Raw genomic sequence first — 72,089 nt, 5'->3', positions numbered from 1 at the left:
CAGATAGGTGAAATAAAATCTCAACTTATTTTATTGACAGCATACAGGACTAAATTTTCTTACATAATCTCCCTGAGCTTCAGTTTCTTCATCTGTTATATGAGAATAATAAGGCTATTATCTCATAGGGCTCTTAGGGTTGTGATGAGGATTAAATGATACAATACATGTGAAGTGTTGAATACACAGCCAGGTGCAAACATGGTAAGCAGTCATCACCTCCGCGTGGGAGGCAGCACAGCCCAGAGGTGCCAAGTGCTGGCTCTTTGTCTCATGTGTTCGGAAGTGGGACCTTAGACAGTGTGCTTCATGTCTCTGAGCCTTCGTTTCTCTTTTTTAAAATTGGAGTAATATTAATCTCCATCTCAACAGGATGTTATGAGGATTTGAGGTAATAACACATGTAAGCGCCTTCCTTGCTGGCAAGTAGGAAGGATCTTGAGGCTTCCCAGATAGTGCTAGTGGTAAAGAACCAGCCTGCCAATGCAGGGGACATAAGAGACAAGGGTTCGATCCCTGGGTCAAGAAGATCCTCTGGAGGAGGTCATGGCAGCCCACTCCAGTATTCTTGTCTGGAGAATCCCATGGACAGAGGAGCCTGGCGGGCTACGGTCCATGGGGTCGCAGAGTCAGACACGACTAAATGACTTAGCAGGCATGCAGGAAGGATCTCAGTAAATGTCTGTTACCAGTATTCTATGACGATATCCTGCCCTTTCATTCATGAGGTAGAATTTACTTTTCTTCTTTGGCATTTTCATAAAGCCATTTGTGCCTTTATGAAAATACTCATGTTACTTAACAATTATCCCCAAGTTTCTCCTTTAGGTCTTATTATATTTTATATGTACACATGTAAAACAACTGTCACATCATAGGTGCTCAATAAATGTTAATAAATCCCTGAATGAACCCAAAATAATTTGGTAAGTTTTATTATTATTATTATTATTAGATCAATAAGAGGTTATTTGAATTGGCCCTTAAAATGGCCAGAAAAGCTGGTCTATATGTGATATGATTCATTTTTGGGTAACTAACAGCACCCCAGACTCATCATGTGTTTAATAAGAAGCAGGAAGTGCATTGCTCTCCTGGAACAGCTTAATAAAGTCCTCAGTGTATGATGTTAACAGGGAAGATGAGAAAATGAATAAATTAATGTTTGCCAACAGCAGTAAGCTCTGGAGAAAAACGGAAGTTGTATAATAATATAATGGCTCTGGGTAACTGCCTGCATGGACAGAATTTTTCTCCTTTAGCCATTGAGGGACCTCAATCTTTTATAATAATCATGTACACTGTCTTCAACTTTTGTGAGAATGAATTAGGCAGGGGACTCAGATTATTCCCATTCTACAGATGTGGATACTGAGGCATGGCATAGGCATAGACTTTCCCTATACCACATACTGATGAAGTGGTGGAAATAATAAAAAACAGTTAGTGTCTATCAAGAATCTACTATATCCCCTCACTGTTAGGACTATTATAAACATGACTGCTAATTTTCTCACCTATCCTGCCAGGTACACATCAGCAAACTGAGGTTCAGAGGAGTTAAGTAACTTGCCTCAGGTCACACAGTGATTGACAGAATCTGGAACCAGTCTGTCTGATTCCAGAGTCCCTGCACAACATCAAGCTCAAGTATTCTGATCTCTGGCCTAGAAGACTGCACTGTGGGGTAGGGAAACGAAGCTGGCTTTTGAAAGACTGGTGATTAAGTTTCAAGATTTTAGAGAGCAGTGCACAGGACATGGTTAAAGGTGAATTTAGCTTTAGGTGAATGCTGCTGCAAAATCAGGTGTTCCTCGTTTAACGAACATGATTAAATTGCAGTGGAGAGTGGGCTGGACAGGAAGAGTTTTGGGGACCTGCTCCAGCTCGGGGGAATAAATAGTGCAGGGATCCAACCCTCAGCTAGAAAGAGTGGCCTCCAGCCCGGAGGGAACTCTTATCTCTCCCCTGAGCGCCCTGCAGACAGGAGCAGGAGAGGGAGGCTGTAAGTTAGTGTGGTCTCAGTCTTGAGCAAAGTGTGGACTTCACAGCCACACGGTCTAGGTTTAAATCTCGGTTCTGACATTCTCTAGGGCAGGGGCCCCCCAGTGTCTGGGATCTAATGCCTGATGACCTGAGGCGGAGGTGATGTGAAAATAATAGAAATTAAGTGCACAATAATTGTAGTGTGCTTTAATCACCCCAAACCATCCCTACCCCCACTCCACCCCAGTCAGTGGAAAAAATTGTCTTCTGTGAGACCAGGCTCTGGTGACAAAGAGACTGGGACCACTGCTCCAGGGTATGCCTTGGGTCTGTTCCTTCACTTAGCTGAGCCTCTGCTTCCCAATTAGGAGATCAGAGACATTCTGATCATTTCATAGCAATGTGAGCAAGATTATGAGAACTTATGATTAAGATGCCGATTGCAGAGGGGGTAGTCTGACCTTCCAGCCCTGGGATGGCTAGGACTCAGAAAGCCAAGCTGCTTCACTGGGGCATGAAGTGACCCAGGGCAGCCCAGGCTGGCTTGTGGTTACTGGCATTAGCCAGACCTTGCCTTTATTGCTGTGCCGGAAGAAATAGGGCCGTAGTTCTGGTTCACTAGCTGGTACGAGGCAGTTTCCACCAGGCTAGCGTAGAATAATGAGGCAGTGAGTATAGGAACCGCTCAAGGTGAGATTACCTCCCCAGGGAACCAGCACCAGGCAGCCTTGCTCTGCCCAGAAAGCGGCAGCCTGCAGGTTTGGGCTTACTGAGTCTAGCAGGTATGGTAAGGGGTGAGAGAGAAGTTGCTTCCTTCTCAAAGTCTCTTGCAGGCCTCTGACTTTTCTCTCCATCACACACACCTTTGAGCAGAGTGTGAAAACAACACCCAGCCCTGCCAAATCCCATCCTTGTCTTTTGCCTGATGAGCACCAGGCTCTTAGGGGCACACCTTTAGAAGAGTGAGGGCATTCCAAGTCCAGACTCCATGGAGCCAACAAGGCACCGGGGCCTTGGCATTTATTATTCCTCGGGAGCCTTGAGCTCTCGGGTAATTTGCAATCAATATGGTGAACTCTTTCTCACTTGTCGGCAACCTTGACTGAGTGCCTGCTTGCTCCAGAGCACAGCTCCCAGGCCAGGGCTTTAAGTCCTGACTTGAAAACACATAGCAATCAATGGGGGCCTGCACCACGGCTTACTCACAAGAGGGCTTGAAGTTCAATTGGTCCATCTGTAAAACGGGGATAGTGTTAAGGTAAGCTGTTGCAGAAGGATGTATGCTTTGTCGGTCACTATCCCTAATACCTGGCACTTGTCAGATGCTCCATAAATGCCACTGAGACAGTGAACAGTAGAATAGTATTCTCAGTGTGATCACACCATAAAACAAAAGAGATAATAATGGAATGAAATGTACAGATTCCATGACTAGAAAGAAACATGGGTTGTAGAATACTGGAGAATGACCTTAAAGGCATGTATTTTAGACAGACAGTCACACTGTCAATGATGAAAGACAGTCAGAGCTAAGGGGGCCTCAGCTTTAGAACTGCATTTTAATGAGAAAGATTTTTAATTTAGTTATCATATGGCTCAGGGGTGTTGGTGATAATTTCATTCATTCCACAAATATTTTTACTGCCTACCATGTGCAAAGTTTTTAAAATAAAACAGCTGCCATATCCAGCCTAGAGTGGCACACATAATTTCTTGTGAACTGATTGGAATTATTGGGGTTGAAACTAAAAAAAAGGCAGTTTGCCCTGGGCATTTTCCACTTATTGTTTCAGCTTTCCCCTTGCTCTGGGTGTCCTCTCCTTGAACACATCTCAGTACAGGAGTCCTGAGTCATCTCTTGGGGTCCCTCTCTTCCTGACGTCAATCAGAATTTACCTGTCCTTGCTCATTGTCTTTGGTTTTTCTATGTCCAGCCTCAACTAACTAATTGAACTGGGAGACCAGGTTTCACATCACATTAAAGATTACAATCCCATTAAAGCCTTTACCATTTCAGAAATTTTTATAGCATAAACAGTGATGCACTGGATACTCAACACATTGGCTCAAGGAATCAAATCTAATAGAATTTCAGACACTTCAATAGGAAGATGAGGTGCATACAGATATTTTTGCTTTCTATTTTGACACTCTTTTTGCCAAATGATGTAAAGAAGAAAGAAAAGAATTTGCAAAAAGAACAATGGACAGGATCCTGACTTGGACTTTGGAAATATGTAAGTGAATAAGACAGTCTGAACAAATTTTAAGTAAGAGAAAGGATGTGATTTGGAAAGTGCAAACATACCTAATACATTTTCCTCCACCTGGAGATCTTAACCATGTTATGACATTTTCTCTCCATTTTTCACTCTTTTGAAATCTCCTATGCTCGTCACCTCTCACCATCACCTGATTCATCTCCCATTTGACTTGCTGGATCACCCCTTAAAATGCTGCAGTTCACAAAGCAGATATTTAAAAATGAATCTGTGATTGTATTGACACAGTGCTTTTGCAGTCAACCCTTAAGCTTGTTTTCCTAGCATTTTAAAACAAAGGTCACATCAGGGTGGTGCCTTCACTTAGGCCAATAAGGCCTCACAAGTCAATATTCAGTTCAGTTCAGTTCAGTCACTGTCATGTCCGACTCCTTGAAACTGCATGGACTGCAGCACGCCGGGCTTCCCTGTCCATCACCAACTCCCGGAGCTTACTCAAACTCATGTCTGTTGAGTCTGTAATGCCATCCAACCATCTCATCGTCTGTCATCCCGTTCTCCTTCTGCCTTCAATCTTTCCCAGCATCAGGGTCTTTTCAAATGAGTTGGTTCTTCGCATCAGGCGGCCAAAGTATTGGAGTTTCAGCTTCAGGATCAGTCCTTCCAATGAATATTCAGGACTGATTTCCTTTAGGAGTGACTGGTTGGATCTCCTTACAGTCATATTATTGAAATGTGATTATTTGTTTATCTTTACAGTCTGGGGTCAATTTTTTTTTTTCTTGTGGAAATACCTTTGAAATCATAATTCAAGTAGAAAGTTTGGTTCATTAGGAAAGTTTGATTTTATTTACAAATATACAGAAAGGAAACTAAGGCTTACAATTTGAAGTTGTTTGATTAAAGTTTGATAATAGTTTATGGGTAGGAAATATCATATTTTTACAATTATAATCTGATACTCTCTGGAATGTTGAATTTAAAATTAGTGTCATTGAAGGCAGAAGCATTGCCCCTGTGGTTTATCTTCTCTTGGTAGGAATTCATGTTGTTGTTTAGTTGCTAAGTCATGTCTGACTCTTTGTAACCCCATGGACTGTAGCCTGCCAGGTTCCTCTGTCCATGGGATTTCCCAGGCAAGAATTCTGGAGTGAGTTACAATTTCATTCTCCAGGAGATCTTCCTGACCTGGGATTGAACCCGAGTCTCCTGCATTGGAGACTTTACCACTGAGCCACCTGGGAAGCCCGGTACGAATTCATAAAATATTAGGAAAGAATCCTTTAGAGCAGGGACTCATGGTCTGTGGTTGAATTCAAGGTGTCCATAATACCCCTGAAAATGTATGCTAAAATCTAATGTATGCACTTTCTTCTAGAAAGAAGGGTTAGTGTTCTCATCAGATTCTCAGTCTCTGATCTTCAGAATGCTAAGAATCACTGTTTTGAAGATAAACTACCCCAACCCTCTCATTTTACTAGTTGAGAAACTGCTCACTCCCTCCCAAACTTATTCAGTTAAGCAACTTCCCTGACATTCTTCGTTAAGAGCAAGATAAATCCCAGGCATGGATAAAAGTCTGTGGGCTTCCAGGACCATAAGAATTAGAATCATCCCCAGTAACATCCCTGGAGAAGGAAATGGTAACCCACTCCAGTATTCATGCCTGGAGAACTCCATGGACAGAGGGGCCTGGTGGGCTACAGTCCAGGAGGTCGCAAAAGAGTCAGATTAGCGACCTAACACACACTAACACCAGGATCCTCTGGACCTTTCAGGCAAACGATAAATACTAAATTTAGTTTTTAAAAATATAATTTTCCACCATAATTGTAAATGGCTCATTAACACTAATGAGGAGCTGGAACGTATCAGTGAAACTCTGCATCATGTACTACATTTACTGGCACCCAGTTTGGCTCTCATTTAGGACAGGGGCTGCATATGTGCTGGAATAAACACCTTCTCCCTCCCTTTCACCTGCACTACATCCTTCTCACTTTTGGTAGCAAGTGTTCAGTCTCCTCTGAAGGAGCCCTGGAGGTGGGGGATGCTATCTGCTTTTGCTTCATGGAAAATTACTGCCGTATCTGGCCCTGATATCTGAAACCTCATACCACCATTCTCATCCAACAGGTCTGTCAGGCGTGTGGTGTTTGCACAACAGTCTTTAGATAATAACAGAGAAGATAAAATTTCCCAGATAAGGAGGAAGTGGTGTGAGTTGAAACCTGCAGAGGTTTAATTTCCAGCTCTCCTCTCCTCACCTCATCCCAGCCCCTCTCAGAGTTAGTGAGTGCAATGACAAGCACTTTGCATAGGCGCTGCAAGCTGTACAGAGCCCATAAATAGTAGTTGTCAGTGATCCCCCAATTAATATTTATTCTACTTACCGGTGTGGAAAATACTTTGTCTTTAGCTGAGTAAGCGTAAATAAAGTTGAATTGGAAAGGTTGAACTGTCAGGAGTTGAGTGACCTTGACTCCTTTTCCTGACAAACCTGGGAAAAGCCCCATTCATAGATCTTGACACTCTCCGCATAACTTGCTTAATAACATTAACTCTAGGAGTTAAGTCCTTTGATTCCAACATATAATTTTTTTTTCTCAATGATTTTTCTTGTAAAACAGAATTTTCCCTTGTGTGTTTGAATCACTTCTCACTCTTAGGCAATTTCCTGAGCACCCATGTCAGGGTGACAGTTAAATCTGACTTGTTTCTTGCTGTTTTGATTGTTGTCAGGGAGACACAGCACCTCTTTTCCCAGTGATCATGTTTGGCAGAAGGAGTTTTCTAGTTCATCATTTCAGTTCCATTCAACAATGACTTTTGAGCCTTTACTGTGTACCTCCACTGGTTGTGAGGAAATCACAGCTGAATCAAGCCACGTGCTTTGTCCTCAAGAAGCACACAACTTTGTGCAGAGTCTCATGTAAGCTGTTGGTTTTAACGCATGGCAGCTTGACAATTTCATGCTGAAAAGAAATACAGGCAATGTGTTATGGCAAGTCAGAGCAATAGCAATCTTAGCTGTGTGATCAGAAAACTCTTCAGGGAAGAGGATGCATGTGAGTTGATTTAGGTTTTTTTTTTTTTTTTTCCCTAATATAGTAATGGGTATCTTTTATTGAGTGCACACTATGAAGCATTTTCTCATTTCATACTCACAACAATTCTATGAAGTGGATACTGTTGATATTATCCCTCCACTGCAACTGGACAAACACAAGCGTAGAGTTCAAGTAACCAACTGCCAAAGGCAGTTCATCTTGCTAACTCCAGAATCCCTTCTCTCACCACCCCACCACACACCTGCTTATTTGAGAAACTTCTCTAACCAGCAGAAGATGAAAGCATTCCAGGCTGTACCTCCATGTTTACTGGGGGACCAGTGGAAATGCAGTCTTGGAGGGCAGAACTGTAGAGCCTAGAAAAGAGTATGGGAATCATCCTCAGCTCCTTAATGGTTCCTCTAAGCTGGGCTCTGCCTGAGCACCTCATGGACACAATTAGCCTCTCATCCTTATAACACTCTTGAGAACTAGAGATTATTATCACAATTTTTAAAATTGAGGAGACTCAAAGAGTTAAGTTTGCTTACTTGAGGCATCAAGGATTATTGAAAGGCAGGGATTTGATCTCAAGTCCTGACAACTCCTCTCCAACCTCCTTAATCTATTATGGGAAGAGGAGGCTTCACAAACCTGATCAAAGACTCCCATGCTTTTAACCATAAACATACTTTCACCTCCTTCCTCTGTTCCAGAACCCAAATGCAAGTGAAAAAACAAATATCCTAGTTCCTTTCACCAAATTGCCTTCCTATTATCATTTGGATTATAAATTGGCAATGAGGAAGAAAGGGAGTAGATTAATTCTCACCATAGTCTCCCAAGATGAATACTGTTTACTTTATTTTGCAAATGAAAGAACTTGCACTCAGAGAATGAAGAAACTTAGTCATGTGGATGGAAATTCAATTAACTACCAAGAAGAAAGAGGAAGAATTTTATCTGAGCCAGGCTGAGGATTATAACCCAGAGAACAAATTCTCAGAAAGTTCTGAGAACTGTTCTGCTTGCTAAGAATCAAAGGCACAGTCATATGCATTTTTGAGACAAAGGACCATATGTCACAATGACATAGTTATCGTTTACATAAAGTTGATCATGGATATATAGTCCAGATAAATGGGTACTAGGTGAGCAGCAAGTCACCATGACTCCGTTCAGAGTCAGGAAAGACCTCTACTTTTTAAGAAGTTACACTGCTAGGGGTCACAAGAAAGAAAAAAAAAAAAATTGGTCTTTCTGGTTGAGCAGTCACTCCCCTCTTTGAGGAGCTCTGGTTAATGTGTAGATGCACACTAGAGAGGGAGGAGGAAGCCCAAGCAAACACAGAGACTTTTATGTTTAATTTTTTCTTGCCCTGCCTTAAAATATAAATTTATTTCATCAGTCAAAATCAGATAGCAATTATGAAAGGCAGAAGGGATGAATGTATCATTGGTTGATATTTATGGAGATGATCAAGATGTAAAATGCTTTGTATTCAGATATTTGGGCTTCCCTGGTGGCTCAGCAGTAAAGAATCTGCCTGTCAGTGCAGGAGATGTGGGTTCAATCCCTGGTTCAGGAAGATCCTCTGGAGAAGGAAATGGCAACCTACTCCAATATTCTTGCCTGGGAAATCCCATGGACAGAGGAGTCTGGCAGGGCTAAAGGCCACGGGGTTGCAAAGAGTCAGACTGAGCATGCATGTAACAGACTATGAGAGGACAGCTTCTAAACTTTCTCAATAATTTATTCTTTTCCAGAACGAATAATGTAATAGTGGCTTTGAGGTTTCAGAAACAGAAGCTTTGACAACAAAGAGTATCTTTTTTCCAGAATAAATTTCAGGTATAGAATTACTACATGTTAGAGATGAAAAGGGCTCCTCATTTATTGTAATCCCTTTGATTAACAAATGAGGAAACTGAGGCTCAGAGAGGTGTGATGACTTATCCAAGGTCCCAGTGAGCTTCAATACATGCTTTTGTTTTAATAAATGCACAAGTAAATTATATTCCTGGATGGGATGAAAATATTGTCAAAACGAACACTGTTTTTTTTTTCCCAAATCAGGTATAGCTTTCATACAACTCCACTTCAAGGGGCAAAAGGATTATTTATAAACAATCCAACAAAATCATTCTAGAAATCAGTGAACTTAAGTGCTCAAGTCATTCAGGGGAATTGTCTATTCCACAGTACAGTCTGCACAGAAAGGTAGAATGGAAGATAGGAACACTTTCCTCCGGACACAAGGTAGTTTCATGTGTTATATCCCACTTTTAGGGCTTCCCTGGTGGCCCAGGCAGTAAAGAATCTGCCTGTGATGTAAAAGACCCAGCTTGATCCCTGGGTAGGGAAGATCCCCTGGAGGAGGAAATGGCACACACATCCCACTTTTAATGAGTTTGAGTACATTTTAAGAACACACTTTCCAAGGGAAGTGTTCTGGTCCTTACTACTATCCTGCAACCTGACAGCCAGCCAACAAGCTTATGCTCAGGTAAGCCTCAAGAGGACGCCTTCACTGAAAGCAGCAGTAAAGCCAACCTAATCGTCCCTGACACAAAGCCTTCCATTTCAACCCTTAAAAACAATTACTGTGTTAGCTGTTCTTCCAACTGCAATAATAATTAACACTTATATAATGTCTCTTATCCCAGGAGCTCTAAGGGATTGGCTAACATTACAGTGCTTACATTACAGTCCTTTCTGATTAGGCATGGGAAAATGTCAGTTCTTGTTGCTCAGGAAAATGACTATTCTTCCCTGCACCCCCCACACAGCCTAATTCATCATTCGCAGGTCAGGAGAGCAGAGCGCCTGCACCGGAAGGGCAGGCTGAGACCGGAAGAAAGGAGGGACTTGTGTTAGGAGTGGGATGCTGTTCGGGAGGGTGTTGCTGCTTACTCACTCATGTGAGCAGTGCTCTGGGAGTTTCTATTGTTTGGGGAGCCTCACCCTCCACGCTGCTGTCCTTGGCTCACTGCAGGGTGCTTCAGTACTGTGGTTTCAAACCATGCCCTTCCTGTAAGCCACCGTGAGTCTGTTTCAGACGTGTATATGTGTGTGGTTCCTAATTAACAGGGCAAGAGTTGCAGAGCATGGTGCCCAGTTCTCAATCGCTCAGTCTTGTCTGACTCTTTGTGACCCCATGGACTGTAGCCCGCCAGGCTCCTCTGTCCATGGGATTTTCCAGGCAAAACCACTGGAGTGGGTTGCCATTTCCTTCTCCAAGGGATCTTCCTGACCCAGGGACTGTCCGAGCCTCCTGCTTCTCCTGCATTGGCGGGCAGACTCTTTATCACAGCATGGGAATGGACCACATCCTTTTTATGCAATCTCACTTGTAGGGTATCCAAGTAGTTTGAGAACACAGATTACTCCTGTGGGGAAACTAGTACTATACTCCTTCAGTACTTTTCCATCCTTGTAGTAACTATCTGGTTTTAGAGCTAAACACAGGCTGCCTAACACAATAGGGAAAGATGAGATGATGAAATTTGAAGTCAGAATTCTGAATTCGAATCCCAGGTACTTTGCTTTCTGGTTTTGTGACCTTGGGCAATTACATGTCTTCTTTCTATGAAACTGTTTTCTCATCTCTGAAATGTGTATAATCCCGTGGCAAAGGCTGTTGTGAGGATTAAAGATGATGATAAGAATAAAGAGCTTAGCTTGATGCCCAGCACATGAGAATGGCAGCTTTTGTTACATCTGTGAAGTGGTTGCTATTGATAAAATTGCTCATAGACTTAAGCCAAGTACCCTTTGCCTTTGTAGAAAAGAATAGAGAATTTTTTCCCTCTGTTATGGTAATCAGGTGTTTTTTTTTTTTTTTTAAGAAAGATTTATGAACTGACATCTGGCAAAAACAGTGTTTGCTTTCGGGCCCTTTTTTCCTAGTGACTCTTCCCCCACATTCTGTTTCTTTTTCTCTTTTTCTTTTCTTCTTTCTGATCACTCTAAAGTAAGATATTTACATAGTTTTTTTTTCCATTTATATTTATTAGTTGGAGGCTAATTAAAGTAAGATATTTACATAGTTATCAGCTTGTTCCTGAAGGATAAGGGCTTGCTAGAGAATTCTTATTAGCATTTGGTGTTAAAACCAAAATCTTCTTATCCTCTGTAACAGTTAACATTATTTACTGCTTATTGTATACCTGTACACCTTTCAAGTGCTCTATATATGTTGCCTTATTTAATTCTCACCATACTTGTATGAGGTAGAAACTGTCAATTTTCCCATTTTACAGAGGAAGAAACTGAAATGTTAATTAATTTACTCAAGTTAACCATCCTGTCTTCCAGGATCTGAAATCAGAGCCTGAAACCAGGACTAAACTGTCAAGTCTCAATTTGGGAGATGCAGATCTGGGTGAAAGTGTGATGAGGAAAGAGGTGAAGCCTGGGCAGGCATGTTCCCTGATGAGTCTGGATTTATCTGGAATCAAGGAGACAGTATCCCTTGGAGCAGTCAAATGGAAGGGACATTTATCCACCCCTTTTCCGCCCCTCATCCCCTTAGATGGAGGCGCCCTTCCCCTCCTCCCTGACAGCTCACTGCCTCTCACCTCTAGGGTTTGTTGTATGGCCCCTCAGCTCAGCAGCAGCTCAGGAAACCAATGCTGTGACATGGAGTGGCCACACAGAGCAGGTGGGGTGCAGTCAGAGTCAGAGAAAGAGGAGAGTGTTTGAAGGAAACTGAGAAGGCTGGCAAGGATTATGTTTCCTTCATGTGTAACTAGATGGATGACTGTATCACTCCAGTGGTAGGTAGAATCCCCAGCACCCAGATGTATTAATTTCCTAAAATATAACCTCAAATCTGGTGGCTTAGAACAGAAACTTACCCTCTCACATTTCTGGAGGCTGCTGCTAAGTCACTTCAGTCGTGTCCGACTCTGTGTGACACCATGGACGGCAGCCCACCAGCCTCCCCCGTCCCTGGGATTCTCCAGGCAGGAACACTGGAGTGGGTTGCCATTTCCTTCTCCAATGCATGAAAGTGAAAAATGAAAGTGAACTCGCTCAGTCGTGTCCGACCCTTCGCGATCCCATGGACTGTAGCCTACCAGGCTCCCCTGTCCATGGGATTTTCCAGGCATGATTACTGGAGTGGGTTGCCAGTTTCTTCTCCAGTTCTGGAGGCTAGATGTCTGAAATCAAGTCATCAGGAGGACCATACTCCCTCTGAAGCCTCCAGGTGAGAATCCTTCCTTGCCTCTTCCGGGCTTCTGCAGCTTCTTACATCACTTGGGGTTTCTTTGCTGGTAGACGTATCACTCCAATCTCCCCATTCTTCACATCACCCCCTCATCTGTGTCTCTCTGCATTCCCTCTTCTTATAAGGACACCAGTCGTTGACCCATTGCTGTTTAGTCATTCAGTCTTGTTCAACTCTTTGTGACCCCATGGATTGTAGCCCACCAGGCTCCTCTGGTCCATCAGATTTCCCAGGCAAGAATGCTGGAGTAGGTTGCCATTGCCTTCTCCAGGGGATCTTCCTGAAACAGGGATTGAACTCAGGTCTCCTGCGTTGGCAGGTGGATTTGTTTTGCCACTGAGCCCTGAGGGAAGCCCATAGGCCCACACAAAATCCAACGTGATTTCATTTTGAGATTCTTAATGAATTACATCTATGAAGAGGTTTGTTCCAAATAAAGTCACATTTTGAGGTTCTGGGTAGACATAGATTTGGGGAAATAATTTAACCCACTACAACAGACCTTAGGAAACCATCAATATTGGTTGTAGTGAAATAAACAGAATAATTATGCCCCTGCCTGAGAGAGTACAAGGACCCCCAAGTGCTCTGTAAGGCTTGGAGTTGAATAATTAAAATCAAAATACCTCAGAATGTACTGATAATTTGGTACACTGGACTTACAGAGTAAAGTTACTTGGCAGCTATTAAGGATTTTGAACTAAAGTTCATTTTCTTTGGGTTGCCCAACTAAAATGAGCTGATATAGCCATGCTGTTACAGAAATGGATACTTTGATGTAGAAACCATTTAGCAAGTGATAGACACATCTGTACACACATGCACACATATACAAACAGAGAGAGAATGAGAGAGAGAGCATAGATTTTACCTGCCACTAATTATGGTATTTTGTGGTTCAGAAGGTAAAGAGCCTGCCTGCAATGCAGGAGACCTGGGTTTGATCCCTGGGGAGATCTCCTGGAGGAGGACGTGGCAACCCACTCCAGTATGCTTGCATGGAGAATCCCCATGGACAGAGGAGCCTGGCGGGCTACAGTCCACAGGGTTGCGAAGAGTCAGGCACAACTGAGCGACTAAGCCCAGCACCTGAAAAGGAAGGCCAGGACTTCCTTGCGTTTTTGTACAATTGTCTTTTAGTCAATGTCACTGGCGACTTTGGTTTACAAAGGATGGCACTTTTTGCAAATTCACGTCTTCTCCCTACAAATTTACCTCGTCTCTCCATGAATTACATTTTTTTCCTGAAGTCATCTCATTTTGGATATTGCCACATGGTATGCTCTGTATTGTTGATCGTTTTCTCTGTCATGTCACTAGCCAGAAGGGCACATTAGTTTAAATCCTGCTTCAAGGACCCCTGGAAGCATTTCTGAGGGAGAGAAAAATGAACTGAGAAAGGAGGAGCAGAGAGTGCCTTTACTTCATTGATGTTGGCCTATTTGAACTCATTTGTGCAAGAAAACATTGATTGAGCATCTCGGATCAGTGCGCCAGTCCCCGGGATGGGTTCTAAGGATGCAGTGGTGAGCACCCAGGCATCTCCCCTACTTTCAGATGGCTCATTTCAGTTGGCAGTCACTGGACAGCAGCTGCTTGGATATACTGTGATCCTGTCAAGTGATGATAAGTCAGAAAAACCATACTTTCTCAGCTACTTCTTGTTCTAAATTTGATGTCTTAAGAGGAAGCAAACAAGTGTTTATTAAGTCAGAAGGTTGAAAGGTACCCCATGGACCATTTGGTCCAGTATCCTGTTTTCACTCAACAAGCATCTGACAAATACTTATTGAATGTCAAGGATGTACCAGGCACAGAAAAAGCAACAGTGGCTAAAATCAGGAGCAGAACTTGCCCTGACAGAATGTATAGTTTAGTGGTGGAAGTCAGATGTTATCAAATAATTACACAAATAAATATAAAATTGTGATTGTGATAACAGCTATGAAAAAAGTTTAGGCAGCATTGTCAGGTTGTGAGATTGGGAATTTGAGTCAAGGAGGTCCAGAAGGCTTCCCCAGGAATTAGATTTAAGCTGAGATCTAAAAGAGAAATTTTGCAGGGGGCAGGGAGGAGGCACCCAGCAAGTTCACTGTAGACTCTCTTTCCAGATCCTTCTCTAGACCTGTAGCAGGCTCTGAAGATGGGCCAGGAATCTCTCAGGAATCTCCAATTCTTTTGCAAGCTCACCAGGTAATTTGGATGTGATCCTGAGAGATCCTTCATTTTGGGAGCTTTGTGTTCCACCAAATTTGAAAGCGGATTAGCTGTACCAGCTGAGTGACCTTGGGCAAGTTTCTCTCTCAGCATCTCCTTTGAAAAACTAGGAAGAGTTGCCCTTCAAAGTGTACAAAGATGACATTCAATATCATGAGTATAAAAGTGCATGCCACGATTAGACATACTGATATAAGTGTACAGGTCTGTGAGATGTCATTTTTCTTTGCTCAGGAAGATCTCCACAAACAAAGGCTGCATGGTCTGGTAGAGAAGGCTGACTCACACACATCATCAGGACAACTCAAACGGACTCCCAGTCTGTTTTCTGGATAAGATTTAACATTGACTTCCCAAAGGGCACAGGTTGCAAAGGTGGGCCTTTGGATAGAGTGGCATGAACACCGAGGGTAGAAGACTGGGAGTAGAATTGGGGCTGGCTTCCCACTGAAGAAGGAACCACACTGACACTTCTCAACATCACATAACTGAAGAGAACATTTTTCTTGCACTGAGTAGCTAAGAGCCACAAACTGCTGGAGACATTTCCAGTGCTGGGGGCAGTTACTGTGTTTCAGAGTTGCTCTTGTATTGAATTCAGCCAGTTATCACTTATATCAGTCAGGTCCTGGCAAGAAAAAGGTACATATTCAAAAGGGATGACTGGAGAGAATAAATGAAAGAATCATGTGCAAAGGTGTGAGCAGGATTAAGAGTGAACATCCAGGCAGGCTCCACTAAAAACAGCGGAAAAACCACTCCCCCACCCTTACCCGCAGGGCTGAAGGAGCAGAGAAAGAGTGATGCCTAGAACTCTGTTTTGGAAGAGGCAACAGCTGACAGAGGCTGAGGCCTCATGGAAAGAAATCCAGCCACTGCTTACCAGGACTTAGCAGGGAAATTAACATTTTGACCCTTTTTCTCTCCTTTTCATATTCCCCTGGTGCCTCCCACTGGCCAAGCCTGATCAGGACCCAAGGGCAGGATGGCAAACTCATTCAGTGAATTAACCTTCCTGGGGTGCAGTACTGGAAAAAGAAGTGACCCAAAAGTGAAATGAGAATATCCAGTACTTTACTTACAAAACCATGACTTGTTTTTTTTTTTTTCTTTTTTAATATCAGCCTCTCCTCAAGCACTTTCCACATACCATCTTATTTAATTTCGTGTAGATTAAAAGGAAAGTATGGGGCTGTATGTATGAGTGCATGAATGTGCACACACTTGTGAGTGCACACAGACACACGCATACAACCCTGCAGAGAGGGCTGAGTGATTCGGGTAGATGTTAATACTGCAGCATTTTATAAAGCTGGGCTAGGAAACAGGAGTCATTAATGTGCAGTGTGCTTGGCTCCAGGCTGCCTACGGGGAGGGGAGGAAGGCTGGGCTGCCGATCTCTCTTCTGCTCGGTCACTGTCTGCATGGGCGGAGTGGGAGCGGGAGGGCAGAGTGGGCTCCGTGAACACAGGATTACAGGACTAAGCCCTGACCGCAGCCCACGGGCCCAGGAGCCAGGGCCATACCAGGTACAGGGCAGAGGAACCTTGTCTGATTCTGCCTCAATGTGAATCAGACGTGTTCTCAGGGAATGGATACGCCCCTTGGCCTGTGGTTCTAGATTTGGTTATGTATGAACATCATGGTGGTGGGAATGGGGGTGTGGGAGCTCATTAAAAAGACGCATTCCAGAGCCCCCTCTCCAGAGACTGCACTCCAGTAGGGGAGATAGGACCCCAGGAAGCTGCTTTTGGCACATTTGGATCCAGGTGGTCTGGGGGGACCTGAAGTTGAGAAATGCCGGTATCGAGTGGGCTTGTGTTTTTAGACTTGGGAGAGACAATAGGCTTCCTAGGTGACTAAGTCCAGCATCAGAAGCCCGGAGCGGTGAAGTGATTGTACAAAGCGAAAGAAGTCCAAATGCATCACTGCAGGAAAGAGAGTAAGAGCGTGAATCCTAGTGAAGGGAGCCAGGTGTGATCAGAAGCAGCAGGCAGATAGTGCTGGGGAACCGACTGGCCGAGATGATGGGAATACTGTCTCCCTGGAGATGAAAGTCACTTTCAGAGAGGCTCCTTCTCTTGCTAAAAACCCTGCCCCTGTCTCCTTCAGAATGGTCAGAGGAAAGGGCTCGCTAACTGTGCATGAGCTGGATCTTTCGAGATTCCCCAGGATCGGTCATCTTGCTTCCCTACAGGACACAGTCTTCGAGTCTTACCTGAGAAACCCAGCCAAGACCTGGGGACTGTTGTTGTATGCATCAGGATCCTCAGATTGAAACTGGGAAACATGGATTGATATTCAGACTCTGTCACCCAATATGTCTGCAACTTTGGACATTACCTCTCAAAGCCTCCATTTCCAAATTTGTAAAATGGAAATAATAAGGCCAGTTCAACAATGCATGGATGAACTGAATCATGTTAAAGCCCCACAAATGGAAAAGACTAAATGTTTACTGAGTGCCCACTTCCTGCTAGATCATGGGAATTATACAGAGTTTTAAGCACTGAGGAGGCTGATTTTGAATTAGGAAATTTGACTTGGGATGACAGCCCGTAAGTGTTTTTCTGTTTGAATTATTATCTTTTTTCCTCATCTGTATCCGTGTTTTCCCAATGGGACATTTCTTTACCATGTTCTCTAGCAAATCATAAACTCCTGATGATATGTATTCTGATTTCTGTTGTTTCACTTACAAGCACATAATATATCTACTAAAGCCATATTTCCCTTAGCCTACATGTCTCTGAGCTTCCTTCATCCTCACAGATCCCTGAGCACTGATGAGACACTTAGACCTGCCACCTTCCTTCCATGAGCATTTCAGAACTAACCTGGCTTGGCTCCCCCTTCAGAATCTTGGTCCCAGTGCACACGAAGTCTTCCTTCTCCACCATAAAGGCTCCTCCTTCTGCCTGCTGCTTCCGAATCTCCTGAATTCTCATCCCTCACTCAGTCTTTATTGCCCAACCCTGTCCTTCTGACATCTCTTCCCACAAACTCACTCTCAGTGACCTCTGCCATCCACACTCATCATGTGGACTAATGCAGCCCCTGAGGGTGGGGAAACAACAGGCTCCCAGCTTTGCTCATTCCCAAACGAATTGCACCAGTCACGTGTCTATGCAAGGACACTCGGCTGCCTGCGGAGCCCTCGGCTGCTCATCACACTAATTTGCTTAATGATGCCACCGATCCAGTGTCTGGAGTTTCTCTGGGGTGATAATGACAACCTCCATTTGTGTTAAGCGTTAGAATTTGCAACGGCTTTGGCAGACCACAATTTGATGAGATTCTCACAACAATCTCATGGTGGTTATTATTGCTCATTTAACAGACAATGAAACAGGTTTGTCTAACTCAGTGGTTCTCAGCCAGAGATGAGTTTATCTCCCAGGGAACAGGTGGCAATGTGGAGGCATTTTTTGGTTCTCACATACTGTGGAGACAAGATCTACTGACATCTACTCAATAAAGGCCAGAGATGCTGCACAACATCCCACAATATAGAGGACAGTATCCCCAACAAGGAATCATTTGGTTCCAAGTATCAATAGTTCTGAGGTCGTGAAACTCTGGTCTAGTTTCATTTACTTGCAAAACCAGGATTCTAACCCACTTGTTTAGAGTCCTTGAGCCTCTGCTCTTTTGGGGATCTTGTGCCACTGCCTTCAGGTTTTATCACTACCTTGGTTAATATCATCTCCTGATTGTGAGAAAAGGATTGATGATTTCATTGAAGTCCCCTTTGTGCCTTGAGCTAGCTATGAAAAATTAGGGCAAATGACTAATGCTTTCTGAACCTCATTTTCCTCAACCATAAAATGGTTATCCTAGATTAACCACTGGAAGATTAACTGGTCTGTCCAATGTGAAGCACATGTAGAGAATCCAACACACAGTAGATGCACTTTATTCTTACCTCGCAATCTTCTCTCCTTAACTTCGGCTCTCACTCTTTCTCTGCTGCCTCCAATATGAGCATTTTTTTTTAACACTTTAGTTCTCAGAGTTAACTTCAAATGGCAAAAAGGTGGGTTCCATCACAAGAAAGCAAAGGATCACACAAAGAGAGACAAGCTTGAGGAAGAGGAGGACAGCCTGGGTGTGCCGGGGCTTTTCAGACCTTCCTCAGATAAACTGGGAAGCTGGTAACACTCTTTTTAGAGGGAAAATATGAATGGTTCAGCAGACACTCACCAGCTTTCCTGAGAGTATGTATATAAGGACCCTGTGTATAGCCAGGTGCTGCTAGTGGTAAAGAACCTGTCTGCCAGTGCAGGAGACATAAGAGATACAGGTTCAACCTCTGGGTCGGGAAGATCCCCTGGATGAGGGCAAGGCAGCCCACTCCAGTATTCTTGCCTGGAGAATCTCATGGACTGAGAAACCTGGCGAGCTACACTCCATAGGATGGCAAACAGTCAGACATGACTGAAGTGACTTAGCATGCATTTAGCCACAAAGAACTGCATATGTACGAAGTCACTCCAGTCGGTAGAACTGTAGCCAAATCCTCATAATACACAGAAGTTAAAAGGGAAAAAAGTAAGTATGCAAAATTGGAATTCTCCAATTATCTCCAGTCCATATTTTAGGTTAAATATCTGTTCATCTGGGACTATCACCTTCCTCTAGGCACTAGGAAGAGCTGTGTCCTCTGCCCTTAATACCTTGTCCATGGAGCCAACAGGTTTTATCTATTAATAGTAGATTTAGATCAACTCTAGAGTGACACTGTAAATATTTACTGTTCTAACTGACAATATTCCCTCATAGCTCAGAATCCACCTGCAATTCAGGAGACCCTGGTTTGATTTCTGGGTTGGGAAGATCCACTGGAGAAGGGATAGGCTACCCACTCCAGTATTCTTGGCTTCCTTCATGGCTCAGCTGGTAAAAAATTCTGCCTGCAATGCGGGAGGCCTGGGTTTAATCCCTGGGTTGGGAAGATCCCCTGGAGAAGGAAAAGGCTATCCACTCCTGTATCTGGCCTGGAGAATTCCATGGACTGTATAGTTCATAGGGTCACAAAGAGTCAGACACGACTGAATGACTTTCACTTCACAGGGCCAGAGAATTTGAGCTACCAACAATTTTCCAAACGATGCTGATGTTGCGGGTCCTAGAACCACACTTTGAAAACTATTAATCTAATACTTAGTTCTCAAAGTTCCCCAGGGCCTACTGAGCATACTTCGCCAACAATAGCAGAAATTAATAGTGTGAATTAGTGTGTGTGTATTTAATATTCATTTATTTGGGTGCACCAGGCCTTAGTTGCAGCAGGTGGTATCTTCTATCTTCCTTGTAGCATACAGAATCTTTAGTTGTGGTATGTGGGATCTTGTTCTCTGACCAGGAATAGAACTCAGGTCCCCTGCATTGAGAGCATGGGGTCTTAGCCACTGGGCCACCAGGGAAGGCTCAGTGTGTGTTTTAATATTAATAACCTTATAAATATTTTATTTGGAAATTATTGCTAAACGTTGATGTACTAGTGTAACTGGTAGACTGCAGTTTTGATAAAATGATGAAAGGAATCACAGACTAGGACTCAGAAGATCTGGGGGTCATGACCTTCCAGCTCTAGGAATTTGAACCAAAAAACTTCCTGACCACAGTTTTCTTATGTGTGGAAAAAAAAAGTCACAATAATGCCTCACTATTATATAAGGCTGTGAGAAAGATAATATAATAACCTAGTTGAAAATACATGGTGAGCTGTACATGCATGAAACTTATATTCCTTTTTTGTTTTTTAAAAAATTAATTTTATTGGGGTGTAGTTGCTTGACAATGTTGTTAGCTTCTGCTGTACAGCCAAATGAATCAGTTATAAATTTCCTTCCCAGTTACGTCACCACCGAGTAGAATTTCCTGTGCTCTGCAGTAGGTTCTCATTAGTTATCTATTTTATACATAGTAATGTATCTATGTCAATCCCAATCTCCAAACTTACATTCTTTCTAAAAAAAATTTATTGGAATATAGCTTCTTTACAATGTTATATTAATTTCTCCTGTACAGCACGACCTTATTTACAAAGCAGAAATAAAGATACAGATGTAGAGAACAAATGTATGGATACCATGGAGGGGATAGAGGGGGATGGGATGAACTGGGAGATTGGGATTGATGAATATACACTACTGATACTCTGTATAAACTTACATTCTTTCAACTGGTATTATATAAGCAGTCTGCAGTACAGACATACCAACAGTATATAGAAATGAACTACTGATATTTAATGACATGGATGGATATTGAAAACATTTCTAGTGAAAGGAATCAGACAAAAGATAGCACGTTGTGTGATTTCATCTATGGAATATCCTAGAAAAGGCAAAACTCCAGTAACAGAAAGTAGTCCAGTGGTTACCAGTGGCTAGATATTGAGAAGGATTTGACTACCAAGGGGTATAAGGGAACTTGAGGGTTGATGGAACTATTCTGTTTTGATTATGGTGCTGGATGAATGACTGTATGCTGAACACAGAAGAGATGACTTTTATTATATGTAAATTTTACCTCATTAAAAAGAAAACATGAAAGGGAAAACCACCAAAGGATAAAATGTGACTTTATTCAGATTAAACTCATTATGTATTGAACAGCCAAGCACAGTTTCTAGGTGTAGCTGGGTCCAGTTTCCGCAGCTCAGAAGGGTGCTCAAGTGTAGAGATAATGCCCAATTTATCTTTCCAGAGGCCCATAGTAAATCCATATGTGACTTTAAAATTCTCAGAGTAGCTTGCAAATTGGTATTCCATACTTAATGGGCGTGCTCAGTCATTCAGTCCCATCCAACTCTTTGCAGTTCTATGGGCTGTAGCCCTACAGGCTCCTCTGTCCATGGACTTCTCTAGGCAAGAATACTGAAGTGGATTACCATGCCCTCCTCCAGGGAATCTTCCTGACCCAGGGATCACACCTGCATCTCTCATGTCTCCTGTGTTAGGTGGGTTCTTTACCACTAACAGTACCTGGGAAGTGTATTCCATACTTATACTCAGAGTTAAAGGAGAACTTGGGCTGGGAACTCGAAAGCAGGGTTAGGATGGGAGGCTGGGATTGACGTATATAAAACAGGTAACTAACAAGAACCTACTGTGTAGCACAGGGGTAAAAAGAAGGTATAATCTGTTTGTAAGACATTTATTAAATTAACCCTAAAATGCATTCCCATATACAGTAGGAACAGACAAAAACTGTTTGACTCCACTTATACATAGAGCATTCAAATTCATAGAATGAGAAAGTACCTTGTTAGCTGCCAGAGACCAGGGGCTGCGGACTGATAGTGGGAGGGGGAATGAGGAGTTAGTGTTTAATGAGAACAGAGTTTCCGTTTAGGAAAGTGAAAAATTTGGGAGGTGGTTGTTGGTGAGATTTACACAGCAATGTGAATGTACTTGGTGCTACTGAACTGTATAGTTAAATATGGTTAAAATAGTATGTTTTATATTATGTGACTTACCACACCACACACACACACAGAGAAAATCATTTAAAAAAGCAGGCCTCCAAACTTACAGAAATCTAAATGATTCTGCTCCTTCATCCTATTATTTTGGTGTTTTGAAATCTCATTCTGCATATTTGTGTGGTCCTGGAAGGGTGGTTGGTGGTTTGAAGGATAAATATGGGGATTTGCTAGTGGTGGGTGGAGTGGAGGGCAGAGAGGGGTGAGGTGCTAAGAGAGGAGGGACAAACACACTGCTTTTATTCATGTGACTGTTTCTAAGGAGTGTGAAGCCATTTGCTTTTATAATCTAACTGCTAATTTTTTCCTTCTCTGGGAGTTTCTTCCATTTGCGTGTTCCTTACATTCTCTTAGAATTCCACCTTAAAACAAACTGAACATACTTATGGCCAATATTTCCGCGCCGAAAAGTTTGCTTAAACGATGACACATTGCAGTTGGAGCCTGCTCACCCACATCTGGAAGCCACATGTCCGCAGCAGCTGTATAAAACCAGCAGCCCAGCAGACATAGGGTGACACTTTTTGCCAGAAGCCCAGGCGGCATGGACCTCACTCTTCTGTGGGTGCTTCTGCCACTGGTCACCGTGGCCTGGGGACAGTATGGTGACTATGGGTACTCCTATCATCAGTACCATGACTACAGTGATGATGGCTGGGTGAATCTGAACCGGCAGGGCTTCAGCTACCAATGTCCCCATGGGCAGGTGGTGGTGGCTGTGAGGAGCATCTTCAACAAGAAGGAAGGTTCCGACAGACAGTGGAACTACGCCTGCATGCCCACACCCCAGAGCCTGGGGGAGCCTTCGGAGTGCTGGTGGGAGGAGATCAACAGGGCTGGAATGGAATGGTAAGAGCCGGCGCGCTGCATACGGCTGGTGATGCAGCAGCATACCCCTCTCGCTGGGGGAGGCTTGACCCTCAGGGAACAGAGCTCACTGGGACTGGGCAGATCCTACCAGGATCCTTTCCATTGCATGCTCCGGGTGTGGCAGGGTCGATGCTGAGCAGACCACATTACAGGACCAAAACTCACGATGGAGCAGAGGGGTGTCCATGGCAGATGGACTTCTCTGTGGCTCTCAGTTTGGTCCAGGGACCAGTATGGCTTTGTGAAACATTTACTAGTTTGCCAAAAGATAAGCATAGAAACTGAAAGTCTTTACGAAACTTTGTAGCAATTCAATTTTGCTGTGACATCCAAATGGCATTTTAGTATGGTAGTAATTTATTTGGACTGTCTTACAAAAAAAGTATTGGTACCCAATAGATTGGGGAAAATAAACAACAGAATCTTCACCACAGTTTGAGAAATATTGATTTAAGGCTAATGAGTGGGGCAGAGGGGTCAAAGAAATTTAAGCCAAGAGAAGTGAAATGAAATAGTTTTTTGCCATCCCAATTAAATGTGCCCTCTCAGTTTTGAGTACCAAGGTCCTTCTCTGTCTGCATTTAAAATGGATTTCACTGCTGGGAAATAGTTTACTGAAATCTTTTGGGAGAAGTCTTCTCATTCAACTAGGTTCTGCCATGGTTAACGACACAGAAATGGCCTGAGCCTGTGTCTCCACTGCGGCGTGTGACAGTCTCACACTAGTACTTGGTCACAGCCCATCCCAGGAGCTATGCACTGTGAGGCCAGTTAGTCACAGCAGCCTGCATGCAGGCAAGGCCACTGAGTGGGTTGGGGGAGAGGGTGAGGGCAGGCTCAGGGGGAGGCTGGCCTGGGGAGGAGGAAGCCCAGCTGGCTGGTTGCTGCTATGGTAACTGTGCAGAGGAGATTCTACTGAGGGGTCTCCGTGGACATGTGGTGGATTGGGGCTTAGAGGTGGTCAAACACAAAATTCTGAGTGTCACTCTTACCAGCACAGAGATGAGAGATCAAGAGGAAAAGACTGATGGGTGGAGGAGCCAGACGAAAAGAGGACTTCTAAGCAATAAAAACAGCTGTCATTGATTGCTTAACCCAGCCAAGCACCATGCTGAGTGCTTTATATGGATTTTCTAATTTAATGCTCAGAACAAATCTATAAGTCACTTTATAGGTAGATAAACTGCTGTCTAGAGATCAGGGGTTTCCTCAACTGGAAAATGGTTGATCCAGGATTTGGATCCAGTGAATCTCAGCTCCAGAGCATAAGTGCTTAGCCATGATGATGGGCTACTTGAGAATCTGCTGCCCCACTGCATGGGCTCAGTCAGCATGGGTCAGGGCGGTAGGGACTGGACTCAGGGCAGTTCTTCATCCTGCAGAGGGAGGGCTCTGTAAGATGACAGCAGAAGCTAGTCCTGGAGGGATGGGGTCAGCTTGATTACTGCCAGAACTGGGCTCAGCCAGCCTGCGGAAGGGATGGGGGTAACAGTTCACAGCTGCAGGTGGGGGCCCCTTCAGGCCTTATTCATCCATCCCCACTGCCTCCAGGGAGCATATTTAATTATCTAAAACCCTTCCAGACAGATGGCTGACTCAGAGTCCAGCCTCACCTCAATGATAGTCTCCAGTGGCTTCCCGTAGGCAGGCCATTGCCTGGCACAGAGCCTAGGGATGACCTAATTACAACTGTCTGTCTAGTCCTCCAATTTAAGGGGCCAGTAGATGGGTGGGGCCCCTTTCTAATGCCCCCTTTTAGAGCCACACAAAACAGCACTCAGATGATTTCTTGTCCAGTCCAGAGCCCTGGACTCTGAATCAGGAGGCCTGAACTTAGATCCTGCTTCTGAAGACAACTTGCCTGGTGACCCTGGACCATGGGTTCAGCTCTCTAGGCTCCCAGCTCATTTGGAAAATGAGCAGTTAGACTGCCTAATCTCGTAGGGCTCCAAGGCTCCTAACCTCTGCTTGGCTCTGAAAATATAGCTGGATTGTTCTTTCATTCTGTTGATCTTTGTGTTTATCCCTGCTAGGGAGAGAAGGCAAATTGTGTTTAGTTTCAAACTTGCCAACGTGTGACTGGTTTGTCATTAACTCCCAAACTATTTGAAGAAAAGCACAAGAGGGAGTGCAAATTATATGATTTTGTTTGGCCAATGGGAATCAAATGAAAAGCTGACAGACACAGTCTCTCTTCCATCTTCATTTCCTCCACGTTTTTGATTGTGCAGGGTCAAATGATTTTTTTTTTCTTTCCCCCTTTCTACACTCTGTTGTCTCTGTCTCCTCCTCCTCCATTAATCACACAGTTTAAAAAAACAAAATGTACAAACGAAAAACAGTAGGACTCAGCTGCCCCAGGACTGATCCCGATTACCCCAGAGGCATTTTTGTTATATGATTATTGCTTTTAGTTCAGGCTCCAGTTTAAGTGAAAAAATCAGAAGGAGAGAAATTTTTCATAAACTGGGGAGCAATTATATCTTCCAGTTGACTGCAGGTTCTTAATCTGTTCTGGGGGAAGAGTTGATAGTTTTGTGCAATATGGCTGCCTTGTATAACTACATTTGCTTGCAAGCTTAGTTTTAAAGGGGGTGGTGGAGTCTCAAACACAGATAAGAGAAAAATGCATAGGATCTGCTAAAGACCCTTGTTAATTGGAGCACAGTCTTTAAAAAGTGCTTCCATCATGGTTGAGTTGACTTGTAACATGGCTGTTTGCTAGGGCTTCTCTGTTGAAAAATCACTTCTTCAGATGCCAGATTCTGAAGTGTGCATGCTGGCTCCCACTTACAACAGCTTGGAGGCTTTACCTTGATCCCATGAGTGGCATTTTGCCATCTCAGAGCATGCCCCAGTTGTTCTCAGGGAATCTTCTCAAACTTGGGTTGACCCAAGCTGTAGGACATGTGGGTCCCATGTGGAACAAGGCTGAGCTGGAGTGTGGTGGAAGGAGCTCTGGTTTTAGAATCAGGAAACTTTGATTTACAGCTCCTTTTCCTGTCATCTCTGAGCACTGTGGTCTTGGGCATTCAGTTTCTCATTCTGGAAAAAAAGAAAAAAATGTGTAAAACTCATATTGCAAGCTGTTAGGGAGAGGTACTGTGATGCTCACAAGCCAAGGTGTAAGAGAACTCTAACACAAATCTAAAACAAATTCCTGGCATATCATGGGCAAGTCAACAAAGATTTTGTGAATCTGTAATTTGACCAGGCTGATTAAAGAGGCAAGTCAGCTTTACATGGAGTCTGAATTCAGAAGAACATTCAGTCTCCTGGCATTTGCTTTTTTCCCAGGTCCTCAAAGAATTCCCAAGAAGACATTTCAAAATGGCAGCTTGTTTTGGAGCTGACTATTTGAATTTATGAATTCACCAAAGATAAGCCACGTGATGGACAAAAGGAAGCCACATTACTTCCACCAAATTCCAAAATCATGAGCTACTCGAAAAGCATATCTACTATTATTATAAATTTTGGCAGTTTTATCCTTGGCTAAAAAGTACAGGCCCACATAAGAGCATATGATTCAGCCTGTTGAGCTGAAGTAGCCATAGATAAAGGTACTACCTAAAAAATATAAGAAGTTGCAATAACATACCCCACACAGTATATGCCGTTGTCATCTTTTAAATAAGAACTGTCAGTGAACCAAGAGTAATCACAGTTACCCAGAGAACTTCCTAAAGATCATCACAAGGAGTCAGTAGGTCATCCCATCAGTGTTAAGCAATCATGAGGAACTTCATCAGTGCCAGAGGGAAAAGAGTAGCAGAGTCAAGATTATTACAACATAAACGAGTGGTGCGAGGAACAGTGAGCCAAAGGGCTTCTTATGAGGTGAGGCAGCTGACTGAGAAATGTTCAGTGTGATGGGAATTCAGGAGAGCTTCTACTGAGGTCCAAAAATGGTTAAATGGTTCTGGACAAACCTCCACTCTCAGTCCTTGAGTTTTCTCATCAGTAAAACAGGAGCATTGGGATCCCCTGTGGCTCAGATGGTAAAGAGTCTGCCTGTAAGTGGGATACCAGTGTTCAATCCCAGGTCGGGAAGATCCCCTGGAGAAGTGAATGGCTACTCACTCCAGTATTCTTGCCTGGAGAAGCCCATGGACAGAGGAGCCTGGCAGACTACATTCCGGAGGGTTGCAAAGAGTTGGATATGACTGAGCAAATAACATAACATATAGGGACTAGTATAAGCAACAATGAGGTGTTGAGCCTTATAATCTAATACGATTTTTATGCTTTGAAGGACTTCTTATTGGATATTGATTAATTCTGGAAAGAAATTAAGGGATCTATTTGAACCTTGATGTGCAGTGGGCTGTGAATTTTGCTGATCTCACCTGGAGATTTTGCCACAAAGAGGGTGGTAGTTGATTCAGTAGAAGCAGATGATCAGTTGTTTCCAGAATCAGTTCTAGTACCATCAAAAACAAAACAAATAAAAGATGTCAAAGAGTCACTTAATTCAACTGGTTGGCTGCTTTGATGACTACTCTCAAATTCTAGAATTATTTTCTCCTTTTAGGAAAAAGTCCTGTATATTTCTCTGGCTTTCCTGGTGAAGGTGGTAAAGAAACCACCTGCCAATGAGGGAGACACAGGTTCAATCCCTGGGTTGGGAAGATTCCCCTGGAGAAGGAAATGGCAACCCACTCCAGTATTCTTGCCTGGCAAATCCCATAGACAGAGATGCCTGGTGGGCTAGAGTCCTACAGGTCTCAGAGAGTCAGATATGACTTAGAGACTGAGCAGGCACTTGCACCTGTATTCTTCTCTAAGAAGTCTTCACCTAATAAATGGAAGGGAAAAGAAAATAAGGGGAAAATGTATGTGCTCTTAAAAGGCCTGAACAAAAGGGAATATACTCAGAGACAGAAACCTCTTGAGGTTTATTAGAGATCTCCCGTTGTTTGAATTGTTTTAGTACTACAAGGCAAGGTCTGATTTAAATCGTGTGGTTGAGTACCCAGAACATGGCTCCAGTGTCAGAACTGGAAGAGATTCACCCCCAACCTGGACACATTTTCTTCAAGTCAGTTAAGAGGGATGATTGGGATGAGCTCCTTTTGTTCCCAGGAGTCCAGTCATTGAGGACTGGGAGGATGTTGGAAAGGTCGATTAAAGGACTGAAGGGAACTGAAGTCCTTAAATTTGTAGCAAATTATTTTCCAATGTCCTGACTTTTTGCAAAAATAGCAGAAATTTAGGGGAGGGGGTTCACTTAGGGGTCTTCATTTGCTGAAGTTGAAGATTAAGAATTTTGGCAGTCTTCCTTTTAGGTGACTCATCTAAAGTAAGAGAGTGCTGGTATATTAGGTTAACAGAGTCTGGAGTGGACAGCTTCCTATTCCATGCTAGTTCTTTTTACTAGAAGGGAGAGGTCTCAGATCAGCCTGTTACTAAACACAGTTTCAGTTCAGTTCAGTCGCTCAGTCGCGTCCAACTCTTTGCAACCCCATGAATCGCAGCACACCAGGCCTCCCTGTCCATCACCAACTCCTGGAGTTTACTCAAACTCATGTCCATCCAGTTGGTGATGCCATCCAGCCATCTCATCCTCTGTCATCCCCTTCTCCTCCTGCCTCCAATCCCTGCCAGCATCAGGGTCTTTTCCAATGAGTCAAATCTTTCGCATGAGGTGGCCAAAGTATTGGAGTTTCAGCTTCAGCATCAGTCCTTCCAATGAACACCCAGGACTGATCTCCTTTAGGATGGACTGGTTGGATCTCCTTGCAGTCCAAGGGACTCTCAAGAGTCTTCTCCAACACCACAGTTCAAAAGCATCAGTTCTTCATTGCTCAGCTTTCTTCACAGTCCAAGTCTCACATCCATACATGACCACTGGAAAAACCATAGCCTTGACTGGATGGACCTTTGTTGGCAAAGTAATGTCTCTGCTTTTTATATGCTGGTCATAACTTTCCTTCCAAGGAGTAAGGGTCTTTTAACTTCATGGCTGCAATCACCTTCTGCAGTGATTTTGGAGCCCCCAAAAATAAAGTCTGACACTGTTTCCACTGTCTCCCCATCTATTTGCCATGAAGTGTTGGGACCAGATGCCATGATCTTAGTTTTCTGAATGCTGAGCTTTAAGCCAACTTTTTCACTCTCCTCTTTCACTTTCATCAAGAGGCTTTTTAGTTCAGTTTAGAGCTACCCAAATGGAATCAACATCTGGAGAAAAATCAGAATTTGCTTTAAAAATAATCTGAAGTCAGTTGTAATAGTCATAAACACATTTGTCAAATTTTTGTGTGCCAGCCTGAATTTCGTTCCAATCAACAGGCTTTAGAAAAGCCCTTGTAATAACTCACTGAATACGGCTAGTGATTGCCTGAGCCTGAACACATAGTAAGTTAGTATGCTGGTCTCAGAGTTGCAATTCTAGAGACCTTTCAGGGTTTTCTGTATTAGTTATTTTCATTAGAATTCGGTCATTGTCTTCACTGACAAGCATATGAACTGGCTGATATATGTTGAAGAAACCAGGTTGATAAGTTTGAATGACTAAAGTACTCAGCAAATCTATGAGGATCTTCAGTTACTTTGGGAAAAATTTGACTGTGGCTTGCAGTTCAGCTTTAGTTCAGGAAATATTAGAGATTAAGGGTTGAGCCTCTGGGTCCCCAAAAGGCTTAATTTGAAAGAGACAGTTTCTGATCAGTTCAGAGGAAAAGGGAATGGGAAGACCTTCAGAGAAAAGAGGAAGTCTGGCAAGAGAATCAGTATTGGGGGGTTGGAGGTCTATAGGAGATATAGGGGCTTCCCCAGGGCCTCAGCGGTAAAGAATCTACCTGCAATGCAGGAGTCACATGAGATGCAGGATTGATCCCTGGGTCAGGAAGATCCCTGGAGGAGGGCATGGCAACCCACTTGCTTGGAGAATCCCACAGACAGAGGAGCCTGGTGGGCTACAGTCCATGGGGTCACAGAGTCAGACACGCCTGAAGTGACTGAGCACACAACACACACAGGAGGTGTAGACGGCCAAATAGAGAAGGAGAAAGATGGCACTGAGGGTGGGCCCTGAGCAGGGGGTGCTGAGGGAGAGAGACAAGGTGGTACAGAGGTGGAGTGGGAGACAGAGGAGCCAAGGAAGAAGAACCCGAGGCTTTGGGAGCCATGTTATCTTTCTTTAAACATTTTCCTCCATTAGTCTTAACATTTTACTTTGCAGAGATGCAGTTTTAGTCTCCTGATAATATTTGGAAGCCTCAAAATACCCACCAGAATAGGCTTTTCACTTAGCTTTGGAAAATTTAGAGCGATGGTTGTCCAATTTGGTTTTGAGAAAAGTATGCTTAGGGATTTCAAAAGTTCTCCCGTAATGGTCATTGGTATTCTAAATTGCCTTTGGTTAGGTCAATCCAATTTAGTTAGACATGAACATGAAGAATAACCTTGGTGGTCAAACATAAAATGGACCAGGATCGCTGTATGGAAGGGGTACCCTCAAAATATTTAAATAACCGGGACACCATTTTCTCAGAGCTGTTTTCTCTAGTGTAAGAGAATTATTTTCAAACAACTTAGCTCGAATAACCCACACTGCATGCAGGTCTAGTATCAGCCAGTTCTAAGACAGCAGTCTGGCCCTGAGAGAGACAGGAAGCTACTCAGCATACTTCCAGTAGGACAGCGACCCCCCGCCCCCCTACCCTTCCCAAGGAATGGGCTGATGGCCAGCCAGTTCCAGCTGTATCAGTCTGATTTCAAAAATTGAGTCAAAGTGCCAAATGAATATTGTCGTACGGGAACAAGGTCTTAACCGGAAAAGATAAAACCTTAAAACAGATCCTGAATAAAACCTGGAAAGCTTCAAAATGCAACGAGGGTGAAGCTCAGATCCAAGAGAAAGATTTGCTTAAAAATCTCAGGGTCAGTTAGAAAAGCAGTGAGCATCAACAAGTTCAATGTGGGTACCACATCTGTTTGCTCACAAGCCTCAAAGTAATCAAGGATCTTCACTGGATCCCCCAATGGAATACCAAAATGTTGACCTAAAATAAATAGACTGCCAGTTATATCTCCAGAAAACAACGGGTTTGGTTGGGATGAGCAAATGATTACAATTTGGGGTCTACAGCCATGGTGAGGCATGTGCAAGTCCCTACAAAATGGAGAGAATGGTTTTGTGGGGGTAAAAGGAGTTGGGAGGGCTACAGTAAACATAGAGTCCATGGTTTTTCATTGGTTCCCTTGTGACAAACTCTCATTGGCTGAGCAGCATCACAGGGTATGAGATCTCCCTCTTCTGGTCCCTCTCCTGACTCTAGTTTTTTTTTTCCCCCCAGAGAGTAGCATTTTATTTATTTATTTTTTCCATTTATTTTTACTAGTTGGAGGCTAATTACTTTACAATATTGTAGTGGTTTCCTGACTCTGTTTAATTGAGATTTCTATTTAACTTTTTAACAGTAGGAACTCACTTTTCCACAGTGTGATTCTAATTGAGACCAAGGTCCTGTCTAGTAAAGAGCAGTCCCTCATGATTCATTATGCTGGTCATTAAGCACACACTGCACTCACCTGGTTTTCCCAGATCGGCTCCTCTACACCAATGTCTTTCACCCTCTGCTTCCCAATCTGCTTTATGTTTCTTGTAGTGCACTTGTCCTTACCTGGTTTGTATTTTTATAGTTCGTTCCCTTCAAAATATAAGCTTCATGAATGTAAGGATTTTGTCTCATTCACCACTGAATAGAATATTTTTCAGCACTAGAATAATACTGTCACAGTGTGGGATCCACGAAATATGTAGTGAAAGATCAAATAAGACTAGTTAGGGGCTTCTTTGACAGTCAGTGGTTAAGAATCTACCTTCCAATGCTGGGGTGTGGATTCAATCCCTAGGTGGGATTCAAGATCTCACATGCCTCATGGTCAAAAAACCAGAACATAAACAGCAAGAGCAATATTGTAACAAATTCAATAAAGACTTAAAAATGGTTCACATTAAAAAAAAAAGAGAGAAACCTTAAAAAAAGACTAGTTAGTTCACTGAGCAGCTCAAACCCCAGCCAATGTCCTCAGTGACCCCGACAAAGAAGCCTGCAGATCTTCCTGCACAGGGAACCACTTTGGTTACATTTTTAAATTATTTTATTTTATTTTATATTGCAGTAAAGCTGATTGACAATGTGTTAGGTTCGGGTGTACAGAAAAGTGATTCAATTACATATATATATAGATACATTCTTTCTCATTTTTTTTTCCCATATAGGTGATTACAGGATACTGAGTAGATGTCCCTATGCTATAAAGGAGATCCTTGTTGATTATCTATTTTGTTACAGCAGTGTATATATGTTAATACCACAGACTCCTAATTTACCTGCTCTCCTCACTATATATATGCAATGGAATACTACTCAGCCATGAAAAAGAATGAACTTATGCCATTTGCTGGAACATAGAGGAACCTAGAGATTATTATACTAAGTAAAGTAAGTCAGACAGAGAAAGACAAATAGCATATGATATCACTGATATGTGTAATCTAAAAAATATTGATACAAATGAACTTATTTACAAAACAGAAGCAAACTCACAGACTTCAAAAACAAAGGTGGGAGTGAAACAATTGAAAAAGCAATGAAGTAGGTATGACATATAAGTGCTGTTACCCTAATTCTAATTGATATGGTGCTGTATAATTTATAAACTATTCCTCATGCATTTGCCTATTTATTCACTACCAAATACTTATTATCACAAACTTTGCCAGACTCCAGGAATATGAAGATGAATAACATACAGTCTATGCCCCTGAGTTACTCATGGTGTAATCTTATTTGAGCTTCACAATAATTCTGCAAGGCAAAATCACTATTGCGTTGGTCAAAAAGTTCATTCAGTTTTTTCCATAAGATGTCTCTAGTAGTGCTTAGTTGTTTTTAATGTCACTTGAAACAATTTTGTTAGACTGTATTGTAATAGCTGTCATATCAGTGTGGATTTAAAAAAAACATATCAAAATTGGTAAATTTTTGTTCAGCCATTTTAATATTGAAGACGGAAGAAGTAAAGCAACATTTTTGGCATATTATGGTTTATGATTTCATGAAAGGCAAAAAAAGCAGCTGAAATGCAAAAAAAAACCAACCAAACAAACAAAAAAACGGATTTGTGCAGTGTATGGAGACGGTGCTGTGACTGATCGAACATGTCAGAAGTGATTTATGAAGTTTTGTGCTGAAGATTTCTCATAGGACATTGCTCCATGGTCAAGTGGACCCGTTGAATCTGATAGTGATCAAACTGAGACGTTAGTTGAGAACAATCAATGCTATACTGTGTGGGAAATAATCGACATACTCAAAATATCTAAATCAAGTGTTGAGAATCATTTGCACCAGCTTGGTTATGTTAATTGCTTTGAAGTTCCATGGAAGTTAAATGGAAAAAAAAAACAAAAAAATCTTCTTGACAGTATTTCCTCATACGATTCTCTACTTAGGCATAACTAAACCATTCCATTTTTAAAACAAATTGTTACAGGAGATGAAAAGTGGGTACTGTACAATAATGTAGAACAGAAGAGATAATGAGCAATTAAAATGCAAAACCACCAACCGCACCAAAGCCCAGTCTCCATCCAAAGAAGTTAATGAGGTATATATGGTGAGGTTAGAAGGGAATCCTCTACTATGAGCTCCTTCTGGAAAAACAGATGACTAATTTCAACAAGTGCTGCTACCAATTAGACCAACCGAATCCACCACTTGACAGAAAGTGTCTGACTTAGTCAACAGAAAGCCCATAATCTTCTATCAGGATACTGAAAGACTGCATGTTTCTTTGATGATCAAAGTTCTGATTCATTCCTATATCCACCAGACATTGTACCTTCAGATTTCTATTTGCTTCAGTCTTTACAAAGTTCTCCTAATGGAAGAATTTTCAATTCCCTGGAAGACTGTAGAAGGCACCTGGAACAATTCTTGGCCCAGATGTAGCTTCTCCTTCCATTTAACTGCAAATATTTTTGATAACAGTAATAGTAACAACCACTACCTTTTCTGCCTTTTCATAACATATGTACCAGGCTCTGGGGTAGACACTTGACGTATAACGTCTCTTTAATCTTCAGGCAATACTATCAGGCTTAAAGTCGTCATCCCCATTTTGTGGCTGTGCTGTGCTATGCTTAGTTGCTCAGTCATGTCTGACTCTTTGTGACTCCGTGGACTCCAGCCCACCAGGCTCCTCTGTTCATGGGGGTTCTCCAGGCAAGAATACTGAGGTGTTGTCATGCCCTCTCCAGGGGATCTTCCCAACTCAGGGATTGAATCCAGGTCTCCTGCATTGCAGGCAAATTCTTTACTGCCTGAGCTACCAGGGAAGCCCACCTTTTTGTGGAGGTAGGCATAAACACCAGCAGAAAGAACAAGATGGGACATGGAGTCATTCTGTTGGGGCTTGAGAGAAAAATCCAAAACTTGTAAAGCTCCTTTGAATAGTAAACTTGCCCCAAAACTGGTTTGTCTTTGTCCCTTGCCATTTCATTGCCCCACCATCCCCAGCCAGTTTCTTGTTTCTCATCTTTGTCTTTCGTATCAATCTATTTCTTCTGTCCAACATCTGTATCATCTTTGATGTCCCCTACCAGTACAGTTGTCTGGAAAGCATTCCAGACCAAGTACAGCACTTGACATAGAGTAGATTTTAATGAATATTTGTTGACTTAACAAACATTCTGAAAATCTGTGCAGCAAGTTATACATGTCTGATAGCAACTCAAAGAATATTCTGGGGAAAAGAGAATTAACAGGAGTCAAAGCTTTACTCTAAAAGAATGAGTCTCCCTTGGTGAAATTTAAACCCTTATCAAACTGGATTGGGAGAGCAATGTTGGGGAGTAAGAGGCTGAGCCACGTGGTCTTCTAGTCACAGGGAGTGGCCACCAGCCTAGACGATGGGAAAAGTTGTTTGTATTCCTTCTTTATCATGGAGTTGAAGGCTGGCTAGCAGACTTGGAAACACAGTTAGTGGAGCTGGAAGAAGAGACAAGCCCAACCAGCCCATCCACTTGATAGGATTCTGAAAGCTCTTCACCAAGTTGATGCTGCTTTCCTTACACTGTTCTCCACTCAACCCAATGCCACCTCCAACTTGCTAAGAGTCTGGGTTTTCTGTGGGTCTGGACTGAGACCAGCAGAGACTGGAAAGAGAGGCTAAAACTTCACAGAGGAGTTCACCGGCAAAACCAGACACGTGCACCGCTTCCCATCCTGGCCACTGTCACTCAGCCTGACCAGTGGCCCTGGACCCAGGGAAGGACACAGCAGCAGGGAGAAAGCCTGCCTGGAGAATGGACCAGAAAGCAGAAGGACCATCATAGAGCAACGTTTGGGGCTCCCTGAGAGTTCCTGAGCAGGAGCTTTGGCCTCAGAAAAATCTGAGTTTGGATCCTTGCTCTTCCTGTTTCTGTCTTGGCCAAGAGCTTTGCAGGTGTTATTTCACTTGATTCTCACAGTGACTTAGGTGAGGCTCCACACAGAATGTGAAGGTCATAGCTAGGACCAGAACTCAATGCCTGCCAATCCCTCAACAAGAACTCTTTCCCCTGAATCCTGTTGCTTCCACATTTTGTTATTGTGGATACAGAAGAAAGTTTCCCTAGGGTGATGGCCCTGAGAAAAGGGAAACCACTTTCAGAAAGGCCATTTTCTCAGAAAATGTCCATGACCATTGTTGTCAGAGGAGGAACAACTGCCTGGTGATTTTCCTTCTAGAAATTCTCCAGTGTCAGGTGGAACAGGGCTCACAATGCTCAAGTTTGTGAATCTGAGCCTCCAGCTTCAAAGGGTTGATGAGAAAGAATGTCTTTTCAAAGGGAGAGGAGAGAATCCAGAAGCAAGGAACCCCAGGGCCCTCAGACTCCGAGAAAACGTTCTCAGCGGACCTGTGCCTGGGGCTCAGCTGGGTCCTATCATCTTTTACCAGGAAAGCTGCAGTCTTGGGCCCATCCTCTTTTCTGCAGACCATTCAAGAACAACAGCCATGCACTGGGCAGTGAAGCAGAGCCTCAAGGATGTCTTTTCCACAACTTAAAAAAAAAAAAAGAAAATTGAATTTGAATCACTTTAGTAATGCAAGCTTTCTCCAACTCCCCCTCCCTCCCCTCCTGTTGATAAGCTCCCTTCATTCCCCTTCTCACCTGCCTGGCTCCTGTGTTTGTAATCCTGCAGTTTGTGGCCAAATCTTTAGGTGGATCTTATTAAGTACGTTTTGAAAAGGTGATAGAAAGGGAGAGGAGTGGAGGAGAGGAACGCTCAAAGCTACATTCATTTTGCACCGTCTTCCTGGAGCAGGCTCTGTTCCTGAAGGAGAAGTTAGAAGTGGGAAGAGGTATCGCTCACCTGAGTTTCTGAGAACTGCTTGGAGAGAGTTTCAGGGTCCCTCTTGGATTTGAATGATGGACTCTTACAAGTGCATCCTGGGGGACTTCCCTGATGGTCCAGTGTTAAGAGTCCACCTTGCAATGCAGGACAATGAGGGTTCAATCTCTGATTGGGAAGCTGACATCCCACATGTCATAGGACAACGGAACTAGCACACCTCAACTAGAGAGAAACCTGCATGCCGAAACAAGGATCCTGAGTGCCACAACTGAGACCCGACACAACCAAAAATTAAGACAAAAGAAGAAGTGCATTCCGCCTCTGGTAATGGAAGTTGCCCTGATCATTCATTTGTTCATTCATTCTTCCATGATCATTCATTTGTTCATTCATTCTTCCATGATCATTCATTTGTTCATTCATTCTTTCATGACACATTTGCTGGACTCCCGTGTCAGGTCCTGTGGGAATTAAAACTGAAGATTAAGTGATCTTTCTCCTTTAAGGACTTTACCATCTACTGGCAGCAATAAGTACTCAAGTAACTGTGCTGCGGGGTGGATGTATCAGCAATTAGGACAGCCAACCTCTGTGAGCTTTGCTTTAGAGAAGCAAAAGAGTCCGTGTCGGACTCTTTGCAACCCAATGGACTGTAGCCCTCCAGGCTCCCCTGTCCATAGGGTATTCTCCAGGCAACCATACTGGTGTGGGTAACCATTCCCTTCTCCAGGGGATCTTCCTGACCTGCATGAGTGATTAAACCCACATCTCCTCTTTTGCAGGTAGATTCTTTACTATCTGAGCCACCAGGGAAGCCCCAGAGTTGCCTATGCATTGCTTCATTTGGTCTTCACAGTAACTTTAATAAGTACATACTGTTACTATGCCCATCTTACAGATGAGAAAACTGAGGCCTTTAGAGGGTATGAAGCCTGTCAAAGGTGATACAATCAGGAATGGTTGGAGTAGCAGTCCAGCAACATAGCCTATGCTCTTAACTACCCTGCTATACTGCTTCTACATGAATGTGAAAATGTCCCCTTACAAAAATCCAATTCTAGAAGGAATACTTTCATCACGTTGGCCACATGCACTGCCAAGCTCTGGTACAGGCTCACTCTACCAAAATGTGAAAGCAGTGGGATAGAAACGGGGGGAGGTGAGCTCTGTTTGGTTAACTAGCTTTCATCATATGTCCTTGGGCTCTGGGCGAGTAGTGTCTAAATAATCTTCACAAGGCAGTGTTATTTTAGGCGGCATTTGAGACAGTGACACACACACACTTCCCCTACAGGACTGTGGGGTCAGCTGCCTGGTTGGCAGCCGGCAGAGAATTCATGGAACTTGGATGGGCTTCAGAACTGGTACCGAAACCTTTCAGCTTATCTTGTTACATTTATTTTTGCTTATGGGAACTTACCATCATGGGAATGCTGTCCCTGTGACAGTCTGAGTGCCCAGGACAAACCAAGACAGTGGAACAACAATTCCAGGAAAGCCTGGTTCAGTTCTGACAGGGCTGATTTAGAGGGAGGCAAACTTTTAGTGATGGAGAAAGATCACAGAGAGTTCCAGTTTGCTGCGCCATCACTCTTTGGACACATATGAGCTTTGTTTACAACTCTTAGAGCTTTCTATTGAAGTTGCATCTCACTAGCATGGCTAGAATTAGGATAGAATAAACCATTGTGGAAAATCATCCCCCAAGGCTACCCTTCAGACCTTAGTCATCCATTCCAACTGTATGGCTTCCTGAAATGTACCAGGTGCTTTCCAAAGCTGAGATGTGAGCAATGGTAGAGCAAAGAAGGCTAAGTCATCAACGGGCATAGGTCTCAATGTACATCTTAACTTGCATTATTTATATCTTATAGCTGAGCTTTCTAAGGTTTGTCAGAACTTCTTGCAAGTCCTGGGAACAGGGAGTTCGAGACAGCTTGCATGTTGACTGAGTACCAAGCCCTTTTCTTGATTTTTGTTTCAACACAGAAAGCACAGTGATTGATACAGAATAGTGATGAGGTACAAGTTTGTTGGATGAAGGGATAAATAAACACATATTTGAATATGTGCTCAGTTGTTAAGACACATCCAACTCTTTAGAGACCCTATGGAGTATAGCGCACAAACTCCTCTGTCCTTGGGATTCTCCAGGCAAGACTACTAGAGTGGGTTGCCATTTCCTTCTCCAGAGGATCTTCCTGACCCAGGGATTAAACCATGTCTCCTGCATTGTAAGCGGATTCTTTACCTTCTGAACCACCTGCAAAGTCCCTGTTTGAATCTGATCAAACTAGATACTAAATATATTTCATGTCTGGTCAGAAAGCATCTTTTTTTCCATTCATTTATTATTCATTTATTCATTCATGCTTTTATATATATATATATATTCAAATATATATTTATATTTTTTTTCTAGTATATTTCTAATTATGATCCAGAAGATCATTTCCAATAATTAAAAAGAACAAAATGAAGTTCAGTCACTGATGGTTGTATAGTTTGTGTGTCAGCAAGGTCTCTCTGACCTATCAGCACTGGGTACTTATTCTTACTTTATCTATTATATTTTCTGGAAACTTATCTTTACTTGGAAAGCAGGGATGTATTCCAACAACTGCCAGGTAGTGATACAGAGACAAATTCCTGCTCTGCTTCCTCAGAAGAGGGAACAGGATCAATGTCCAGGTGGGTAAAAATGCAGGAAAACAGAGTTACCTAAGACTCACTTTGGAAGAGCTTTTGAAAGCTTTCAGGGCTTCCATGGTGGCTCAGGGTTAGAGAATCCACCCGCTCTTAAGCAGAAGAAATGTTTATTTGAAGTTCATCAATCCGTTGTGTTTTTCCTTGTCTCCATTTTATTTCAATTTAGACAAAGTGAATTATATTATCTTTTATTTTAAATGGCATGAATAATACAATCTTGCATTTGTAAAAATTCTAGATGCCTCTGTATCCATCCATTTATGCATTCTTCCATCTAACAACATATTCTCAGAGGTCTAACAAGAGCAGAGTTTCCCAATTTTCCACCAGTTGAAAGAGTTCGAATCATTTGAATTTTAACGGTGAGTATATGTCATTCCTACCAATAAAACAAAGTCCTTATTATTTGCTTAAAATAGAATAAATTGTAAGGAATCTAGGTCATTGAAAGAGTGGCTTGGCTTAGTAACTGGGAGCTAAGATCTTGGGGAGGGGGTGAATTTGTGCACCATGTTAGTTTATTTGGAGTTTTCTCTTCTCTTCAGGTACCAGACGTGCTCCAACAATGGACTGGTGGCAGGGTTCCAGAGTCGCTACTTCGAGTCAGTGCTGGATCGGGAGTGGCAATTTTACTGCTGCCGCTACAGCAAGAGATGCCCATATTCCTGCTGGTGAGCCTGGCAGCCAAACGCAATCCCTCACGGCTACTGGGACGGGAGGGGAACTTGGGGGGGACAGAAATGTGCTTTCGTCCACATTTCTAGTTTCAGATAAGCATCAGCCATCACAAGCAAGTTTTAAATATAGCAGCTAGCCTATAGAAGGGGAAGGATAGATGAAAGAAAAGGTCAGAGTAATATTCACACTGGGAGGGACATTACAGGTCATCAGCCCAGTGCTCCTATGTCCCTCTTTTGATAGAAAAGCAAACTAACAGAGCAATAGAGCAAAAATGTGACTTGCCCCAGATCAGCCAGCTTATTTCATGGTGGTTGACCTCTAGGCTGAGGTTTACAGACTCCTGTTTCAGTGCTCTTTTCGGTCTCTATCATGATAACTTCTCATCACATCCAAGGACACTGGACATATCTGGGTCCCTATCTTTTTTTGCAGGACTTCTTTTGAAGATCCAGCCTTTTTCCAGGTCAGAGTGCCAAACATAGTATATAAACATAGACTTAAAAAGGACCTAGCCTTTGAGTTGGCTAGGAGAATATATATATATAAATTCTGATAACTTTCACTTGATGTGGACAACACAACTTGTCCCAAGTTCTTCAGTCTGGAAATAAGTCAGACATTTCTACTTGAAATAAAAGAATAAGTGTCAACATTTGAAGGTTGACTCACTCAAGTGACATATCTCTCCACAGTGTGATGTGATGCTTGGAAAAACAGCCTTGTGGGTCACACTTATTCTCTGTGACCAAACAACTCCACAGATGCTCAAGTAGGGCATGGTGTCTCTAGGGATAGGCAGCTCCAAAACCTTAGCATTTTTCTGTTTGAAGCAGTGATAAATGGTACATTCAGAGCTCAAAGTCACCCGCTATCAGTAGCTCTCTGATGGGGCAGGCCCTTCATCCAGTTGTCCGAAATGCCTCCATGTTGCTATTGTTGCTCAGTGGTGTCTGACTCTTTACGACCCCATGAACTGCAACACTCCAGCCTCCTCTGTCCTCTATTATCTCCCGGAGTGTGCTCAAATTCATGCGCATTGAGTCAGTGATGTTATCTAACCAGCTCATTCTCTGTCGTGCCCTTCTCCTCCTGCTTTCAATCTTTCCCATCATCAGGGTCTTTTCCAATGAGTCGGCTCTTAGCATCAGGCAGTGAAAGTATTGGAGCTTCAGCTTCAGCCTCAGTCCTTCCAATTAACATTTAGTGTTGATTTCCTTTGCTGCTGCTGCTGCTGCTAAGTCACTTCAGTTGTGTCCGACTCTGTGCGACCCCATAGATGGCAGCCCACCAGGCTCCCCCATCCCTGGGATTCTCCAGGCAAGAACACTAGAGTGGGTTGCCATTTCCTTCTCCAATGTGTGAAAGTGAAAAGTGAAAATGAAGTCACTCAGTCATGTCTGACTCTTCAAGACACCATGGACTGCAGCCTGCCAGGCTCCTCCATCCATGGGAATTTCCAGGCAAGAGTACTGGAGTGGGGTGCCATTGCCTACTCCATGATTTCATTTAGGACTGACTTATTTGATCTCCTTGCAGTCCAAGGAACTCTCAAGAGTCTTCTCCAGCACCTCAGTTTGAAAGCATAAATTCTTCAGCGCTAAGCCTTCCTTATGGTCCAACTCTCATATCCATGCATGACTGCTGGGAAATCCTGTTTTGACTTTACAGAACTTTGTCAGCAAACTGATGTCTCTGCTTTTTAATATGCTGTCCGGATTTGTCATAGCTTTCCTTCCAAGGAACAGCGTTTTGTTGTTTTTTTTTTTAATTTCATGGTTACAGTCACCATCCAAAGTGATTTTGGAACCCGAGAAAGTAAATTCTGTTATTGCTTCCACTTTTTCCCCATCTATTTGCCATGAAGTGATGGGACCAGATGCCTCCATAAAGCTGGCCTTACTCTACATGGTTGGTGAACAGGCATGGCTAGGGTGTAGGTTATAACTGTGAAAGTTCCTGAATCCAAGACCTAAAGGGTCTTACATTCAGGGTAGAGTTTCTTAGAGGCTAAGAATTTAATGAGCATGGAGCTGTGTATGTGGGAACAAAGTCTTGAGATCAAAGGCTGACAGAGATGAGCAACTTTTCTTAAGTTGCCCAAGACATTAAAATCTCTGGTAACAAAATTTATCCTTGGCTGTGGTCTGCAATGGTCTGCCCATCTTCCCTCACCACCCCGTTCTCCCCATTCCTCATCCCACTCCGTCACCCAGACATGACACTGAGAGTTGGTAGAATCAAACTGTGGAGAGAGAGAGAGGAGAAGAATGGAGAGAGAAGAGAACTCCTCAGAAAGACACAGCAAGTCCACTTTGAAGTGGTCGCTCTAAGGAAGGCTTCACTTGACTGGACCTCTTTCTGGTTGTGTGGTGTTAGAGCTGAGAACTACTATGGTTGTCAAGGAAATAGTACTTTTGCAAAGGGACACTTGGAACAGTACAATGAGATTTCAGGAGGCACTGTGGTATGCAGGGCATGACTCACTGTCCCGCCGGCACGTCTAGACATTTTAGTGGCATCTTTAAGTTTCCTGAGTCATGACGTTCTATGTTTTTCTAAATTGCATGAAACCTCTAGGGCATGAATTAGGTCTTATTTCTCTGGCATCTCAGCATATTGCCTGGCACAAAGTAGGCAATACATTTCTCAAATGAATAGTTGAACATCACAGGCCCCTTGGAACAGTAACAGTAGGGAAACCTGACATTGATATGAGGAGGTTTTATAGTGGAAAAAAGTCTTCCTTCAAGTGCATTATTTTATCCGATCCTTTTAACAGCCCTTAGGAGTGAGAACTGTTTTCCCACACCTTCCCACAGTGAAAGCTCCTGATAACCCTCTTCCTCGAAACCTTCCCTCACATCACTTTTACTAACTTGAATCACCTCCCAGGGAACTGGGCATATGTGGGTGGAAACATTTTTCTCTTCCCACTTGGAAGGCTGTTCTATAGCACTGAGCCTGACACTGAGAATTGAGCATCTATCCTCTCCAAGCTTGCAAGCTTTTAGGGATTCAGGAATAGCACCCTGTGCAAGGGAAAAAAGTAAATCATCCAAGCAACTCCCACGTAAGTGCAGGATTTATTTGTTTGGTGGCGACCAAGGCGCTGCTCCCATTTCAGTCTCTGCAGTTTCTCATGAGATATTATAGCATCACTGAAGTCTGGTAAGAAAGCAAATTCCTGATAGAAGCAGACATGGCATCACTCACGAGTCCCCACTGGGACTGGATACAGATGTAAATGTTGTTACACGTATTTATTTATGTGTGAGAATATTCATTCTTAGTCCATTCATCTGCAAACCACAAACACGTGTCACTGAGGAAGCCACAACCTTTCAGAGACTGTTTGAATAATTCCCCAGTCTCCACACAGCTCCAGTGGCTGCTTGCCATGCACCAGGCTGTCCCCCATCAGCACACTGAGGCTGTCCAGGCATAGACCATGTCCCAGGGACCGACAGTTTTGAATTGAGCATGTGTTTCCTTTCCTAAATGTTTCTTTTCCAGATTCATGGCCTTTCATCAGGTTCACTGCATAATATGTTTTGACCAAAAAAAAAAAGTCCTTCCTCAGAATCAGCATAGATAACACATTAGTTTTCCTTCAGCCTTGAGTTTCTATAATGAATTTCTACTATGAGTTTCTATATGAATCTCAGATACTGCATTCTATTCTCCACAATCTGGTCTCACTCTTCATTGTGCTAAGTCATAAACCAGAGTTGTTGTTTTTTGTTTTTTTTTTTAATTAATTCCTAGATCGTTCTGGCTAGCAGCTACAACAAAATCAGCTCATCTGAATATTCTCCTCTTTCTACACCAAAGCACTCCATCAAAGCTTATCTTTAACTACTACTCTCATTGTCCAGATTTTAATACAAGATGGAAAATGTTTGCATTCCCGTTCCCCGTGAAACCGTGACAGGGACAAGGATGACCTCATAGGCATCTCCATGTGGCATCTGTCCCCCGACCCCTGCTCAGATGCCTACTACAGCACTGCTCCCGGAAGCCTGATGGGAAGGGGAGCTTCTACGATGCTTCCTCTGAACAGGTTGGAAGCTGTTATTATAGAGATGGAGACACCACATTTTGAGAAAATAAGACTGGATGTTACATTTTTAAGCAGCTTGCATTGAGTTTAGATGCTTCTGGGCCTTAGATCAACCATCACCTGGCACTGCACGAAGCATTAATCACTCATTTTAGGGGTCGATGGCCCCTTTGAGCTTCAGCAAAATCAATTGTATCTGTCATCAGTTGGGGTGGCATGGCTGTCGTAATCATTGTGCCATATTTCTAGCTTAGAAATGTATTTGCTGCCTGCATGTCAGTGCTTCCTTCCTTTCTATGCTCAACCTTCAAGAGTAGAGATTTCAGAGATGTGGCTGCTTGTCTAGTAAGTAATGGGTAACCTAAGACCAGGTCCTACGTGCTGCTTAGAACAAAGTAAACGTTGCAATTCCAGACCAAATTTGTGGCTCTATACTTTCTTGTCCACTCTCCTTTATTGTATTCTAGAAATAATCATTCATTCCTCTATTCATTAATTCACTTAATCAGACTGAATACAAATGGATATAAGTACAGTTCATAGACTTTGATTCAGTTCCTAATGATGATGATAATTTTTATTTATTTTATTTATTAATCTACCCTGTTAGCTCATTTACTTCAGATGCACAGAAATCATGATCTATGACCAAGATGAGAGAATCAGGGTGCAGAAGTTGTGACTTGTTCAAAGTTCTGAACTCAATTCCAACAGGTCTATCTGCCTCCAGATCCCACATGCTTTGCACAGTACTGAGTCCTCTGAATCTCAATGAGAAAATAAGACCTGGACAGGTGGAGTATTAGGTAACAATACAGTGGGCATCTCATAGTGAGAACAGAGAAGAAAGTGGTTCTTTTAGCTGGAGGGGAGACACTGCAGGTGGAATTGTCCCCACCAATTGCAGGATCAGGGCAACCATGACGCAGTGTGGCCAGTGAAAACTAACATGAGTCAAAACAAATGTGTTTGCTGACCAGCCCTGGGCTTGGAACGGTGAGCTGGAAATTCATTTCCAAGAGAGCAATTTGGAAAATACTTAGGGACTTTCCTATTCTAATTTAAAACCACAGATATCTCTAGAACTGTGTTCCCACTGTTGTGATACATATTTGAACACTTTGATATACAGTGCTCCAAAAGGCCACAAGAGGACAGACATGATCATATTGCATTCTTTCTCCTATCCCGGGAATTCAGGGCCTCTCTGCAGAGAAGGGCACTTTGGTGGCTCCAGAGTCATTTAGTCCCACTTGAACCCTTTCCCCAGCTCTTTGCAGAAGCCAGTTGACTCTGAGGTTGCTTTCCTTTATGCATAACTGCAATTGGGTTTTACTTTTCTCATTTTTGCAAAAATAATTCAAATAGGTTCTGATATAACACCTATTGGGGATGCCAGGCCACTGGCAAATTACTCTCACCTAAAATTTTTTGTAGCTTACGTGGCTAAGCATGTATTAAGCAAGAGGGTTGATCACAAGCAGATTCTGTTTATTTAAGACACTTCTCAGTGATTTGCCTGTCAGAAAGGGATGTCTTTTTTTTTGACTGGATGTAGAATGGAGGCCAATCTCGACATCCCAAGGCTATAAACGTTGAATTTCTCCACATCGACAGCTGAACTAAATTATAAAAGTGTATATGCTTGTCATATACACATGACCCCTCAAGGAGCTCACTGTACTGATCACCATTGTGAAACAAGATGCTATACTGTATTCTGTTTTTTAATCAAAAGCTAAATATGTGGTGTTGACAAGTAATAGGACTTTAGAATGTTGTTTAGACGCTAAGTTGTGTTAGACTCTTTTGCGAACCCATGAACTATAGTCTGGGAGGCTCCTCTGTCTATCGGATTTCCCAGGTAAGAATACTGGAGTGGGTTGCCATTTCCTTCTCCAGGGCATCCTCCTGACCAAGGGGTTGAACCCAAGTCTCCCGCATCGCAGGCTCAGTTTTTACCACTGAGCCACCTGGAAGGCCCAGAACATTAAAATGGGATATTTTAAACAAGGTGTTAATTGGGAAGCAGAAAAGTGACATGTTAGTTGCTCAGTCACGTCCGACTCTTTGCAACCCCACGGACTATAGCCCACCAAGCTCCTCTGTCCGTGGAATTCTCCAGGCAAGAATGTTGGAATGGGTTTCCATTTCCTTCTTCGGGGGATCTTCTTGACCCTGGGATCGAATCTGGGTCTTCTGCATTGGAGGCAGACTCTTTACCATCTGAGCCACCAGGGAATTCTGGGAGGCATAGAAAATAGAAGTAAGACAGAATTAGAGGTTTGATTGGCCAGAAGCCTCTCTAAAATGTTGTTTGAGGAGGATGGGCTGAGCACTAAAGAATGGGATGGGAAACACTGTTTACTCTTGTTTTGAAAAAAGCTGAGGTATGGCTTCCTCAGGTACCCCCTTCTGGTTTGTTAACTTGTAGATGCTGGGTTTTCTTCCAGTTTTTAGGGTAGGACATCTGCAGTGTGTGCTTCTCTAGCATCCCACAAAGTGGGACAAGGTTGAGGATGTGATACCAACTGATGCTGGGCCATAGGACATGGCCCCATTTGTTCTTGTGCACACCAGTGAGATACACCTCCTAACAGTGGAGCCTCTAGGATGACCCCCAAAGAATCCAGTTGTCCTACTTGCGGACAGGTCAAACATGTAACAAATAGATGCTGGTGCTACAAGGTCTGACCTTGTGTTCAAGCCTCAGTAATCAATAATAAACAGCTTCCTGAATGGCTCAGTGGTAAAGAATCTGCCTGCAATACAGGACATGAGGGTGCAATCCCTGGGTTGGGAATATACTCTGGAGAAGGAAATGACAACTCATTCCAGTATTCTTATCTGGGAAATCCCACGGACAGAACCTGGTAGGCTACAGTCTATGGGGTTGCAGAAGAGTCAGACATGACTTAGCAACTAAACAAAACAAATCAATAACAAAGGTGAAGTTTGATAAAATCTATATGAGTCACTTTCTGTAGAGAAAGATTCAAAACCCTTTCCTTTAACTACTAAAAATTGCATAAGTTCTCAAGCAAACCTCCAACAATAAGTAAGTTGTCCTCTTTAAATTCTATCCCTATTCTCCTTTATAAAATGAATGTGATGACATATATGTGAGTGAGCTCTGTGACATGTCCTGTTCTCATAGAAAAGGAGAAAGCCATCTGTCAGCTAGGGCTCAGTTTGTAGTAATATACTAGACAAGAATCATTTATTGATTTTAGCTGAATCCATTGATAATTTCAGAGCTTTAATAATCTTAGATGAGAAAATCCTATATCTGTTTTAAAAATCCCCTCCATTTGCATGGGCCTTCTTCAACTCATAACCAAGACATTATTTAATTTCTTTCCATCTCCTTCAGACTTATCTAATACAAGAAATTGTACAAGTGGTTCTATGTTATCAAGTTCTCACTTAGTTTTGAAACAACCTTCTGGTCCTATCCCCTTGCCTACAGTTCAGTTCAGTCACTCAGTCGTGTCCAACTCTTGGCGACCCCATGGACTGCCGCATGCCAGGCTTCCTTGTACATCACCAACTCCCAGAGCTTGCTCAAACTCATGTCCATCGAGTCGGTGATGCCATACTCTTGCCTACAGATGGCATTAAAAGTAGTTTAAAGTGAGAAATTATGCTCCAGTAGCCCTACTCATCTAAAAGTAATAGGGGAAACACACACACAGAAGGACTATTAGCTCTTTGTAAATGGATATTTAAGGATCCTGATAGAAAAGCTTCAGTAGTAGACTCCTTTCAGTAAACTGCATAAAAATGTCCATATTATCAAAGCTATGGTTTCTCCAGTAGTCATGTATGGATTGTCAGAGCTGGTCCATAAAGAAAACTGAGCACTGAACAATTGATACTTTTGAATTGTGGTCCTGGGTAAGACCCTTGAGAGTCCCTTGGACTGCAAGGAGATCAACCAATCAATCTGAAAGGAAACCAACCCTGAATAGTCATTGGAGGGACTGATGCTGAAGACGAAGCCCTGGTCCTTTGGCCACCTAATGTGAAGAGCTAAGTCATTGGAAAAGACCCTGATGCTGGGAAAGATTGAAGGCAAAAGGAGGCAGCAGAGGATGAGATGGTTAGATAGCATCACTGACTCAATGGACATGAGTTTGAGCAAACCTGAGGGGAGAGTGGAGGACAGGGAAGCCAGGCATGCTGGAGTCCATGGGGTCACAAAGAGTGAGACACAACTTAGGGAATGAACAACAGCAATGTTACTGACAGAACTTTCTCTTCTTGCAAGGGAAGGGCTGCTTGATTGTTTTAATTGGTCTGGAAATGTATGGCAGTGCTCAGTATGAAGTGTACTTTGCCATAAAACTGCCAGAAGGGACCTGGTAATTCACAAGGAATCTGGAACCACATTGAACTCCTCCCCTTCTGCCCTCAGGAAGCCCATCACCATAGTTTATGAAACCCTGATCTTGTGCTTCCTTGTAGTTTCCTTTAATTTCCTGACAAGTCCCTATGCCCTTGTCCCAGTGTCTTGTTCTGAATGTTTAAATTCTATTTTTTCCTTCTGAGGAGTTATTACTAGGGCTTTCGCTTATTGGAATATTTTGTGTGTGCATGACATCCTCAGAAACTAAATGGAAGCATATTTATCTTGTTCTAAAATTCAGAATCCTGGACTGTATTGAAACAGCAGTTCCCTCTATGAATGGTGTTTGGAAGGTTTATTGATTGGGGTTCTTTCTTCCTCTGTATTTTTACTTTCATAAAGTAGAAGTAATTTTTACCAATACCCAAACTCTTGCCTTATCCTCTTAATCGAAGATTCTGTAAAATAATCTACACTTGACCTCATGATTTTATAACAAAGACAAAACAATAAGAAAACCCCCAATATCAAGTAAAAGCAAAAAACTGGCTGGGACCAAGATGGAAATACACGAATAGCACGTATGACACCTTCTTGAGGGTATTCTGGAAATTTACTGAACAGCAGTCCTCCACAGAGAAACCTCACAGACAAACTATCAGCTGAACAGGAGACTTTTGGTCTGCTCACTACCAAAAATGAAGCCATAGGAACTGCTAGTTGAAAAAAGCAATGGATAACTTTTGTCCCCCTTTGAAGTTTAAATGTCATTTTCCCCATTTCATTCCAAATGTATTTAACTATCCAAATAATCTGAAAGCAGATCAGTAAAAACTTAAAAAAATAATGGTCTAACATAATGATTTCCAATAGTTTTGGGAACTGGATTTAGCTTAATGCAGTGCTGCCTTGGGGCTCTCTTGGTGGCTCAGATGGTAAAGAATCTGCCTATAAAGCAGGAAACCCAGTTTCAATCCCTGGATCAGAAAGACCCCCTGGAGATGGGATGGCAACCCACTCCAGTATCCTTGCCTGGAGAATTCCATGGACAGAGGAGCCTGGTGGGCTAGTCCATGGGGTCACAAAGAGTCAGACACGACTGACTGACTACCATACACTATTGCCTTAGGTAGATTTCTGCCTCAGCACATCTTAAAATGTTTGGCAATTAACTTTTATATATTGTATCTAAAGAGTGCTCTAAAAAATCTGGAAAATATTTTGTGCTCCCTGATATAAGAAAAAATGCCTCCTACTCCATCTCTTTTAATCCTAATTTGCATTATCAACAAATCCCTCCTTCTTTGGGTAAACTTGAATCTAGCACTTGTTTGAATCCCCAGGAATCACAAACCAACAGAATCCAAATGAGAACATATTAGGGCCATTTATGAGTCATTTAATATTTTCATTAGGAAGAGAAAGCCCTTGTTCTGAGTCTCCTTGGAAGCACAAAATAGGGTTCAGCATTAGCCTGTTTCCTTCCATAAACATTAAGCAGAAACACATGTAACCCCCTCTAGATAGGGGTTGGTGTTCTGATAGAGCATAATTATGTCTTGAGAAGAGAATCAGAGAACAAGAACAAGTGCATAATGTGGGAAAACAAATGGTCATGAACAAAGAGAGTGAAGTTTTAGGTTCTGGTTAACTCAGGTTATCTTGTGCTAACTTGTTGCACCGAAGCTTGAGAATCTTCTAAGAGACCTTCCAGTTTATAAATCAGGCTTTTTAAGATTTCATGACAATCCTTGCAGTATTAAGTCTACATAGAGGGAGATCTTTTTATCATCAACATACAATGACCTGTGACCCCAAATCAGATTAAATTATTGACATTATTTGCTTCCCAAGCAGGTTGGGGGTGCAGATAAAGACTTTGGGGAACCCATATCATACCAAAAGGACTATTTTGATCCTGAAGATCCCCAATGGTGAAGCATTATAAGAGCCAGGGAATTCTAGATTTATTCCAGGGTGGACCACAATGAGCCTACCCAGGGAGAGGCCAGGGCTTGACTTAATCTTGGAGGAGAAAGAAGGAAATGTGAAGGAGGAAGAAGACACAAAATTTCTCCCAACAATTCAACTGCTACTACGTGTCATACTTATTTGTTTTAGCCCAAATGACAAAGCTATAAGGTAACCTTCATTCTTCTATAGACCAGGAAACAGATTAAATGACTTTCTCAAGTCTATTTATTTATTCAACAAATACTTATTATGTACCAGGAACTGTTTTAGATGCCAAAGAAACAATGGCAGACTAGGTAAAAACTACTTTTATACAGCTTATATTTTAATATTTTTAAAATACAGTAAAAAAATGCATATCAATTTACCAGACAATACAAATATCATATAAATACATGCACACATATATATTTGAAACAAAGTTTTTATCATATACACAATAACTGATCTTCAGTATGTACACAAGAACTTATCTTTAGTGTGTATAATGCAGTCTCTGATATTTTCTATTCAATCTCTTCTTCTTTTTTAAAGCTCAGCTGGTCCTAACCAATTAAATTGATTTCATGATCTACTAGTAAGTCACAACTCACATTTTGAAAGCATGGTTCTGGTTGACTTGATTGGAATGAACTAATGCTGATATTAGTCAGTGTTTCCTCAAGGCCTGAGGAGCTCTCTATATCTTTTTTAGTGTCTAGTTTAGTGGCAAGAAGGAACATGAGACGTGAGAGAAAACTGTCCATCTTTTTGCAGCCTGGAATGGTTTAGCAGAGGTCATCCAGCTCTGATTTGGGTCTCCCATAATGTTGAAACTGTATCTCTCTTCTATAGCATGTCTCCTGTTTGCCCCTAGCAGTAGTGTTTTATCTTTTCCCTCTAACCTTTTGTTCTTTCCACATAGGCTGACAACAGAATATCCAGGCCACTATGGTGAGGAGATGGACATGATTTCCTACAATTATGATTATTATATGCGAGGGGCAACAACCACTTTCTCTGCAGTGGAAAGGTGAGCCTCCCCCATGGGCAAGGTTAGAGTGGTCAGGGACCAGTTCCCTGCAAGGGTCATATCTGCAGGATCTTTGATCTGGGGTTTTCCCTATTTTAGTTTTCTACTTGGTTTAGGTTAACTAAAAGATTGACAGGACAATGGAAAACAATGGGAATTGAACCTACTTCATGCAGCAGCTCACCCTTGGAGATAAGAATGGGTTCCAGATTGCTCAGAGCAGGAAATGCTCAAGATGGTATTCCATGATGGTTTATGTTCTTCCCTTTACTCAGTTTCAAAAAGCAGTTTTTTCCTACCAAACATGTTAGAGAGGGCGAAAATGATTAAAAGAGTGCCCACTGTCAAAATGGACCCTCTCCAATACCACTTCTCTATATGGTCCTCACTTTGAGTTGTGGGAAGGGAAAGAAAAGAGAAGGAGAGGGGACTGGAGAGGAGAAACACACAAAACTTGCCAACTATATTTAGAAACAAAAAAGGAGAACTTAAGAGAAAAACAGTACTAATTTTTTTCAATCCCTTTTCTCTCACAATCAGTTCCCAGTTTTATCACAAATACATCAAAAGAAAATAATAAGAGGAAAATAAAAATTCTTCTCTCTGCTAATAAAGAAAGAGATATGAATAAATTCAGATGTTAAAAGGTTGATTTGACCTACTTATAGTTAGGCGATCATCACTTTACACAGCAAATGAATTCCTGAAAAGTTACCAATAACTGTTTAGCAAATAGAACAAAAGCTAACTCACTAATTCATTAAATAATAGAATGACAAATTTAGGTGTGACATTTTTGTATATATTTATGTTTTTAAGTGCAATGATATCATACCTAATTGGAGTTAACTTATTTAATATGACCTTTAATTGAAAAAAAACAAAAATTAAACAAAAATACTAACATGAAAGACATCTGAAAAGATGCAATACAGGTTTCAGGCTCCATGAACAAAAACACTTACATTTATTCATAGGAAAGCCCCTCAATTCTCACACATTAATTGTTTGCATTTTACATACCTTTTTATCTAGCTTAGTTATTATTTTCTAGAAGGGGCAAATTAAAAAATAAACTACAGTGAGATATAATCTCATAACAGTCAGAATGACCATCATCAAAAAGCCTACAAACAGTAAATTCTGGAGAGGATGTGGAGAAAAGGGAACCTTCTTACACTGTTGGTGGGAATGTAAATTGATACAGCCACTATGGAAGATGGTCTGGAGATTCTTTAAAAAGCTAGGAATAAAATCATCATATGACCCAGCAATCCCACTCCTAGGCATATACCCTGAGGAAACCAAAATTGAAAAAGACACATGTATTCCACTGCTCATAGCAGCACTATTTACAACAGCTAGAACATGGAAGCAACCTAGATGTCCATCTACAGATGAACGGATAAAGAAGGTGTGGTATATACATACAAAGGAATAGCTCAGCCATAAAAAGGAACACATTTGAGTCAGTTCTAATGAGATGGATGAACCTAGAGCCTATTATAGAGAGTGAAGTAAGAGAGAGAAAGATAAATATTGTATACTAATGCATGCATATGGAATCTAGAAAAATGGTACTGATGAATTTATTTGCAGGGTAGCAATGGAGAAACAGACATAGAGAATAGACTTATGGACACGAGGGCAGGAAAAGGAAGGAGAGGGTGAGATGTGTGGAGTGAGTAACATGGAAACTTACATCACCATATGTAAAATAGATAGCCAATGGGAATTTGCTATATGACTCAGGAAACTCAAACAGGGACGCTGTAACAATCTAGAGGGGTGGGATGGGGAGTGAGATGGGAGGGAGGTTCAAGAGGGAGGGGGACATATGTATACCTATGGCTGATTCATGTGGATATTTGACAGAAAACAACAAACTTATGCAAAGCAATTATCCTTCAATTAAAAATAATTTTAAAAATGAATAGGGAAGATGTTACTTCTCACCAGTTAGAATAAAACAGCTGAATGACGTGACACACACAAAACTAAATTTAAGAAGAAGAAAAGGAAGGACCTAAGAACTCAAAGACTATGGACATTTATCAGTGGTGAGTAGCCCTGAGGGGCAACACTAGACAAGAGTGTAGCAGGGTGCTCAATGCTCCTAGTGATGTTTCCAAGTCAATGAGAAAATTAGTTTGGCATTTTCTGTTTAAGGAGGCAGAAAGGAATATAGTCAAGAGAGTACACCATCCAAAATTTCCTCAAAATAAATATATTTTGACAGTTAAAGTGTCCAGTGGCTATTGACTTGGACATTTTCAGTTACGTAGTTTAACCTAAAATCTTGGAAAACTGGGCTATTATATCATGCATTTGTTTACAACTAATATACCCATGCAGTCATTGGGCAGGAGCTTTTCCTCCACAGGCAGATCATAGTGGTTTTCTCCTGGAATGGAGTTGTCCAGCCAGGGCACACATGACCTCTAGAGCCAGATAGCTCTTTGTTGCAGAAGCATTTCCTGTGCATTCCAGATGTTCAGCAGCATCCGGACCCCTCCACACTAGATGGCAATAGCAACCTCCCCTCCCCCAGAGTTGTGACAAGAACAACAATATAAAACCCTGAGGAGCAAAACTGCTGCTTCTTGAGAACCACCATCTAGGAGGGAAATCAGTGACTAAGCCTGATTCGAATAACTTGGTTCTTTTAGAACCAAGTCTAAATTTTGCTTAGCGTCAATTAAAGCCCTTTGAAAGAGTAGTGTGAATGCCTGGCCCAAGATCTTATTTAGTTATGTCTGTTGGCATAGAGATAAATCAGACTTGTCTACAGTAATGAAATTTATTTCATAAACTCGCATGCCACTGATTTCCTAACCTCCATCTAAAACAGGCCATGTCCTCTGTTAACAACTGCAGGAATAAATACTAATAAATAGTTGGTTACCCAGGCTCTTGAAAATTTTTATACTTGGAGATACTATGCCCATTACTCTAAACAACCTGGAGCAGCAGATTCAAATTACAAAGCCCGCCTTACTGTGTGAGAAGCCTGTTCCATAGCTGTTGGCAAGAGTTACCTCCCAGAACTTGAGAGAGATTAGTCCTACCTTCCAGATTTGCAGCTTGATGAAGATCTTATCAGTGTTGGTGTCTAAGAAAAATTGATCTGGGAAGAGGTCTTTCAGACTGAAGAGGAAGAAGAATATTCTAAGGTTAAATGACCCCACTGTGCTTGGGAAGCATTTGCGTGGCTATATATGGGATGACTTTTTTGCCCTTCATCAAGACTTTGCAAAAGATGTGACAGCCGTGTTCTCAATGGGGTTATAGGTGTCAAGTTACAGAGTCATTGTGGTATCAGATAAAGAGCAAGATTTGAGTTCAACAAACTTGGAACTTGAAATTGTCACCTAATTATGTTAATAAAGTTCATGTTGCTCTGAGTCCACTTCTCCACCTAAACAATGACATATTGTGAGGATTAAATGAGAAAATATGTAAAGCATCTAGTGCAATGCTAGACATATTGGAGGACTCATCAAATAGTAGTTATAGTTGTCAGTACCATTGCTGCTATCATTGTTAAACAATATCAAACCAGAAGAGTGTTATGCAGAGTAGACTTTCAATATATTTTTCTTAAATATGTGAACAAAGAACTTGGGCTAGTCCTTAGCAAAGAATGTTCCTTGAAATGCATCCACACTATATTTTTCAAAACTAAACAATTCTGTTTTCTCATACCTATGCCTGACCATCTAAACAAATATGCAATTTCTGTTATGCAAAAATAACAGGCACTTTCTTTTCATATGAAGGCTTTTAGAGTTGTTTTCTCTCCATCCATTTCCCTGTAGTAGTGTTTTCTGAAGAGGGTACAGCGCAGAGCCCAGCACATTGTACGTTTTCAGAAAAAGAAAGAATGAGCAGATGGATGGCCTATGTAAGAGATGATTCTTTACAATGAAATGAAGAAAATGTTAAATAAATGCTTTTATCCCAAGCTATTAACCTGTATGTCCAAGAAGGTGCTTTTGAGACTGAGCAGTGATGAGCTGATCCCTGGTGATAAACAGGACCTAAACACACCAGCAACCTAGTTAGTCCCCTCCAAGATCATCTTGAACTGGGTGAGGAGGTGTCCAGGGGTCCTGACCTCATAGACAATTACCAATAGGTTTTCTAGAGACTTCATAGAGATGTTTCCTGAGAGGAAAGTGAAATTAGGTGTCCCTTAAGTTCCTAAATTCTCCAAAGGTTGCTCATTGCTTTATTCTTCCTAAGGTGTCTTTTCTCATTGACGTCAGCTCTCTGACTCTCTCCCTACAGGGATCGCCAGTGGAAATTCATAATGTGCCGGATGACTGACTATGACTGTGAATTTGCAAATGTTTAGATCTGCAACCTACCAACCTGGGTGAAGGGAAGAGGTCTGGGAGACCTGAGGACTCCGCAGATGTTAACATCAGCAGGGACTCCTAAGTGGTTTCTGTTGCTCTCTTTTCTTCTGCCCAAGCTGGTTGGTAGCTGTAATGCCAGTTTTCTGGGCCTTCTGACTAGTATCACACTTATAATACAATCCATATTTTCTCACTTTCAACATGTTCCATAGAAACCCTTTTGTACGAGTGACAATGGCTCTGTTGCACACCACATATTCTGTGTGCACACGCACAGCCTGAAAACAAGCTAGTTGCTTGAGCCCTTGTCTCAGCCTTGCTGTTGCTTTTACAACCCAGGGAGCTGCCTGGTGCTGAGCAGCACCTGTGAGGAGGTTCAGTGGTGGAATGAAGGGGCAGAAATTGAAGAAGGGGGCCAGGAATGCCCTCTGGAGCTGTCTGTTTGAAGGAAACCTAGGATCTTCACAGAGAACAGATCTTCTGCCTTAGGGCGACCTGCTTCCACTCTCCCATTCCACGTAAGCCACACTTGCCTAGAAGTTCAAGGGCAGAGCTCTGTGCTCCAGGAGGGAGGAGACTGGGAGGAGAAATGGGGAGGTGAAATTGTTTGGGCCTGAAAGACTGAGGATTGGAAGAATTTCCTAAACTGGAAGAAGATTGTTAGCATGCCTAGTAATGAAAATGAGCACAGGAACCAGAGAAACCTGTGAGAATCAGTCTCAAGTAAGACAAAAACAAGGAGGATGAGAGAGGTCAGAGAATGAGACTCAAGTTAGGAACCTGGAGAAAAACTGAAAAAGGAGTTTGACTTGCTGGCACCTGGAAAAACTGGCGTATGCCCTGTAGCTGTGTGAGCTACTGGCAAACTCACGCCAATTGGTTTCCGTTTTCTGGATGGGAAAGTCTGCCCTGGGGGGATCTACTTCTCTTCTACGTGTAGTTTAGGGGTGTCTTTTGCAGAGGTGGCACTGTCTTTCCTTCTCCTGTGATGTCCCCATCCCCAGCCCTTTGTACTCTCTTCATCATAAAAAGAATAAAAATATTAATGTTTACCATGTTGCAAATGTTAAGGGTCATTTTTCGCTCTCTGTGCTAAGCCACGTCAATCATGTCTGACTCGTTGCAATCCTGTGGATTGTAGCCCTCCTCTGTCCATGGGATTCTCCAGGCAAGAATACTGGAGTGGGTTGCCATTTCCTTCTCCATTTTGCTGTCTACTCCTCCCCTTTCTGATTATTCAGAAAATATAGCTTCTCATTGTGATTTGTGCCAAGCACCATGCAGGGCACCAGGAATCCAGTAATGATAATGACAGAGTATGAGAAATCCAATAAATAAAACGTAAAGTGCTAAGTGCTTTCATTAAGGGTTGGATAAAGGGTGAACCACATTTCTTTGCCTTTGAATCTAGCCTGATTTGTCCTCAGCATCCTACAGACCTCCTCATGCCAATGCGTCACATGACTTTTGACCACAGGGAGCCTCTACTTTCTTTATCCACACAGTTTGCCTTTTCTTTTCAGATCTGTGCTGTGCTTCTCTTCTCTTCTCTCTCAGGAGACCCAGGCAGGCAGGTAAATCCACAGGGATCATCTACCTTGTTAGGCAACCCATCTAGGTGGCCAAGGCAGTGAACCTCAGCCAGTGAAGCTGGCATTTCCCAGTGAGACCTCGGTATTAGGAAGAGAAAGGCAGAGCTAAGGATGTCAGCCTTTGACTTAACGCTGAGACCCTTTTTCACATTATGTTTCTGCTTTATTTCTCCCATTTCACTGTTTCCACGTCTCTGGCAATTTACATCAGGCTTCCCTGTGTTTTTTCTCACAAAGGGCACCATTAATATTTTAGCAATTGCAGCTTTGGGTCAGGATGGCAGCCAGGAAATGGACTTGGCCGGATGTGTGGAACACAGCTGGAAGAGAGACTAGCAATGCAGACTGGCTGACTTAGCAGCCACGGTGGAAACCAAAGGCTGGGGAGGAGGTGGAGGAGGAGGGCACCAGGGAGCTGGAGGCTCGGGCTGGAGAGGTACAGCTGGGAGGAGCAGTCCGGGAGACTGCCAGACAGCACGAGTCAAGGAAAAAAAAATACAGCAATCCAATATGTGTCTGTGCCAAGTAGAATAAATGGAGAGAAGAACTAAGAAAAAAGCTATTTTTTGCATATAGGCCAAGGACAATAACAGGAAAGTCATCACCAACTTGGTTCAAATCTGAATTTATACTTTTTTTTTTTTGGTCAGCCTCAGTCAGAAGGAACTAAGTGCCAAACTGAGGCTTCATCCAGGATCTGCTGACTGTGAATCCTCGCTCTGTGCTCTCATTACTCCAATCTTTCTAGTAACCTGCATGCAACCTTGGACAAACCACATCCCCACTCTGTGAGGAATTTATCTAGGTGATATTGTGGTTTCTTGCAACCCCAGAAATTCTGTGAATGTGGAACCATCTGTCCCAGATTGTTTACAAATTCCTAAGGCATTTTCTTCCAGAGAAGAGGCCTGGGATGGGATTTGAAAACCTAGGTCCTGCCCCTGGCTCTGACAGCAAGTGGCTATGTAATATTAGACAGATCCCCAAGCCCGCTCTTTCCTCATCTGCCTAGTATGAACAGGAATCCCTTTTCTAGTAACTTTACAAGAGCGTGGTCACAAAAAAATGGGAAGAAAAGAGATTTGATTCCTGCCTCACAGGGCCTACAGTCTGACAGGGAGAGATGAGAAAACAGACAATGAAGACACAAGTGCAGGCAAGTTTCCTGAGGAAGCCAAGCCCATGGTTGGCCCTGAAGGACCCGTAGAACTTGTGAAGTGAGTGCAAAAGAGGGCTCTGGATTCCAACAGTCAGGGCACAAATCCTTGTTCCATCACTTATCAGTTGCATGACCAAGGCTCAGTCACCTACTTTCCCTAACACTCTATTTCCTTACCAGTGAAGACAATAATTGGAGAAGGAAATGGCAACCCACTCCAGTGTCCTGGGAAATCCCATGGATAGAGAAGCCTAGTGGGGTACAACCCATGGGGTCACAAAAGAGTTGGACACTACTTAGCAACTAAACAACACAACAAAACCCTTTTTTCTTTGGAATCCTAACTATAATTAAAGTCACTAAAGTCCACCTGCAAAGCGGAAGATGTGAGTTCAGTCCCTGGGCCAGGAAGACCCCCTGGAGAATGAAATGGCAACCCACTCCAGTATTCTTGGCTAGAAAATCCCATGGGCAGAGGAGCCTGGTGGGCTACAGTCCACAGGGTCACAAGGAGTTGGACATGGCTTAGTGACTAAACAACAACAATGACAATAGTAGTACCCTCATTGTGGGGTTGTTGTAAGGATTAAATAAGATCGCATAGTGTCTTACACTAATAAGGACCCAATAAATGTAGTTAAGAGAAATAAAACATTATTAGCATACTTTAGAAATAATGTTCCTTGTGTAAACTGGATATTGTTATAGATAAAGAATAGGAAAATTCATAGAAGAGGTGAGATCAATTTTGCTATCATTCACTTTTTATTCATTTACTCACATTTGGTCACTCAACCAATAAATTATTAAAGGTTTATTATATATCAGCCACTTCACTAGGCAGAGTTCCTGCATTCCAGAGGATTATAAACTAAGGGGGTCAAACAAGCAAGCAAATCATTATAGTCCAGGTTGGTGAGTCAAGAATAGGTAGCATTGCAATAGAGAGTAGTGAGAGGTTAGGGTGGGAAAAGGGAAAGTGGCAATTCAGGCAATGGAAACATCATGGAAGACATCAAAGGATGTAAAGGCTTAGGAAAGTTTCCCCAGAAAACACTGATGCCACCAAAGTGTCTGGGAGGCACAGTACACAGTCACAAATACCCTAAGGATGTACAGATAGCTCACATCAGCACTATAAGGTATTCCACTATTTGTGCATATTAATAATTGCAATTATGGTATCTATCTGGAACTCAGATTGCAGCTGAGGCCTCCTAGAGATCTAGGGAGAGGGAATTTATCAAATCCTCTTTATGCTCCATGCACCCATATGCACAATGCCATGGCCTGGGGAGTTTTCTCTCCATCCTGGGTGTTCATCCATATGCATTATCTTTATGGGTCAATTGCTTTGACCCAGACTAGAAGCTCAGCATTTTTTTAGTTTCTACAGAGGAATGTATTCTTGTAAAAGCATTAACGAATGTACAAACTCAAACTGAAAAAGCAAAAAACAAAAATTTAGATATTTTGGTTGAGGCAGTCTGAACACAGGTTGGATAAGAATTTCCATACACAGGGCATTTCAGAAGGAAGTAAGTTTATTAAGAACAAAGAGCAGAAATAATGTGGACACTGTGAATGCAGTAGACTGACCTCCTGACAGGCCAGGGAAAGCCGACAGTTTTCATGGATTAGTAGCCAATTTTTATAGCCTCAAGACAAAAGAAAATTACTGCTGGAAGGTTGGCATTAGGTGAGTGGTGGAAGCACTATAGGGAATTTACTAGAGTGGACATCTTTGCCTAATTTGGAGTCAGGAGGCTTGTTAGTGATGATCAGGGGGCTTTTGGTGATGGTTGTAAAGCAGTTCAGTTAGCTTCAGAGGTGTCTTTGGTTCTAGGCTCCATTGCGGTGGCCTTGGGGCAGGACTCAATAATTTCCTTCTTCCGTGTTTATTTATTGTTCATCATGTAGTCAGGGTTTTTCCCTCTTTCTAGCCAGTCCCTTGTCTAGCTTCCAACCTACTTGGTTCTCTCCTTACACTTCCAGGTTCTTCTCCCCCTATTAGTGAAGGAAATTGTCATTCAGTACAGCCTGCATCCAAACAGGTATGCACATCAGGTGGCCAATACAAGGAAAGACCACTGAGTCAACAGCATCTACTCTTACAAAGAAAGTCAAAGAAAAAAAAAAAAAAAGATCTCACAAAGCTCCAGTCCATTTTAACTAAACCTTCTGTTTAGTTTTGTGAAATATAACCACTGTATTAAGAAGTACTGCCAGAGCCTGGTTACCATTCTGGGAGCCAGAGTCATGAACGTAAGTGAAATCTTTTGCAAAATGGGGTGTGGATCTAACTGGGGTGTTTATCCATTACCAATGCACTCAGGCTTAGTTGCCCTGTGGCCTGTGAGATCTTAGTTCTCCGATCAGGTATCAAACCTGCGTCCCCTGTATTGTGAGATAGATTCACAATATCTGCATATTTAAAAATCTATTTATTAGGTTCCTCTGTGCCTTCTTAAGTACTGGAAATGTATCATTTGTAAGTTTCTCCTCTTCCCAGTGCCCCCTGGGAAGTGCCCAGTTATCCATGTGAATGAATATCCGTATCAGTGAAAATTGCTGAATAGAAACATCTTTTAAAAAATGCAAATTATTATATCCTCTGAATTCTCTGATTGGTAGCATTCCTGTTTATTTCTTTATTTTTTTAAATACTTCTCTGCCTTTCCTGACTTTAAAAAACAATTACCATTGATTGTGTTTACAATTTTTAAAAAAGTAATTTTAATCTTATGGGATAAGAACAGTCACCAGCTGCTAAACAGTTCAGCTCTAGGTCTCTGTTCCAGCTGAAAGGTGAGCATATGGTGACTTCATGGAAAGAGAGAGATTATAAAACCAGACTCTTTCATCTAACAGGCTGCCTAGTGGGTTATAATTTAATAGGCAGAATTACCTGCTCTTTCCAATGTCTCTCACCATCCCCAGAGACAATGGAACAGATGTTCATTCTGTCATATGGCCAATGAGAACCAATATTTAAAACTCTTCCACTCATTGAAGTGCCCTTGCTCTTGCTTGCCCTTCAGGACCAAGCATGCGACTCAGCTTCCCCAGAAAATTTGCAGTGTTTACTAAGACTGGTTCAGGGTCCCTTCTTGTCTCCTCAGTACTCCAGTCTTTGTCTTCATTCCCCTAAGGGAAGAGGGCGTATCTTATTTGTTTGTAGGTTTCTAGTGCCTGAGAGGATGTTTTTACATATAGTGGGCATCCAAGACTTTTGCTTTAAAATTAATCTGGATTTCCAGCTGATTTTCAGTTTTTATTGGGAAGACCTATCATAGCTCTGGGGCTTCCCCGGTGGCTCAGTGGTAAAGAACCCACCTGCCAATACAGGAGACATGGGTTTCATCCCTGAGTCGGGAAGATCCCCTGGAGAAAGGAATAGCAACCCACTCCAGTATTCTTGCTGGGAAATCCCATGGACAGTGGAGCCTGGAGGGCTACAGTCTTTGGTGTCGCAAAAGAGTCAGATGCCACTTAGCGACTAAAACAACAACAAAATCATCCTGACTGGCGTGTAATGGTACCTCATTGTGGTTTTGATTTGCATTTCTCTGATAATGAAGCAACAGACAAAGGATTAATCTCAAAAATATACAAGCAACTCCTGAAGCTCAATTCCAGAAAAATAAATGACCCAATCAAAAAATGGGCCAAAGAACTAAACAAACATTTCTCCAAAGAAGACATACAGATGGCTAACAAACACATGCAAAGATGCTCCACATCACTCATTATCAGAGAAATACAAATCAAAACCACAATGAGGTACCATTACACGCCAGTCAGGATGGCTGCTATCCAAAAGTCTACAAGCAATAAATGCTGGAGAGGGTGTGGAGAAAAGGGAACCCTCTTACACTGTTGGTGGGAATGCAAACTAGTACAGCCGCTATGGAAAACAGTGTGGAGATTTCTTAAAAAACTGGAAATAGAGCTGCCATATGACCCAGCAATACCACTCTTGGGCATACACACTGAGGGAACCAGATCTGAAAGAGACATGTGCACCCCAATGTTCATCGCAGCACTCTTTATAATAGCCAGGACATGGAAGCAACCTAGATGCCCATCAGCAGATGAATGGATAAGGAAGCTGTGGTACATATACACCATGGAATATTACTCAGCCGTCAAAAAGAATTCATTTGAATCAGTTCTAATGAGATGGATGAAACTGGAGCCCATTATACAGAGTGAAGTAAGCCAGAAAGATAAAGATCATTACAGCATACTAACACATATACATGGAATTTAGAAAGATGATAATGATAACCCTATATGCAAAACAGAAAAAGAGACACAGATGTATAGAACAGACTTTTGGACTCTGTGGGAGAAGGCGAGGGTGGGATGTTTCGAGAGAACAGCATGTATATTATCTATAGTGAAACAGATCAGCGGCCCAGGTGGGATGCATGAGAAGGGTGCTCGGGCCTGGTGCACTGGGAGGACCCAGGGGAATCAGGTGGGGGGGGAGGTGGGAGGGGGGATCGGGATGGGGAATACATGTAACTCCATGGCTGATTCATGTCAATGTATGACAAAACCCACTGCAATGTTGCGAAGTAATTGGCCTCCAACTAGTAAAAATAATTGAAAAAAAATAAAAAATAAAAAAATAAAAGTCACTTGAAAAAAATAAAATAAAATAAAACAACAACAAAATCAAAGCTTTAAGGAATCAATAATTGAAAACATGTGTAAAGGCACTTTGAAAATTGCATAGTTGTATTAAGAAGCATGGTATTATGATAATGTGTGGTTTAGAAGGGAGTTAATGCCCTCTCCCCCAGAGGAGGGCATGGCAATGCACTCCAGTATTCTTTTTTTTTTTTCCATTCCAGTATTCTTGCCTGGAAGATCCCATGGACAGAGGAGCCTGGCAGGTTACAGTCCATGGGGTCGCAAAGAGTCAGACACGACTGAATCAATTCAGCATCCACACTTTCCCGCTTTCTCCTCAGCATTATTGCTAAGTCACTTCAGTCGTGTCCGACCCTGTGCGACCCCACAGATGGCAGCCACCAGGCTCCCCTGTCCCTGGGATTCTCCAGGCAAGAACACCTGAGTGGGTTGCCATTTCCTTCTCCAATGTGTGAAAGTGAAAAGAGAAAGTGAAGTCGCTCAGTCGTGTCCGACTCATAGCGACCCGATGGACTGCAGCCTACCAGGCTCCTCCATCCATGGGATTTTCCAGGCAAGAGTCCTGGAGTGGGGTGCCATTGCCTCAGCATCATTAGGTAATCATTAATTTCATTCTTCTAAGAGCTACTCACTAATGATAAATGAGTTGGAAAACATACCAGTGAGTCACAATTGTTACTTACATGTTCAGAAAGTGTGTCACCATACTAAAAACCAGAATGTGAATTTTAGTGTTTTTATGACTTTTTCAACTATATTGAAATCAACATCTGAGCAACAAGTACAGGACTTGTTGCTGTTGTTCGGTTGCTAAGTTGTGTCCAACTCTGTGACCCCCAAGAGCTATAGCCCACCAGGCTCCTCTGTCCATGGGATTCTCCAGGGAAGAATAAGGGAGTTGGTTACCATTTCCTTCTCTAGGGGATCTTCCCAGCCCAGAGATAGAACCCAAGTCTCCTGCATTGGCAGGTGGGTTCCTTCCCACTGAGCCACCGGGGAAGAACAGGACTAAGCATTTGTAAAACATGAGGCAGAGCCTAAGCAACTAACCCTTGAAGAGACTGAGGGGCTGAGGGCAAAGGGGCACAGGCTGGTAAATTGGTGTAGCTCTGTATGGATTTGGATGTATTTTGAGTCTTATAATAGCATATGAGTTCCAGGGGATAGGAGGGCAGTGATTTTTGTTTGATGTATCCCCTATACGACAAACATTTGATATGTAAATACAAGTAGAGCTCTGAGACAAACAGAAACACAGATTAAAATTTCATGAATATAGACTTTATGACCCTTGTTTTTCCTTGTTATTCCCACAAAGAGTTGACTTGTGAGACTAGCTGGTGATTAGCTGGACTGAAGCAGCGAAGCCAGTTTCTGAGAGTCAGGGTTTCCTGTTCATGAGGTTGCCTGGCAGGCATCCATAGACCATGCCTCTGTGCCACGTCTTCCCTCTCTGGGACTGGTGGATTTCAGCTAACCCGAGTGTCTCCCAGGTCTCTTTTGTTGGCAGACTCGAAGATGAGCTCATTAGCCATTACCCCTTGGAAAGATGTCTTTGGAAATCAAACACGCTCTGAGTCATACCTGCCTGCCCCCTACCGAGACAGTATAATGTCACTGACAGTACAATGTCATGCAAATTAGTTCTGCCCATGGCTTCCAGGAGAAAGGCGCCAAACACCTCTCACAGTGTAAAACAGCACAGCTCAAGCTGGAGAAGGACTTCACAGAAATTCAGAGCCAAGGCAAGCTTAATTCTCTACATGCACAGGTAAGCCTTGATAAAAAACCTTTGCAGAGGGATAGAAAAAAATGGAAAGATGTGGACGAGTGAATTATTGGTGGTGGTGGCATCAGACTCAGCCCTTCCCAGAATGGCACCACTGCTTGTTCCAAATCCATAATTTCACACATCTGTTCTGTACATTTAACGTCGACTATTACTTCAACAAGGTATCATTAATCACTTACTTTGTTCCTGGAACACACTGAAGGAAGTCACAAAGCCTAAAACATACGTCTTTCCTCAGGAAGAATTTTGTTCTAGTTGGGGAGCCAAGGCCTAAAATCCAGAAAGGTTAGAAATCAAAAGAAAGTTGCTTACAATCGAGGGCCCAGTGAGTGACAATCAAGGGCAAGGTGAGTGACACTCTGTGAAGGAGGATCACTGTGTGCCTGATAGGAATAGAATAAGATAGCCATACAGGTAGGTAGAGAAGTTCCAGTAGGGGACTACAGATAGAGAGGGAAACCCAGGAAACTTTGAGAGACTACTAGCACTCAAGAAAGCTTTGGGGATGTCATGGAAGGAACCAGTCTTACCTAACTATAAAGCCATAAATAAAAGCATGCAATAGGCCCCAGGCCACTAGGGGCTAGAAAAATGTCACCACCCTTCTACTGATTTAATAAGCACTATGATAATCCTGAACTGATGATAATCCTAGTTGACCTTGTAGGGTCCGACACTCTCCTGCCTGACATAAAGGAGGAGCCAGTGATGTAAGCCTGACATCTTGAATAAGGTGGTCTTTCCCCTTCCCCCACTTTCCTTTGATTATAAAATCATAACCCACTTAATCCTTGGGGCAGAGCTCCCTCGCCTGCCCACCTGCATCTCTTACAAGCATCCTATATTAAAAAATCTACTTCTTGACTATCACTTTGCCTCTGGCTGAATTCCTTCTGTGCTGAAACACAAAGAACCTGAGCCTCAGTAAATCTAGATGCCAGATGAGCCATTCTAATGAAAAGATGTGGGTTTAAGTCCCAGGTCAAGTTTTGGCCAGGTTTGAGTCCCGGCACATGGGTTCAAGTCCCTATCTGAGGTAAACAGTTTCGGGCTGATGAAACAGAAGCCATCAGAACAAGTGAAAGAAGAGTCAGAGTCAGGCCAGTAGTGGAGACTGCCTGGGCAAACCTGTGGAAGTGAGGTGCTTCTCAAGGAGCTGAGAGAAACCATGTGTCCAATTCTTACGTCTTACTGACGGAAGATGGGAGCCCACTGAAGTCAATGACTTGCTCAAGGACACCCCATGAGTAAGTGGCACAGTCAGATCTAGAATTCAAGGCTCTGGGCTATTAGCTCAGTGATGTACACTCCCAGGTCCTTGCACAGTGGTTTAGTGAGGTAACATGAAAGGGAGATTCAGGCCCTTGAACTCTGTGCTCTGACAGGCTTTCCCATTTAACACTTGCAGCTGCTCTACATAGGCTTTCTTATTGCCATTTTATAGCTCAGTTCAAAAGTTTCTGAGATAGAAGACTACTTGCCCAAGGTCACACAGCTAGTGAGAGTGGCCTTTGAATCCAAGTCTGGCTATTTGTGAAGCCCAGCTTCTCTGCTATGTCAACCGGGAGCCAGGGGTTTCCACTGAGAGTAAGAAGAGAGAAAGTTTTTAAACTGCTTCTTATTGTTCCATAGCTAAATGTTGTACAATAGAAAAAGACTTACAGCTTTATTCCAATATTTTACACATTACCTTTAGAGAGAGAGGTACATTGTAAGGTAAGTGAGAGAACATTGTTGGAGGTCTAAAAAGTCAGACAGGTAGCCTGAAAATCTTAACCTTTTTCATATTACTATAGACCTCACCCATCCCAATAAACTCAGGAACAGATTCAACATCTCCTGTAGTTACAATGCCTCTTTGTTGTCTGCTTTTTATAATGACTCTTACATCACAAACCCTTGATTACATAAATTCAATCTAACCCAGGTAAGCAGAATTACTCTGACAGAGACATACTCATCTTTTCTTTGTTCCCAGCCTCCACAATTATTTCAGTTCCACACAGAGTCTCAGACTCATTTCTTTTTGCTGCACGTGCCCTGGGAAGATTTCTGCCTAGAGAATCATCATGCTTAATAAGCACTACTATTCTCTTCAGTTGATTAAACCCCAGGATACCCAGTCTATTAGCAGAAATGTGTTAGGCTGATATCAAAGCTCTAGATTATTTCATCTCCTGAGGCTCTTCTCCAACATTGTCTTGAAGGATGAAGGTTACCTGCGTCATAAACCAAATTTATCACTGGTATTCGGTAGTCACAACCAATTCAGTAGACATATAAATTATTTTTTATTATCTTTATTCCCAATGAAGGAATTTGGACACCTAATCTAAGGAAGTAAAATAGTGTGTCCCAGTTTCATCAGACATTATAAAGATCTCACATCTAAGAAAAGGTAGAAAATAAGCAAATTTACAGGTAGTGGCAATTTTGAGGTCCTTCCACATGAAGTTAATCATCATTAAGGATGCTGCTGCCTTTGACTTTATGTGAAGGTTTGATCCACACAGGCCTCCATGAATTCACAGTTGATCTTCATGTACTGAAGTAACCAAGTATTTGATTTATCTTTGTCTCTAAATATAGGTATCAAATCATGATTATGATAACAATAATTTTTATACATTCTCTGAGCCAGGTACCTTACTTGGCCCTTAAATGAACCTCATTTGAAAACTCAGAGTAAGTCGACTTACAAGGTGGCTCTCATTAATCTCATTTTACAAATGAGAAAAATGTCTCATAGATATTGAATTAGTTTTTCAAGACCACGCATTCTACTCATCAGGCCTGGCTGAGGTCAGTGCATGCGTGTTCCAGTGTAGACTGAGCTATGCTGCCTTCTGTAGGCAATGCCATGGACGGCTAATCTCATCCTTTCTCACCCCATCTGAAGCCTCAGCCAGTATGAGCACCAAATCAACTCATCAAATGAAACTATGAAGGCTGTCAGTCTCTGCCTGGTACATGTGGTCCTTTACTGTATTTCCAACACCTGGTGGAGTACCTAGTACACTGCTGGAGATCAAAATATATTTGTTGAATGACTGAATGACTGACTCTGTTGATTATTCTTTGCTGAAGGATTAAGCGGCAGCCCCTTTATATTTTCTCTCCTGTACTCTTTATTCATATTCTTCCAATCATATTGTCTCGCTATTCCTTTCATTCTTACATCCCCACGCATTTATACATTTATACTTCCTAGGCTCTTAGAACTTCTATCCCATAGCTTAAAAAAAAAGTAAAAGAAAATAAAGAATGATACACCTTCCATTGTTTTCATGGATTCGTGCCCTACCTCCTTGCTTTAAGTAAATCCTAGTTTTCCCTGAATTTCTCTTGAGTGGGGACCAGACATTCTCATATGCTCCAAGTACTATGGGATCATCAGAGTAGTTATAATTTTCACTTCCTGAGCAATGCTTGGATTTGATCTATTTTATTTAATCACAAAGTATTACTTTTTAAAACACTTATCATTGCCTCCTGGTCTCCTTAGCTACAGTCTTTACTTTGGAAATCCATACATCAGTTGGAAGAAGATTTTTCCTAACATAAATCTAATATGTTGTGTCCTTGCTTAAAATCTTCACAAGATTCTTAAACACATTCCTTCCAATGACAAATATTCCTTCACACACTGCCCACCAGGTATAATTGTGTGCTAGTCATGCAGAATAACTCACATTTCCCTGAAGAGACATTGCCATGTTCCTCTATGCCTGTGCACCCTTTATATACTATTTTCCATACTTGGAAGCCTCTGTACCTGGGCCTTCTTTCCCTGGCTGACTCGCAGTGCTATATGCCCTGGTACCCCAGGCATGTTAGAAGTCCTTCTGGGGTGCTGCCATAATTCCTACTTTATATCACTTGTCATACTTTTGTGTTTTCCTGTTTTGACAAGACTTAATGTTCTCTTTGTCTCTTTGTATCCACTGCCCCACCTACAGTAGGTATTTGTTAGCTATTAACTATAGAAATATTTAAACAATGAAAGAAGTGCCTTCCAACACCTGAGAGTTTCTATAGTCCCATGAAAATAACCTCAACTAGAACTAATCCTCTCTTTTCCAAACTGCTGAAACATTTTTCTGTCAGGTCTCCTTATCCCTATTCTGACTTGCCTCCTTCAAATTACACTTATACACAACAAGGAGAGCGATCTAACATACTGATCTTTAACTCTTACTTTATATGCTCCCTAGAGTGCATGGGGTTAAGTTCCATTTCCTAATAAAACATCACTGTCTTCCTTGCCTTCCTTGATCTCTCCCAGGCTGGTTAGGAGGTCTTCACAGGGGATCCCACAACACTATGAGCAGAACACCCTCCCTGCCTTTGCCCCAATGTGTTGTTCTTAGTCGTTCAGTCATGTCTGTGCCTTTGTGACATTTTGGACTGTAGCTCGCAAGTTTCCTCTGTCCATGAGATTTTTCAGGCAAGAATATTGGAGTGGGTTGCCATTTTCCTCCTCTAGGGGATCTTCCAGACCAAGGGGTTGAAACTGAGTCTCCTGATACTTTATGGTAACTACTTAAAGTGATACTTCTCATTCCCAGAACAAATTTCTTTAGGACAAGGACTGTGTCATATTTATCTCTGAATCCCTAGTAGCTACTACAGCTTCTGTTCCAGCATGTACTCATCAATTAATAGTATCTAAAATAGACACAGCAGTTAGATGGCCAGAAAAGTGTTGCAAAGGAAAGCAAACTTTTGGACAAAGATCAGGTCTTCCAGGAGTCTTTAAATTTAATGTATCTCAGAATGGTAGGAGACTGGTACTTCTCACCAAAGGTTTTCCACTGAAGACAATATGCTTTGGTAGAAATTGAAATTTGATTATACCATAAAAGATAAGTGGAAAATAAAAACGTTAGTTTGTTAGTTTCAAAACTAATAACACATAACATTAGCATCACTGCATTTATTGGTTACTATAAACAGCAGCTAACTGTATTCCATTGCAAGCTCTGCCTCACTATTTGCCACTCCACGATGCCCCCTAGCATCAGGCAAGGTTCCAGTCAATTGGTCAACAAGCATTTATTAAAAGGATCTGTGGGGATAACACCACATGGTCACAGTGGGGCAATAATGAAATAACAGCACTCAAGCAGCTCATAATCTGTTTGGTGGAAGGAGGTACCCAAAAGCAATAAAAGATAGTATATAAATATAGAACTCAGAAGCTAACCACTGCAGATCTGATGAGAGGGGGCAGTCACTAAAAGCTGAATGGAGAAAGTGGAAGTGATCTGGATAGCTGGAAATAGAAAAAAAAAGATTTTATAGGATTTGAGAGTTAATATTTGCTTCATCTGCTTGTCTCTTTATTCATTTATCACATAGGCATTGAAACTAAGAATCCAGTGCAAATTCATCTCCACCTCCAAGGGATAGTTTGGTCACAGTAATGTGTGTTCTATTCACGATTATTGCTAATGAACACAGACATAACAACCTGAACAGCTACATGTAAATCAATGAAATCATAACACCCTCTCACACCATATACAGAAATAAACTGAAGATTATTTAAAGACTTGAATATAAGGCACAACCCCATAAAACTCCTAGAAGAGAGCACAGGCAAATATTCTCTGACATAAATTGTAGCAATATTTATTTAGATCAGTCTCACGAGGCAAAAGAAACAAAAGCAAAAGTAAACAAATGGAACCTAATAAAACTTAAAAGTTTTATTTGCATGGTAAAGGAAACCATCAACAAAATGAACAGGCAATTTATGGAATGGGAGAAAATATTTGCAAGTGATGCAACCAACAAGAGATTCAAGAGATTATTAATCTCCAAAATATACAACCAGGTCATATAACTCAGCATCAAAAAAATGAAGAACTCAATCATAAAATGGGCAGAAGACCTAAATAGACATTTCCCCAAACAAGACAGATGACCAACGAAGATGCTCAATATTACTAATTGTCAGAGAAATGCAAATCTAAATTACAATGAGTTATTACCTCACATGGGTCATAATGCCATTATGAAAAAAGGCTACAGATAGTAAATACTGGGAAGGGTGGGGAGAAAAGTGAACCTTCCTACACTGTTAGTAGGAATGTAAATTGGTGCAGTCACTATGGGAAACAGTATGGAGGTTCATTTAAAAACTAAAAATAGACCTATCACTTGATCCAGCAATTCCATTCTTAGGTATATACTCAGAAAACAAAACAAAACTTCTAATTCAAAAAGGCATATGCACCCCAATGTTCAAAGCAACACTATAATATTCAAGACATGGAAACAACCCAAGTGTCCATCAATAGACAACTGGGTTAAGAAGATGTGTGTGTGTGTGTGTGTGTGTGTGTGTGCATTATTCAGCCATAAAAGAATGAAATATTGCCTTTTTCAGCAGCATGAATGGCCCTATGGAATATTATACTTAGTGAAGTAGATCGGACAGAAAAAGACAATTTTTGTATGTGGAATCTAAAAAATAATGCAAACGAAAAAATACATACCCATATAGCTCTTCAATAGACCTGTGTGGTAGGTATTATTGCCCCTGTTTTACAAATGAGGAAGGAGACACCCAGCGATTGTGACTTGACCGAGTATACATAGCTATTGAGACAGGACCAAGACCTTGAACCGTCTTCCGAATCCAAAGCCCAAGCTCTTTTCAAGCATCATGCAAGAAGAAAAGGTCAAATTTTGCCAAAAAGTATCGTTAGTCCTTCCAGATCCCTTCCAGCATGAGATTTTATAGATGAGATCTGTAAAAGCACAGTTGATTACAGATAGTGGACAAGGAAGTATATACTGTGTCTTCTAATCTCTAGTCCTCTCTAGACTGTATTTATGGCCACCAATTCTGCCATAGAGCAGCCATTATGACTGAATTGCTCCATCAAACAACCAATCAGGGCAATGAAGAAATAAACAGTATATCTGACTTTCTTAACTGGGTGTTTTAACCACAACGGTTACACCATTTAAGAATGAAGCCAAACCATAGTCTTGGCCAAACTTAATATGACTTCATTCCCTCAGTGTTATGACAAATAATATGCTGAATTCCTTTTGAGCACCATGCCCTCATTAAAACTGCATTTTGGCTATTCGAGGTTCTAAAAAAAGTACTTTGGCTACTCAGAAATATTCAGATAGTCTCTTCTGGTTTCTTTCATATCTCTGTACTCTTACACAATACCCTATTATTTATTTCTTTAATTTTTAATATATTGTTGAATATATTAATATCACTATGACTTGAACATTATGTAACTACTAAATAATCGCAAGAATGTTCCACTTTTCTATGACATTCTA

At 42.1% G+C, this 72,089-nt stretch overlaps 1 protein-coding gene across 1 annotated transcript; it reads left to right on the top strand.

Moving 5' to 3' along the window:
* The first annotated feature begins 22,533 nt into the window (after positions 1-22,533).
* On the top strand, positions 22,534-56,622 carry DPT (dermatopontin). Its single transcript, XM_061160271.1, has 4 exons — positions 22,534-23,049; positions 39,680-39,805; positions 51,102-51,209; positions 55,500-56,622. Exons 1-4 carry the CDS (start codon positions 22,745-22,747, stop codon positions 55,564-55,566), a joined length of 606 nt encoding a protein of 201 aa, XP_061016254.1. The 5' UTR covers positions 22,534-22,744; the 3' UTR covers positions 55,567-56,622.
* The last annotated feature ends 15,467 nt before the right edge of the window (positions 56,623-72,089 follow it).

The sequence above is a fragment of the Dama dama genome, chromosome 14 (assembly GCF_033118175.1).
Source record: "Dama dama isolate Ldn47 chromosome 14, ASM3311817v1, whole genome shotgun sequence".
Classification (NCBI taxonomy): domain Eukaryota; kingdom Metazoa; phylum Chordata; class Mammalia; order Artiodactyla; family Cervidae; genus Dama; species Dama dama.
Note: the sequence above shows the minus strand (reverse complement) of the source record. Positions and strands in the feature narration are given on the sequence as shown.

Excerpts from the sequence above, each read along its gene's own strand:
- DPT (XM_061160271.1), top strand. The coding sequence starts at position 22,745 with ATGGACCTCACTCTTCTGTGGGTGCTTCTGCCACTGGTCACCGTGGCC. Across the intron at positions 23,050-39,679 it reads AACAGGGCTGGAATGGAATG|GTACCAGACGTGCTCCAACA; the intron begins GTAAGAGCCGGC and ends TCTTCTCTTCAG. Across the intron at positions 51,210-55,499 it reads ACTTTCTCTGCAGTGGAAAG|GGATCGCCAGTGGAAATTCA; the intron begins GTGAGCCTCCCC and ends CTCTCCCTACAG.